This window comes from Camellia sinensis, chromosome 11, assembly GCF_055761805.1.
Source record: "Camellia sinensis isolate YWXY chromosome 11, ASM5576180v1, whole genome shotgun sequence".
NCBI classification, from domain to species: domain Eukaryota; kingdom Viridiplantae; phylum Streptophyta; class Magnoliopsida; order Ericales; family Theaceae; genus Camellia; species Camellia sinensis.
The window spans coordinates 163,171,587-163,243,675 of record NC_138971.1 but is presented as its reverse complement, the minus strand read 5'-3'; the positions used below and the strand labels follow the sequence as shown (position 1 = coordinate 163,243,675).

Below are 72,089 nucleotides of genomic sequence, written 5' to 3'. Positions count from 1 at the left end.
CTTAAAAAATATGAGATTCTCATTGAGAAATGGATTTTCTATTTAGTTTGGAAATATAATTCTTACTGTAATAGATAATAAGATAATCCATTCTATATTGTGGAATTATGAAATTTTCAAATCACAATCTCATTCTTAGTTAAAATTTGTGTCATTTAAATTTAACATAGTATATAAATAACCACCCAAAATAAATTAATCTCGGATAATGGTGTCAATTCACTCTTTTCATTTCTTTTTTTGGTTTCAACTCACTCTCAGTGCCATTTTAAGAACATAGTAAAAAGTCACGTTTTTGGTGGCTGCCAAAAACTCAACAAAATCTCTTTGGGAAGTGCCAAAAACGTAGCCTTAAAATTACAAATTAGGGCCTATGAAAAAATAAATAAATAAAAATAAATCTCTTATGTTGGGTAAGGATATTTCGATCATTTTAATTTGATTTGACACCATAAATAAATATTAAACTAAAAAATAAAAAGTCAGCTTTTTACCAACTTCCCAAATCACTTTCAAAAAAACCAAAAAGCTTGATAAAAAGCCAAAAGTCAACTTTTTACCAACTTCCCAAAACAACCCTCAACCATTAGATTATGCTTAAAGATTCACATGTTTTAATATTTATATGATTCAATAATTTAAAGTGCAGTCATATATATGAGAATAGAAAATTATTGCCCGTCTAAAAAAGTAATTAAATAAGAAGTCCTTATCCGCTAATCCAGCAGCGATTAGCTCCACAGCCATAATTAATGACAGACAATTTTTTAAACAAAATGTTTATGTGACTAATCATGATATAAGCAAAGCCATAAAGCTCAAATTTGGCAACAATTTGGCTACTCCAACCGACCAAAACTATAATATTAATGCCAATTTCATTTTTATAATAAGTTTATAATATATGCTCAATCTTATCATGCATTAAAATTTTTGTTTTATCTTTGAATGTCTATGATTAGAGCAATTTGAGTGTATAAGATTGCATAAATTAAAATATAATATTTCTTTGCGATCTTTTGCTTAGAATATCATGGTTTACCCTTGTCCAAGAAACCTTTTTGAAGAAAGCACATCTTCAACCAACTTCAAATTTGGAAATGTCATATTTTTAAAGCTTATGTGGCAAATTATAATCTTTAAATTTGACAAAATAGAGTATCCCACCTAATGTGTATTATTATTATTGTTATTATTATTTGTGGATCTCTTGTATCAAGTTCCTGGATAAAACCCACTTTAAGAATTGGCAAATCGGTTGAAAATATTTTTATCTTCAACTTTATATTTTAATGGATTTAAATTATGAGTTGATCCTATTGACTATACTTATTTATCTATAACTCCTGATTAATAAATTTAGCGCTGTGAATTTATTCATTAATATCCACTATTCTTTATTCATATTCACTCGTTCGCTCACAAAAATCCATCATTCTCTTCCACATACACAAATAATGAAACAGACTAATAAATTTATCACTAAAAATTAAATCTTAATCTTAATTTAGTTTTCAACATATCTAAGAAAAAGAGAGATCTAGAGAATCACCATTATTTAGAGTAATTTAGTATCAATTTCACCATCTGAAACAAAGGAGGCAATGCTGATGTGGTGGTTGTGTAGATCGGCGATGGTGGCAATATGTCGTATAGATCAACAATGGTAAAAATAGTTGGTAAACGGTGGCAACATCTAAAAATGACGGTAGTGATGGTGAGTGGATGACAATGGCATCGGCGGTAGAATATGGTAGTGTGAATCTTAAAAAAAATGGTGGAGAGAGGAATAGCAAGAGAGAAGAGAAGAAGATGAAAGAATTTGTAGGATCTATTGGTTCATTTAAAAAATCACCAAGACTAATTGTATTTAAATATATTTAATGGAACTAGTTGATAATTACCCTTTTCTAATAGCATTTGGTACTAGGTAGAATGGCCCAAGCTGCAACAGTAACATGGGCCGTCTAGTTAGTAGGTACCGTGGGTTGTAATTTGTTAGCCCAAAAAAACAAATGAACCCAAATTCCAATGAAAGCTTAGAAAAGGGCACAGGAGCTTAGCCCATTAAGGCATTAATTGACATGAATTCATAAATCACATTTATATTCCACTAATTGAAAAGCCTCCATTAAAGGAAAAATTATTTAGTGTAGTTAGGGCATACGTGACAATATTCATACCAATCATCAAATGACATATTCTCTTATTATTTTTTAATCACCTAAGACTAAATTGTGGACTCCACTCTTTTTACCAATAATAATACTCTTGAGGCATCACTTGACTGCCAAATTACTTCTCCCATTAAAAACTTCTTCAATACAATGTGAAATGCACTTAGGATTCCAACCTACACAAAACTTAGTTACGGTAGAACTTCCATTGAAAAATTTAGTGACAATGTGTTGGAAAACAATTTAGATAAATGTGTAATTACGCAGATATGTCAAGACTAAAATGCAATCTCAATGATAATTAGACTTGTACCAAACTCTTATGTATAGCTTAAGAGAATGAGCTACTTGGTTCTTTCTCGTCTTGATGGAGAGAATCACAAATTTCCTAATACTATGTTTGGTTCATTAATTATGGAAGGATTTTTAAAAAATAAAAGAAAAATGTTATATGAAATGTGAATGAAATATAATTATATTTCATTAACATTTTATACACTTTTTTTCTTTTTTCTTTACAAATTCATAAATCAAATACAGTATAAATATGAATGAGTACAAAAGTAGAAATTGAAATGAAAAGGACAAATTCGAAGTGATATGACAATATAAATGGAAATTATTTGCTATTAATGAAAATCGATAAGTACAATTCTCATCAATAAAAATAAACCAACTAAAAGCTAAGCACATGAATTTAGAAATAAAAGAATATGAATGTCATGAGCCACTCGTCCTATTTTTTCAAAACAACTTCAGCTCCAGTAACTCTTCTTCCCAAGAAAATAGGGATGCCAAGTGCAATACCCAACTCAGAAGGCCCCCCGACGTTGGGAGATAGAATTCTATAAAAAAAAATAATAATAAATAAATGATACAAAAACTTTAGGAGAGAGAATGAGTGTGATAAAGATTTCCAAATCACTATCCCATGAAAGAATCGTTGTTTGGCCGAGGAATCCATGCGTTTCCAAATCAAAAGACAACGACACGTGCATCCTTATCCATCTGCCAGCTAGACTCCACGACGATGTTTACATCTCCTTCTTGCTGCCTTATGCTTTGTCACACCCATTTAACTTTCTCCACGTGTACTCCGTCCAATAGCTTGTCTAACATGGTCCGAACACAATGAAACTTAAGAGAATTGCTTAGGAATTAACATTAAAAAAAAAAAAAAGAAAAAAAAAAAAAGTTCACCTAGCTATTCGAGTTGCGGAAGAGAGAAGATAGTGGCTTTAATGTGAAACGTGAATGGAACCACACAATAATTACAACGAGCACGAAGGAGACAACCAATGTTCCTCTGCAGCAAGTGTAGACAACGGATCACCAACAAATTCAATTCACCATTGTCTCATGTGTACAATTTCTTCATGCCATGAAACATTTAAAATCGTGCATGTTTTTAGGTCTGAGGATGGTTCCAAAACTGTCTTTATCCCATGTTCCAATCCAATCGTAACAATTTGATCCTTTGTAGAGATTTTTGTATTTTAAGACTATCACACAATTCAATAATTTTGACCGATTGAAGTGGAACAGGAGGGCATTTGGTTAAGTTTTCAGAACTTTTTTTATTTTTTTTATTTTTTTGAACAATTAGAAACTAGTTTGACAAAAATAAAAATCAAAAAATATTTTTAAATTTTCAAAAACTGTCTCTGCCCCAAGAAAAAGATATATATATATATATATATATATATTGAAATACTGAGTTTTTTTTTTTTTTTTTTTTTTCAATTTTTTCATCAAACTAGTTTTTTTCTCATAAAATAAATTCTGAAACTAAGCCAAACAATGCCAGTGTTTTCAGGGTAGAAAATTTTTGATCAGTTTATAAAGACCTGTGACATGCATAGAAAATTATACAGAAAAATAAATGAGCACTTTTCTTTACGCTTTTCCGCACAAGTATACGTTATTGTTGATTATATGTGCAGCTAATGGAATAATCCATGGACTTAAAAAAAAAAAAAAATTGCAATTTTTTTTTTGTGACTGAGAACTTGGATGAGGGAAGATCTTTTTGATTGATCCAGGCATGTAAACTTGAGGTTCAAAGGTCAAGCCTATGAACCGGACAAACAGAAGGGGAGTCAAACCTCAGGCCTCCTAGCTAAAAACATGGGCAACTTGCTGTCCGAGCTACCTTTCAGGTTTTAAAAAAAAAAAATGTGCATAGGACTTCATGAACATTTTACACGTGAACAACACAAGGGTCCTCGAACTTCAATTGATAGATGGAGATGAGATGAGTGAAGAATATGGTCATGCTCTACTCTACATTTTTTTTTTTTTTCCCTTTTTTTCTGCACAAAATGATGATAAAATGACAGTACACAATCTGAAGTAGAGAGCAATGGAGAGACATGATTGAGCATTAGAAGTGTTTTTTTTTTTTTTTTTTTTACATTATGAGTTCAGTGGGATAGGAATGAATATATGCAGAGTCCATTTGCCAAATCTTGAGGGAGGCTATGATGTTGGCCTCGGTAGCATTGTTGAACAAGAAAATTTTTGCATCTTCATAGATGGCCTTCGTTGGATATATCCGCGAAGTTATGCATGTCCTCCCGCGTTGAGCGAAGCTTTCTACTATCGAATGATCCACCTAAATTAAAAATGAACCCGCATTTTAATAATCCAAATTTTATTTTCGATAAATTTTAGGATTTTAGGCAGCAAATTATTATTACTAAGCAAAATGATTTTTTTAACATACCAATATTCTCATGCTGAACTTTTCTCCTTTGAGCACTGGAACTGTGCTTCCATAAATTGGTTTCATCACATCTGTTGCCTTTGAAGACCTACACAAAAAACAGGTGTATCGGCGAGTCAAGTTGTGGTTCATGCCAAAGACAGTCCTCTGATTAGGGATAGCAAAAAAAACCCGACCCAGCAGTTCCCAACCCTCCCCGATTCTAATAAAATGAGTTTGGGGAGGGTAACCCGACCCAATTATGCATACTATAAAACCTGACATATAAATTACATAATTATAAAATGATTTTAAAGATTTTTTTTCTCTTCTATTCTCTGTTTTATTGGATATTGCAGCTCTTTTCTTTCTTCCTTGACTCTGATCGCACACTTAAATCAATGTTTAATCATTGTCGTCTAGAATTATCAAAACCACATTATTAATAGTCAATACTAAAAATATAAGTCATGAAACCAAACGGGGCAAGTAGGGTTGGAGACTGGATTATATTATGTGGGGAGGGCTGAGGATGGGGGAGTGGAGAGGAGAGTCTGGCGGATAAGGTCCAATACTCTCTAAACAAGGGTGCAGGAGGGTAGGGGTCAAAGACTCATACCTGCCTCCATCCTAACCTCTAATAGTACTAAGCCAATGTTTTGCGTTGGAGAAAAAATCAGAATTATATGAAAATAATGGGGGTTCTCAGAGATGGATGGAAATTCTAACTTCAAGATGAATGTTAACAAGGGGCAGGTAATATAATTTTCAAAAAAAAAAAAATCATAAGGGTGGACTTATATAATTTGGTAATACTCATAACCAATAAAATTATAATAAGGACAAAAAAATATTAATTACTATTGAGTATGTTTCAAGTGCACAATGAAAAGAGTAACAAACCTTGATTCATCAGCACAGAAGAAAGTCTTCAACTTGCCCTCAGCTCCCTTGGCAACATAGAAGTAAACGGGAGTCTGCTCAGAAAGGCTCTCATCTGCAAGAACCAACAAACCAAACGGTCCAAGAGCACCCCGGTTTGCTGCTCCACCGGCAGTGCTGCAACTGAACATCTCATCAGTTTCATTCACCCTGTTCAAGGCCTCCTGATCGAGCTCAAACTCGGCCATGATGTCCAACTGTTACATTGCCAATGCACAATTGACAATATAAGCCAATTGTTACATTCCCACAAGAAAAATGAGCTCACAAAATCTAATCATAGAATTCAAACACAACTCTCTCATTCTGTGAATCGATTCTGTGCAAGTAGAAGATCTAATACTAACCTGAGAGGTTTTTTTGCCGACATCAAGGGGCAAGACTGAGCCTGGTTGGACAACCACATTGCTAAATTGCCAGCTTTTCGTTCTTAATTTCTCAACCTCCACTACTGGCCATTGAAGTACATTGCTTCCAGTTTTCCTGTCAAACACTACTGTCCTTGGAACTGCCTGTTTGAATCATTAGCATCTTTGTCAACAAGTATGACATATTTATGGGCAGGAGGGTAGTAAGGAAAGAAAAAACTACATACCGTCACAGAAATTTTTGGAATACAAAAATATTTTTCTAGAAAGTGAATTGTGTGATATATATTCAAATTTAATGGGGGTGTTGCATTGAAATTTATCATTTTACACGAAGTGCCAATACAAATAATATTTAATTATATAAATATCACTGTCTTTATGTAAAAATTGAGTATGAAATATATGAATGTACCTGAAGAGAAGCCCAACCCTTCTGAATGTCGGCCAATTCGCTATCTGTCTCCGGAATCCAACCCCACAACACCCTTCTCTTCTTCTCCACATCAAAAAATGTCTTCGATGCATAGAATTTTCCGTAATCATATCTCAACCCGAGACCCACATCCAATTTCGGATCATCCGGATGCCAAACAGCTGTTTCCTCATCATACGTCCCCAGAGAATAGTAATCATTCCTATCATCATCAAAGCTAGCTTTCACCACATGTTTCACTCCAGAACCCTTCATTGACGTGTCCAACCCGTTTTCCCCACTCGTGGATACCGGGTAGAAGTCCACGCACTCCCACATACCCGTACCCGGAACCGCATGGAGCACCCCTTCCAAGAGCTCGAAGTTTTTAAAGTCCATGGTCTCATAAACCAATGAAATGCCCGTTTTGTTGATTTTTGACCCGATTGTGATCCGCCACTTGCCCTCAGATGTGAGCCAGGCGGTTGTCGGGTCACGGAAGTCGTGGATATCAATTCCGGGTGGGGGTACTAGAACCGGGTTTTTGGGGTATTTGACCCAATCGATGAGGAGGGGATCAGATGGGTCGGCGGGGTATGCTAGATTTTGGACCTGCACGGTCTGATTGGTTGATCCGGTGTAGAGCATGACGAGATCACCGTTGGGGAGGAGGGTAGCGGACCCAGTCCAGACACCGTTGCTATCGTACCATTGATCGTAGGTCATCGCGATGGGAAGGTGGCGCCAGTGGATCAGGTCTGTTGATACCGAATGACCCCACACGATGTTACCCCATACTGCACCTTCTGGGTTGTATTGGTAGAAGAAGTGGTACCACCCTTTGTAGTATAGTGGACCTATCATGTTTAACATGGATCATAAAGTTCTCATTAATTAAGGCTTTTTTTTGTTTATTTTTAATTTTATAAGTTATATTTTAACTAAAAATATATATATACAATGAAGTTTAATATATATCTTTTATAGGGAGAATAAAAATAAACAAAAAATAAATTACTCTCTCAAAAGAAATAAAACTAAGCCTATAAAAAACAAATACAACATTCACAACAAAATTGATTTAAAGTTTTCCTCTACTTCAAGTTATGAATTACGCTTTCAGTTTTCTTCTTTTATCGTCTTTTTTGAGGCTTTCTTTGGGATAAATTTTTTTAGCATAAGTTTTTAATTATTTTAGTCTAATTAAAAAAGTTTTATTTGAGATAAATTTTTTATTTTTTATTTTTATATTTAGATGTGATGATTGTGAAAAAAAAAAATTAAATGATTATGATTTATATGTGATATTTTAATCTATTTTATCTTTTTATAAACTAAATTAGCCCAATTTGTATCCCGAACAATCCCGATTATCCTTTAATGCATTGATGACATGTAAATTGTATTTTAGGGGGGGGAGAGGGACGTTTATTTATAAGTACAGATCAACTCATACAAATTTAGAAAATGAACAAGTAAGTTATACAAATTGGATGACAAAAAATAATATGATGATTCGCATACAGTTCATAAATTGTTAATCCAATTATAAATTGACTTAACTCAGCTTCTACACATATGTATTTATCCCTTATTTTCATCAAAAAAAAATTTCTATAATTTGATTATTTAATATATTAATTTGCAAAAAAATGAGTTTAAATAACATCATGTATTATGTTTGGATTTTATGTTGAGATTTGAAATTAATAATCGTTTTTAAAAAAATTGTAAAAGAAATTATGGTTGTTTGTTCACTAATTAATGTCATTTAATAAGCACAGGTGTAACGATCATTAATGGTAAAAATGCCACGTCATTCTTAAAATTCACCTGCTTTGAGCCATTTGTAAATGCCATGTCATGGATAAGGACATTTAATGTAAAAAATTAAATTTCCTAGCATTATTACTCTTAAATAAGTAGGTAAATACATGTCCTGTCTTTTTGTCCAGTTCAAATCGCTTTCAATCTGACTTTGTTTATCGACATAATTGTTAGACACATCCACGTGGCTGCTGTCAATCCACAAATCCAACACAATTTTGGTACAACTAGTGCTCTTTTTTAAATGAATAATAATTATGATTATTAAAGTCCAAAAGACTCTCCTTGGAAAGTGATCGCGTGGACCAACCAATGTATTGCACTAATCCAAATTAAAAAATAATAACTATCCAAAATTCTCGCCATTGATAACTTTTTATGCTTCTAAAGTTGAAAGGGAAAGAATTGTGGATATAAGAAATTAAAATGTGATTTTACTGTAACTTTTTAATTGATTGTTTTCACCACTATTTATGACAATGATGGTTTCAACGGTGATCATATATTTTTGAAATGTTTGAATGTTGAACTTGCATAAGAATTAGTAAAATTAAAGGAAAAGAAAAAAATTAGTAAATAAAAAATGAAAGGTAAATTTTTTCTTTGAAATTTATTTTCTTTTTTCCCCCCTACCTACACATATCTAAAGACTTTTTGGAAACTTTAGTTTCTAATCAAAAAATCATTTTAAATTATCAAATTAATCTTTCTATTTTTCTGTATATATTTTTATTAAAAAATTTAAAAAATTACTAAATGTCACATTTTTTTCAAACAATTAATCTCACTAAATTACTAAATTAATCTCTCTATTTTCTCAGACAATTCCCAAATTAAACAAGTCTATATTTTAACATTTTTCTTACCAAATGTCACTCTAGATGCAAATTTGTCAGTTGCATAGTAATTTAAATCCTAAAAAGAGGGCCAAAAAAAAAAAAAAAAAAAAAAAAAGAGTCTCGTTGTATCTAATTAGACAAGTGTACACGTGGGTGCGGAGAGAGGGGCAGAGATGTAAAAGCATACCGTTGGGATCTGCACCAGAAGAAACGATTCGTCCACCATAGCAATGACAGCACAAGAAATCGGAAAAAAAATAAATAAATAAATAAATAAAAGTCAAACTAAAATATATTAGTAAATGAAAATAAGCATTCAACATTCGGTTAATTACTCATACCAAGAATAATTACTCTGTCATTAAGATTTTACGAAAAAAAAAAAACCCATAAATAATCAAACACAAAAACTACATAGATGGAAAAGATTTTACGACATTTCTTAATAAAACTCACTTTTCAAAAATTTTGTCAATTCAATAACTATTCATAATAATCTTACTACCTAAATCTTAACAATAAAAATATTTTGGAACTCTAATAAAGGAGTTTTAATAGCTCTAGTGGAGTGTGAATCTCACTGTGATAATAATGTATGTTTTTTTTTTTTTTTTTTTTTATTGTCATTAGAGCTCATTATAATTCATTAATTTAGAAGAATTTATCATTGTTGATCTTAACAATTCTTGCATCAATGTGTGCTCAAACTTCAAAAACTATAAATAAAAAATTGCTACTTATCATTGAATTTATTATAATTTATTAAATCACAACAAGCATAGCAAAACTGGGAATGGTCTCTAGGCTTTTTTTTTTTTTTTTTGGTCAATCCTAATTCTTTATTCTATAAACGCCTTTTATTGAATGAAACAGATAAAAGAAACGTGTCATAAGGGATAATCTCATTCTTACGGAGTCTCATTTAATGATTGAATAGAAACACACAAATAGAAAGCGTCTAACAAGATATCTTCCTAAGTAACGTGTCTTTATTTACATGGAGGAGGATTGAAGGGCCTGATTGGCGCTCAGACACGTCCTGTTTTAATAATTTAAATTATTTATTTTATTAATTATTTTATATATTTTATTCATAAATAAATTAGATCGATCCGATAGTTATAACTTGTTTAATTTTTTGTATTTTTATTAAAAAAATAAATGACGATTGTGTTTTTAAAAAATAAATCATATATTTTTTTATGACAAAAATAATAAATTGAACAAATTATAATTATTTGATCGATTTAATTTATTTTATTAATGAAATGCACGAAATGTCTGACAAAATGAACAATTTAAATTATTAAAACGAGACCCATAATAAATTCTACTAATCCAAACAATCTCCTTAAATTTTAAACGGGAGAAAATCCTCCTCCTCTATAGACTCCAATGTAAAATAAATAAACTTTTTATCAAATTATTTTTTTGTTAAATTATAAATACAAAATAATAAATCTCTCCCGTTCATAAAAACAAAAAAATAAATAAATCTCTCCTACGTGGCATCTACTAGACTTTTTGGGTGGATAGGCGTCTACTAGATTGATTAAAAAGAAATTAAAAGCAAGTAAATACCGTTTATCCAATTAATTTTAGGTCTTGCTATGTAACGGTTTTATTATTTTATTGAGGTTAGGCAGGTATATTTTTGTATAATTTAGAATTTTAAAAAATGACTGAAATTATTTTGTGTCTTTTAATTTATTTTGATAATCTAAAATTTTTCTATGTGTGGTTGTAGTCTAATTTTTTCATTTCCTAACTCTATGACCAAAAATTTTATATGAAATTTATTTAATACTATTTTTTTTACTAATTATTATTTTATTGTGCATAAATTTCTATAATATTACATATATATTGTCTATATGACTATTTTTATTATAAAATACAAAATAATAAATCTCTCCTATGTGGTATCTACTAGATTTTTTTGGGTGGATAAGCGAATATACCAGATTGATTAAAAAGAAATTAAAAGTAAGTAAATACCGTTCATCCAATTAATTTTAGGTTGAAAATGGAAGGATGTTCTCTGCCACGTCAGCATGCGATTGGTCCAAGGAAAAGATGCGACCCCCAGACGGAGGCCATGGGACTTGGTGGAGACGCCTTCCGCCACCCCACGCGGCAGCGTAAGCGGCGGAGGACGCTGGTGCTTGATGGCCTCCGGCAGCTCCGAGTCCCACCTCGAAACGAGACCAATGTAAGTGGCAGAAGCCACCAGGGTCACGATTGTCACCAACCCAGATAGCAGGAGGACACGGCGGCGATTCGCCGGAGCTCCGGCGTCGGAATCGGCCGCATCGGGAAGCGATGAGTAGGAATAGGAGGGTAAAATGGCGGATGAAGATGGGTTTGGAACCACCATGGTTTGAGACTTTTTGGAGTGTTTGGATTGTTTGTGTAGGAGGATCGAGATTTAGGGGGTGTATATATATATATATATAGGAGAGAGAGAGAGAGAGAGAGAGAGAGAGGTGGGGTGAGTCAGATTCTGATTTGCCAGAAATGGACCTACGGACCAACGGGACTACGGGGAGGCTGTTAATAGGGTTGGCTGGTTTTCGTGCTTATAATATGGTTGGAAGAGAAAGAGAGAGTTTTGGAGAGAGAGAGAGAGAGAGAGAGTTGTGTATTGAATGAACAACCTTCCATTTAAACGTGAGGCCGAACAATTCTTTAACATGTGTTGAAAGGAAAATTATGCACTTGTTTTGAGTTTTTTAACAAATAATTTTTGAAATTTTTATTTTTTGTATTTTGTTATTTATTTCATAAAGGAAAATTATTCACTTGTAACTTTAAAGCCAAACAAAGTGATTGGGTTTGTTTGGGAGGTGGGTTGATTTTTTTGACTTTTTAGTTTTTTAACTATTTTAGCTTGGGGCTAAAAAGTTTTGTTTGGGAAAGACTTTTTGAATTTTTTAATTTTTTGTGAGAGAAAGAATGTAATAATTATAGATTTGATGTAATATTTTTATCTTATTGGACTAAAAAGTCTATTTTATTTTTTTGTGACTAAAATAGTCCCAAACCTAACCCAATCCTTCTTCCCAATCGAAGCCATGTGGAACTGGCCGATAAGGGTTCATTTTGCCCAGGTATAACCCGAGTTTTTTATTTAAAAAATATTAAAGTTTGGATAATATATTTTTTAATTTTGTGTAGACTTGAACAAAAGTTTAAAAGTTTGAATTAAATTTAAATCAAGTTTGAACAAAAAATCCACCAATCTCAGCAATTAAAGCTTAAATTATATATATAAATATTAAGTATATCTATAAAATTATTAGTTGTTGAATAATAGTAAAATAATTTAGACTTTTAAAACATATTCATGGTGTATTCCATAAACATAAATATCACAGCCCAATAATTACTTTTAAAATTATTAGGTTCATTATTTTTTCTAGGGCAAATTACATATACACCCCTCGAGGTTTGGCTAAATTACAGATACCCCCTGAGGTTTGAGAAATTACGAATTCCCCCCTGAATGCTATATTTGCATAAGAAATTAGGGGGTAATTTGTTATGAAATATAAACCTCAGGGGGCAAATTGTTATGAAAATACAAACCTCAGGGGGCGGGATGTAATTTTCGAAACCTCAGGGGTATCTGTAATTTAGCCAAACCTCGAGGGGTGTATATGTAATTTGCCCTTTTTTGTAACTCCGAAATGGCAAAGACTACTGTAGTGACGCTACTATTCCTTAATTCTGATTTCTCTCCTCTACGTCTCTCTCGTCATATCATTTATTTGATTTGACGGTATTAATGATTTAATCTAAAAAAATATCAACAATATTGTATCATTAAATTTTTATTATTAACACCATTACTAATGATGTGACAAGTAAAAAAAAACAAAACAAAAACTAAGACACAAAACACATGTGACAGTGGGTGGGACCCACTGTCACATCCCTAATGCAATCACTAATTAGTGATTTGTATCATTTTTCAAAAAATATTAATAAGATCTAACTAACATTAAATTAAGAATAAATTACAATTGGGCTTCCTGAAGTTTAATTAGAATACGAATCGCTCTTGTAGTTTTGAAAATTATATTTCATTCTTGAAATTTCTAATTTCATAACAAATCGTCTTTTTAACATTAAATCAATTAACAGTTTTTAATGATGTTAAAAATAATTTCAATTAATAATTTAGGTAATTTTATTATTATTATTATTGTTATTTTGATCCGTAAATGTTAGTTGTTAGTTATTTTATTATTATATAGGAGAACAATTATTAATTTTATTTTTTTAATTAATTTTGTTAAATAAAAAATTTTAGCAATGGATATTTGTAATTTTTCAAATCTTATGAGACAGTCTGTATTTTAAGTAAATTTTAAAAGGTGTATTTATAATTTATTGTTAAATTAATTAGCCTATAGCGAAGTGGAAAAAAAAAAGTAGAATATTAAAAAGTTAAAATTTTTGGATAATTTAAGTCTTGCCCAGATATTATTTGATATTATCAAGTGAGTTAGTCCACGTTGGAGATTGAATTTGAACAATTTTCATCATAATTCAAGCTAAGGCGGCAACCATTCAATCCGATGGAACCTGTCCAACTTACACACCCAATTGCAAGTATTATTACAAAACATTATTGAGTTTTTATGGTTCAAAATCTCAATGTTATTTATAGGCAAATCACTATCTCAAAATAGAATCTTATAAATAATTTTTTAGTCTTTTATTTTTTTTATAAATTCAAAAGTCCTATTAAAATAGAAATTATATAAAATACTAATTACTTATATATTTGGGTTTAATTTTTTAGAAATAAAAGTGAATCTTTGAATGTAAAAATTACACATTTGGGTAATCCGCATTATAGAGGTTTTGGATTTTTATTCATTCTGGAATAAATCCTACATTACAAACAAAAACGTAACACTCCAATAATGTAACACTTCAGTAACGTAACAGTCCAATGTAATACACTAAAAAACTCATTGGTGTACTTTTCTCAAATGTAACACTCTAAAAAACTTTCCAGTGATACTTTACACAAACATAAAACTCCAATGTAACACAAAAAAAACTATTAGTATACTTTTTTCAAACGTAAAATTTCAATCAATGTAATCCCAAACGTAATACTCCAGTGTAATATACGCCAATATAACACACAAAAATAATAAAAAGCTCATTAGTATATTTTTTTCAAACGTAATACTCATAGTTTGAAATTATATATTTACCTAAAGCTTATTAAGAAATTTTTGTATTCTTTTTGAAATAGTTTGAAGGATCTCACATCCTTTTGGAATGATTTGAAAAATCTCACATTTTTTTTTAAAGCGTTACGTTTGAAAAAATTACACTAAGGAGTTTTATATTTGAGTGTTACACTAAGGGGTTTTTATGGGGTGCTATATTAAAGTATTACGTTTGAAAAAAGTATACTAAAGATTTTTTTTGGAGTGATATATTTTAGTGTTACATTGGAGTGTTACAGTTTGAAATTATATATTTGTCAAAAACTTACTAAGGAGTTTTTGAACTCCTCTTCAAATGTTTAAAAAATCTCACATCCTTTTAGAATGTTCAAAGAATCTCATATTTTAAATCATTTTTGTACTCCTTTAAAATGTTTTCTAAATAAAAAATATTCATATATAAAAATTTATCTCAAACTTGATTCTCATAAATTGTGTATTTTATCTTTCTATTACAAAAGAAAAAAGAGAAAGAAACATAATAAAAATAAGAGTATAATCATAAATCTAATTTCTAAATAATATATTAAATTTATTTTTTCAAAATGGATTACTATTCCTCAACATGTAATTTATTAGTAAATTATCCTTATTTTTATAAATTTTAAATATAAAAAGACTCATCATAAAACTAGTAATTGTTTAATTTATATTTTCTACATTATGCATAACTTTCTAAAATATTTTATATACAAACCAATTCAAATAATTTAAGTCATTGTAAAACATGCCACCATTAACTGCTCATTGGTCAAATTAAGGCAAAGTTATGAAGAATTGGACTATAGAGAGATGTGAGTTCAAAAAAGGGAGATGTGAGTTGAGTTTTTGACTTTTTAATTTTTTGATTATTTTTATTGAAAAAAAATAATTATAATTTAAATATAATATTTTATTTTATTAATTTTTTAACTATTTTAACCCATCACTTATCAAACGAATGCATGGAATCTAAAAAGTCATTGATAGAGAAGTATATCAATAAATTTAGCATCCTAGTCATTGATAGAATCCTAGTGGATTATGGATTAGCATCCTAGTCATTGACAAAAGATAAAAGGATCTATGCATACATGGGTATAGGTGTCAGGTAAATATTTGGTAAATTTTTTTTGTATTCTTAACCTTGTTCATATATATATATATATATATATATAATACATATGATAATTGATGGAATTCAAATATTATTTATTATTAATATGGAAATCGATCTCGCAGTTAAAAAATTTGATGATTCTACAGAATTAATTAATGAAATTTATTTTTAATTTTTTTTTGTTCATTTATATATATATTCAATGTTTGATTCCATAATTAGATTTTTTAGAAAATTACGAATATATTTATGAGATTTGTTTAAATTATAGATTGTTCCATATGATTGAAAAATTACAAATACTCTCTTGTCAAAAAAATTTTATTTAGCAGAATTAACTAAAAAAAATAAAATGCATAATTGTTTTCCTATACAATAATAAAATTACCTAAATTATTAATTAAAACATATTTCTAACATCATTAAACATTGTTAATTGACTTAATGATTTATTAACAAAATAACGATTTGTTATGAAATTAAAAATCTTAAGAGTGAAATGTAATTTCTAAAATCACAGAAGACGATTCGTATTTTAATCAAATTTCAAGAGATATATTTATAATTTATCATAATTTTTATGTGTGTAAAGTTGTTAGAATTCAATTCTATACTATTCCCAGGTGCCTATTTGAGGGCTGAGAAAGTCACATATTTTTCGATTTTTTTTAGTGTTTTTTTTTTTTTTTTTGAAATCGGTCTTGTGTAAATAAATTTAAAAAGTAAAAATAAAAATAAAAATTCAAAAAATGTACACTAAAGACAAAAGAAAAACAAAAAACAAAATAAAAAGTCAACTATTTTTAGCTTTTTTTTGGTTGTCTTTTCTAGATTTTTTTTTTCAAATTTTAAATTTTCTTTTATTTTTATTTTTTCAGTTATCTACTTGAGTAGAATTCAAAAGTATAAAGTTATTACTTTAAAAATCTACCCCAAACACCAACATATAGTCAATTGTTTTCCCTCCCAACTTTATTGTTGCTTTCATTTTCAGATCATCTCTATTTTGTAAAAGGGCCTGCTTCAGACCTCCAGTGGGGGTCGACTTCCAGTGACGTGGTGTCGCCCTATTCGTTGAAACAAAAAAATAAAAATAATTTTTTTTTTGAGCCAATCACCTTCCTACACACACGACTCTCAGTGACCCCCACTGGGGGTCTTAGGCATTTTTCTTTGTAAAAACACCTTTTTTTCAAAATCAAATATGAAAAAACCTCTTCAAAATCTATTTTTAATGGTCTGTCATTTCTCTTAATCAACTTATAGATTACTCAAATTTTGACATAATTAGAAAGAACATTTACAGACTACATTTGATTTTGAATGAAATCCATACCATATTAATTTTAAATCAGCACCATACACTTCACTTTTAAAATAGAAATTCTAACCAGATAGCATTTTTCATCTCTCTTGTGACAAAATGCATAAATTGGATTTTAATTTAAAATCTAGTAAGAAAATAAAATAAACATTACAATATTAGTGAAGGATGGAGTAGAATTGTCAAACCTCAACATTTCTATGTTAAAAAATAAATGACAAATATATTTTTAAAACTAAATTATTCATTTTCTTAAGATAACCACAATAAAATGAAAATATTATAATTATCGAATTAATTTTTTTTTCCATGAATAATATATATAAAGGGTCTCACAAAATGAATAGTTCAAATCATTAAAATGAAACTTGTGATAAGCTCCACAAATCCCTCATTCTATCAAATTTAAATTTAAATTTGAGAAAAACTCAACATAATAAAAAGGGTATATCAACCAACGGAGTTAGTTTGATCGACCAGAATTTCTGTACAAAGTCCGTGGTTTGAACCTGCGCATGAGTTTTACTCCTGTATGATTATTTATAGAATAATTTTGGGTACTCACCCTTAACTTACAAACTATAACTTAATTTTAAAATCATGCTGAGTACAAAACTAAAAATATTATTATATTAAATATAATATAATATAATAATATAAGATAAATCAAAATTAAATATTATTATATTAAATAACTTACAAACTATAACTTAATTTTAAAACCATACTGAGTACAAAACTAAAAATGAAAAGAAGTCTAATAAAAGGAATTTTATCTTTATAATAGAAAAAAATATTGTTTTGACTGAGGTACGGTACAGTTTGGGTATATACTAGATATATTTGGGTACGCCAAAAATTAAGAATTAAGTATGTGTTTTGTATACTCAGTGTACGTATGCAGAAATATTATATGTCAGTAAGTACCTAGTACTGGTATGATATGTTTGTTGAATTATCAATGCTTCATAGTCTCAAGATGATTCTAAATAAGAATTCTTAAATTTTTTATTATTTTTTTTGTAAAATATATATTATTTAAAATTTAATTTTTTCATTATTGAGATAAAAATTATTTATTAAATATTTAAATTTATTTTTTTTATATTTGGGGAAATAATTGATTTTTAAGGTATTGTTTGAGAGGTAAAACGGAAGGATACAGCTTGCCTCCAGTCCAAGATCAGATTGGACGGTGTTGTTCGGCCCTTGAGGGCCCACCACGAGTCCCATTTTGATAATCTGAACCGTCAATGTGTAAAACTCATTGAGTACTATACGCTTGTAAAAAATCATGTTGAGCGGATATCGATAACTATGTGATCAAATCAGTTTTGTATTAAAAAAAAAATGGACGGTAAACAAATTAACGGTTGACAAAAAACTGATCCAATTAGATAGCTATCGATATTCGATCAATGCAATTTTTACAAGTATATAGTACTCGACGAGTTCTATACATTGAGCGGTTCGGATTATCAAAACGGAACCCGTGGTGGGCTCCCATGGGCCGAATAGCATCGTCTAGTCTGATCTCGGACTAGAGGCAAGTTGCTCCCAAAACGGAATTCCAAATGAACTTTGGTGCCACATCATCCCATTTTGTCCAATTGTAGACGGAATATGACGGTATGGGTCAAATTGGTCAAAATTTTAAGAGTTTTGGTATAAAATCGATATTAATCGAAGTCAGGGGGTCGAATCGAAAAACGCGTGAAAATTCGAAAGGCAAAATGACATTTTCTCTATTAATTATATATTGTGTATTACTTAAGTGGTAAGAGTGTTTTTAATTGACTCTATGATCTTATGTTCAAATTCCATTATCTTCTTTATTTAATTAAATTTTTTTTTATTTTATTTTTGAATAAAAAAAATTAACACTCGACATAAGGAGAAAAAGAGATTTCATGGCACTAACAAACCTATTCACTTTATGTAGGGGTGTTTTGGAAAGATGATTAAAAGTTAACTTTTTGACTTTTTGATTTTTTTCACTATTTCATGTGAGAGGTGATGTGATTCAAAATAAATTAAAAGCTGACTTTTACTTTTTTTGGTGTGTTGCCAAAACAGCCCATAATACAAGTTTGAGTTTTAAACTCGTAAGAATCACTGAAATTTATCAAAGTCTTGGTCTTCGGCAGAGTGAAGCATGCGACGAAATCTCTAGCGACAGATCAAGCGGTGATCTTGCACAGTGCATATATATGTATTACAAGTTAAAAAAATAAAAAATAAAATAAAATATTTAATATATATTGTGAAAAATTTAAAAATTCCCTAGATATTAATTTGTGATTATGTATCAATTTTAAGCAGTAAATAATAATCCCAATCAAACAATCAAGACAAATCAACACAATAATTTTAACGTGGAAAAACTACAATTAGAGTACCTCCAATTGTGATAAAAAATCACAGGCAAAAGCCACAAAACAATCCACTAAGAAGAAAAAAGGAATTACACAAGTGCACTCTCAATTACCTAGAGAATCCACGCCCAAATTGAATTGATTCCTATATGCCTTTTCCACTACGGTCTTCACTTCGGAATCGTCTTGCCCAACGTTGAATCCATAACGCCGATGTCGAATCATGACAATGAGCCACTCCGGAATCCACCAAAGTTTCAGGCCCGAATTTCATGGAATTCACTGAAGAACAACACTCTCTTTTGTATTGAACGAAACAAACAATCCCTTAATGTATACTTCTCAAACCAGATTTAAACTCAAACAAACATCAAATAAACTAGTAAAGAAGCTCCAGATATATTCCTTAATATCCAAGAAGAAAATCTAGAAATCGTAACCCTAACCCTAAAATCTGACTGAAACACATATTTATAGAAAATCGGGCCACGGAAGTCACTCGAGCGAGAAGATTGAAACGCGTGTTTTTCCAAGTGTCTTCGCTCGAGCCACCAAAGTGTCGCTCGAGCGAGAAATGCAACTTCTCAGTATTTTTTTACAGTTAGTGAAAACTTCTGGGACCAAAGATTCTTCACTCAAGCGAACAAACAATTTCGATTGCATTTTTGATTTTTGCTTCGGGGGCGTTGCCCCTCTACCCCGCCTGGGACTTACCCTGGACCCACCAAGGGGGCGCTGCCCCTTGGAACCCTGCGAGCTGACCGGGCAGCTCGATCTCCGACATAGTCAACGAAGTGGAAAACATGAAAGAACTAACTTCTGAAACTTCTCTGCAAGGTACAATTCGAGTTGGATTCGCATCTAAAACTCATAGTCTTACTGAAATAAAAGATTGCATAAAATTATAACTAAAAGGAGTTTTGTCAAATGGGATTGCCAAGAATAAAAACCTAACATATTGGTTGTAATCTCAAGTAGTAAAAGTCTTCTTTATCAAATTTGTGATCTTAAGTTCAAGTCTTAGCCTAATCTTTTTTCTTTTCTTTTCTTTTCTCTTTTTTTTTAATTTTTTTTTATAGATAACTGGACACTTAACATGAAGAGACAAAACTTCGAGAAACCAATCAAAGCGTTCACATATATAATAACTAGCGGATGGCACGCGATGCGTGTGCAATTCAGATAACTAATAATAAAAACAAATAATAAATAATTTAATATCAAAATATTTATGTTGCTTAAGTGATAAGTATATTCTTAATAAACACTACAAGAAAACATGGCAAATAACATGGAGGTTTTTGCGACAGGGAAACTGCTGATGCCAAAAAAGTCTTTTGCGACGGCGTGTATCTGCCGTCGAGAAAAATGGCCTTTTGCACGGGGCTGACCTCCGTCGCTAATGATTGTAAAAGAAAAGTGCAGGACCATTTGCGACGCACGGTATACCGTCACAAAAAGTATTATTTAGCGACGGTAAGAAGTTACTGTTGCAAATGGTGGACCATCTTTGACAACAGAAGCCCATCGCAAAAAACTATGAATAAAACGACGTCGTTTTCATTTGTTAATTATGTATAATTTGCGACGGTTGAAATATGTCATCGCAAAAAAATAAATATTTGATATCCCGTTCATTTCTATCCCATTCGCGGTCATGTGTCCCTAAAATCCCCAAAATCCTCAAATCAAAATCTATCTGAAACCAAAATCCCTAAAATCACCAAACCAAAATCCCCAAAATCCCAACCTAATGTACTGTTGCCCAATCCATTGATCCAACGATTAGAACCAAAATCCCAAAATCCCCAAAATCCTCAAATCAAAATCATTCAGCATTGTCGGAGTGAAGGAGGGTAAACGACGGCCTTCGCAGAGTGACGAGGGTGAACGACGGCCTTCGCTGGAACGACGAGTAGCAGCGACTGTGAACGACGAGTGACGAGGCAAGACAGAGCATCAACGTTTCAGAATTATTATCCGGTTTGTCCTCTTCAACAACTCTGTCTACCACGCAATGCTCACTATAGTCTGTTGATCTCATACATTTCCATGTTTAGGACCAATCTGATCCTCAAATTACACATCTCTTGACTACCCATTTGAGAATTGGTTTCAATTCACATTGGGTTTTTGCCTACTAGCTCTGATATTGGCAAAAACCCTAGTGTTTTTAGGCGATTCATTGATGGGTTTTGCTGTGTTGATTCCATAACCTTGATTGCAGAGAGCTTTGGTTTAGTTCAAGGGGTGGTCTTATGGTCATGTTCTAAAAGTTTGGATGCTTCAATCTGACTCTAGAGACCATTTTTGAGGTTATTGATTCTCACCCTCTTTTTGATTTGTCTTGTTCTCAACTGGGTTCCTCCAGATTTTGATGTTTGACTAGTAAACTGTTATCAGAATTTTGATTTTTATCTGAAAGTTTGGATTATTCAATTTCACTCTGAAGACCATTTTTGAGGTTATTAATGCTTAGCCTCTTTCTCATTTATCTTGTTCACAACTGGGTTCCTGCAGATTTTGATGTTTGATTGGTAAACTGTTACCAAGTTTTTGATTGTTTTTGATTTTGAGAATAGTGGCTTCTCTTTTAGATTCAGAAGCTGTAAATGTTGTAACTATAACTGCCATGAAACCTTTTTGATGTTTTATGCGCTGTTGATTTATGGCTTCCAACAAGAAATCCCGAATCAAAGATGCGGCTTTTCGCCGTATGTTGTCTGTGGTTCTAATTACTTTGTTAGGGGTTGTTCTAAGTCTTTTTCTCTTTCAGACGAATATGGTTTCACATATAGTGACCCAATATTCGAATGAAATTGATTAGAATATTGAACCGACTAACACCCACTTCCAATTTAGAAGAAAACTGTCACGACCCAAACCCGCCTCTATAAGTTTAGCATCATAACCGGCCAGTAATCTTTGGATTACCGAAGGCCTCTGAACAGATAAGCATATAATAAGGGGGCTAGCGGAAGCAAGTACATAAATATAGTTGTCCAATGAGCTGTGCTGACTTATATGAAACAGAATATTTAAAACTTTATATACATAGTCAAAAGTCAATCATACATTATACCCACACACATTAAAGTACTAAAGCACAGCCAACAAAATTATATCAAGTCAAATAGATATACAGGACCAACAGAACTTGAACACAGGACACTTCGGGAACCTCCACGTGAGGCACAATGGCTGGCTGACAACCGAACACAGATCCAGACAAAAGGTCTCCAGACTTGAACTTCGGAATGCTCACCTATACATATATATATATATATATATACAAACAGTGAGCTAAAACCCAGTGAATAACATTAAGGTAAAGGGGTTAGTGAACGAAATCTGAACATATCACAAACAGAAAACGGATCATAGCATAATCATTCTCATATCAGAACATAATAATGGTACATCCCATAGAACACATCACAGAACGTCTTCCGACTAAAGTAACCGGTTCCGGATACCGATTAAACACATATCACCACAATGAAGTGGCTAACGAGATCTTGTAAACTTGTATGTCATGGACCCGCATTTTCATGCCGTCCCCCATGACTTGGGACTATCTATGGATGCCATAATAGATTTCAAACTGGGGATGTTCGTTCACGTAAAACAGATATCATAGCAAAAATCATAGCTTATCACATGTCATTTGGAACATAATTTCATATAAACGTATCTTTAAGATAATGTTACTCACAGTGGTTCTCGAAAACGGTTAATCAATCTTCAGACGTTGACCTACAATCACAAAAGTACATAACACAACATATCTCATTATTACACGTTCACATGGCCAACACAGCTTAACTTTCATTACGTTGGTTCTTGTTCATATTTAGCACATTGATTAAAACACACACACACTTGCAGTCTCGGAACTTGGTACATTCTTTTCTTAGTGTGTTTCTAATCCTTAACCTCATTATCAAAGCTTAATTAAGGCTTAGGAATGCCTAAGATGCAATAAGGATGCCAAAACATGAGTTGGAACGCTTAGGCAAAATTTCTGAAAATAAAGTCCCCGCTCAAGCGTAGACTTCCTCGCTCGAGCAGACATGAAAAATGAGAGGGGTCGCTCAAGCGCACATTCCTTCGCTCGAGCGATTTGTAAACTTGGAAAAAAGTACTGGTTGGTCTCAATCTACGCTCGAGCTACAACTTTCACGCTCGAGCGGACATGCAAAATGAGGATGGTCGCTCGAGCGCACATTCCTTCGGTCGAGCGATCTGTAAACGACATGAAACTTCTGGGAGCTTGCAATTCACGCTCGAGTGGACTTTTGGTCGCTTGAGCGGAGTGTACGCACTCAGAGTGGTCGCTCGAGCGTAAACTCCCACGCTCGAGCATGGATGCAAATTCTGAAATTTCCAGATTTGATCACCAAGCTCAAAACTCGAATTCAACCATTCAAAACACATCTCTTGGGCCCCAAAACTTGAGATAACATAGTAAACTTGTAAAACATGAAGAATTTAGGATCATTTCATAAAATCATGGCCCAAGGGTTTGTTAAAAACTCACAATTTCAACTTGAAATTCAAGAAACAAACATGCATGTAAAATCTTTTCTTCAAACTTCATGAAACTAGTAAATTGAGCTCAAAGGCTCCATGCATGAGGGAAATCCTTTCAAAACATGGATTTAAGCTTTAAAATATGATGAATTACACATACATGTGCCAAATAACTCATGATAACAACATAGATGCCCAAAATCAAATTTAACTTGTCAAAACTCCATGTATTCATGCATGCATGTATGAATGGTAACTCAAATCTTCATCCTAGGCTCAATATACACATTTAAACTCACAATCTACATGTTAATAACTTAGATTCATAAATTTAAGAGTTGAATTCATTCCTATAGTCTTGAATTAGTCTAGCTCTTGCACAAAGTTGATGAACTCTAGTAAAATCTTCAACTTCTTCTTTAATCTCTCCTTCCCTCTCTCTAGAATTGCATTCTCTCTCTCAAGATAAAATCTCAGATTTTTCCACTCAAGGGAAATGAAGGGAAATGAGCTCAAAAGAGCTAAATGTGATGCATATATAGTTATGATGATATAATGCATTAATTGGGACATTAGGCTAACCAAACACGACCTAATTAATCGTTCTAAATCAATTTTTAATAAAATTTGCCACAAGGTTCTAAAAATTCCAAATAACATATTGATGTGATCAATTTCGGTTTCGGATGCCGATAAGGCTTTCAATTTACATATTAAAGCAGAAAATCCAAACAGGTATTTCGACAGGCAACAGATAGAAAGCCAAATATAATGCAAAATACAGAATAAACACATAATTTATTTTAATCCTCTCATTAGCATCATTAATTACGGATTAGTGGCTAATTACGGATCGGGATTATTACAAAAACTCATCCCCAAACAGAATGAATTGTCAATTTTGTTGGAAAAGAAAAATCAGTGGCCCCCAAGAAACTTGAATGTATTTCCCAAGCTAGCCAAGGATCATATAACAATTGTTCTATATGTTCACAATTGCCCCCAATATCTTCGAGTAGTTGTTGATAGCCTTTCTCAAGTAGTTGGGATTGGTGAAACTCTATTGATAGTTAGTCATGCCGGGTATTTTGAAGAGATGAACAAGATTGTGAAAGGTATTTACAACTAAAAGATGAATAAAAGTAAAGGCATTTACAACTAAAAGATGACGGGTCTTTTATTTTGAAGAGATGAATAAAAGTAAACTCGCTGCCAAACCACAACCACAACAAAAGAAAGAACTTATTAAAGCCATATCTATATAACAGCACATAAGTGGTACCAGTTCACAAATTTACAACTAGCAGGTTTAGCTGCCAAACATAGGTATTTTCTCTTGTTCTCTTCCCAAATTCCTAATTAAACAAAAAAGATGTTTAATTACTGATAAAAACAGATTTGCATTAGTTGAATCTCCAACCTGTGATCACATTTGCTTACATTTGTTAAGTTATTTCTGACATATGATTTAGCTTGATAAAATCTTATTTACATACCATTTGTTGTTTCTAATGGATGTCTCAATTACTTCTTAGTTGAAAGATCAATGATAAAAAACAGTGGACTTATATTTAGAGATAATTTATGCTGAAAGTTGAGACAGGGAAAAAAAAACTCCAACATATCCGTTATTTTTGGAATAATCATCTTCTCATATTGTGGCAGGTGCGACCTGTGGTAGAAACTGGATATAAAAACCTATTGCTTGTAAGGTTGCTGTTAGAGATAAGAGTTCCTTCTATTCGCAAATCATCGGTGTGTAGCCACTCACTTGTAACTTGTATTTTGTTAGTTGAATTGATTAGCACAGATTAAAACAAAAAAAATGTAAATAAAAAATAAAGATCAATTTGGGATATTTATATTCACTTCTTTCAAATTGTTCTGAACCAGACTGTTGTGGTTTGATATGTAAGGCTGTAGAGGGACTCACAGTTGAGGGAATATTGGAGAACTGGTCAAAGATAAAACCTGTTATTCTGGAAGCATGGGTTGAAAATAGGGATGCTTTAATAGAACTTTCTGGAAGGGTAAGGGATGAATGGATGGACAACGATTTAGCTACTTGGATTGGTGCAAATAGGTAACTTTCCTTAATTATTTGCATTGACATTGAGATGCTATCAAAATTTACAATAGTTCTAACAAATCCGTTTGAAACTTTTTTTTCTTGAATGTTAATTTCCGAAACTCTTACAAACGAATGATTTTTGTAGATAAAATGAAAGGGATAATAGAACTAGAAAGTCTTGAAATATGTGTGTGTCACATGGTAGCGAAGAAAGAAATGATGTGCACATTGCTTGCTTGTTGCTATGAAGTAACAAATAGTTGAATTAGTATACTTCAAAAATCATCTTTAAGTCAAGCAAGAGGGTTGAATGGAGAAGTATATTATCATGTGCTATATATATAAGAGCATATTAGCTCAAAATAAGTGAGGACTTACTTCAAAGATTCTGACAGACTAATGCACCCTTAACTTATTACTGTGACCTGTCCAACATTGGTTAGTTTCAAATTGATGAACTTATTGTAAACCAACTACGAACTATCTGAGGGTAGCATTTGGCCCAATAGCACAGGCCCTGTGTTGTTTCCTCACTAATCGGGATTCGAAGCCCACCAATCCCTTCTTCCCTTAGGATAATTAATATGTGATATTATGTCTTGTAATTATATTTTTACCCTTACATCTCATTATGACTCTTACATTTGTTGTAATTATATTTTTTTCTAGGGCATATTTGTTTAGCATGTGAGATGTATATCTCCTAGTAAGTTTGCCTGAAGCAAATTAATAGTGGGAAATACATATGCATGTAGAAAATGACTGGCATTTAAATATATTTATATATATATATATATATTGTTGAGAAGATTACAAAAGAAATGAAGTGTGCATTTGATGGAAGTACAGATGATGGATAAGAGTTGGATTGATTTGCCAAATAGGATGTCAAGGGAATACATTAATGGGATTGATCAATTCCTTGTATTTGCCTACACCAATAGGGTTGAAGGTTCGATGATTGGTTGTCCGTATAGAAAATGTGAGAATCAATACCATCTTGTATGAGAGGGTGTACGGGAGCATCTGATTTTTAATGGTTTTTTAAAAAAGTACAAACATTGGATTAATCATGGGGAATCTTACGTATCTCTGCATGGTAATCGAGAGAATGAAACATTGGCTAATTTAGACATTGGGGACGATATGGTTAGAATGATACAAGGGGCTATGGGAAATCCACATGCTGGTACAAGTGTTGAGGGAAATGAACCATAGGGGCCTGATCCCTATGCATCTGAACCGCAACTCGATCCAAATGCAGAGACTGCAAAGTATTTCAAACTTCTTCAAGATGCACAAAGTGAATTGTATCCGGGTTATCAGAAGTTCACATCTTTGTCATACATTATTCAACTTCTACATTTGAAGGTGCTTAATCAGTGGACAGACAAGTTTGTTAACATGTTGCTTGAGTTATTGAATGAGGCGTTCCCGTTGGGTGTGAAACTCCCGAACTCATATTATAAAGCTCAAAAGATCACAACAGATTTGGGCTTCACGTATGAGACGTGGGATGCATGTCCCAATAGTTACATGTTGTTTCGAAATGAGGACACCAATCTTGATAAATGTGTCATATGCAACAGTTTAAGATGAAAATCAAATGGTGATGGTTGTTCAAATGGTCCTCACAATAGTGGCAAACGAATAGCTGCAAAACAAATGAGGTATTTTCCTTTAAAGCCAAGATTGCAGAGGTTGTTTATGTCATCCAAGACGGCTAAGTTAATGAGATGGCATGCAGAGGAACGAACTAATGACGGTGTCTTTAGGCATCCTGCAGACTCCCTTGCATGGAAAGATTTTGATCGTCGGAATATTGACTTTAGTAATGATTGCTGAAGTGTAAGGCTTGGCTTAGCATCTGATGGTTTTAACCCATTCAGGACGATGAACATAGTTCATAGCACTTGGCCTGTTGTACTTATTCCATACAACTTGCCGCCATGGATGTGCATGAAACAACCATTTCTAATTTTATTTGTGCTTATTGACGGCCCGAAAGGACCTGGTGACAAGATTGATGTATATATGCAACCGTTGATTGAGGAGTTGAAAGAACTATGGAATGATGGTGTCTCCACATTTGATGCATCAACAAATCAAATGTTTCAAATGCATGCAGCATTACTGTGGACAATTAGTGATTTTCCTGCATATGCAAACTTGTCAGGATGGAGCACTAAAGGAGAATATGCATGTCCTTGTTGCAATAGGGAAACTATATCGTGTTGGTTGAAGCATAGTAGGAAACAATCATGCTTGGGTCATCGCAGATTTTTACCTAATGGCCATAAATTCCGAAAGGATAAAGTATCATTTGTTGGTAGTCGGGAAGTCAGATTCAAACCAAAATTGTTGTCTAGAACTGAGATACTGCTACAATTAGAATCTGAGGGTATTTTAACCCAATACAAGATGGATGACCTTAAGGAGATGCATAGGAGACAAGTAGAGAAGGAGAAAGCTGGACATCGCACCCATAGCTGGAAGAAAAAGAATATCTTCTATGAACTGCCATATTGGGAGCACAATCTATTAAGACACAACCTAGATGTGATGCATATAACGAAGAATGTTTGTGACAATGTGTTGTGGACAATATTAGGGGTTGTAGGAAAATCGAAGGATGGTGTTAATGCTTGGCGTGATTTACAAGAAATGAATATTAGAAAACCCCTACATTTGCAGTTAAGAGGGTCGAATAAAGCTTATTTACCACCGGCACAATTCACGATGACCAAGGATGAGAAAGATTTGTTCTTGAAAATATTGAAGGAAGTTAGAGTTCCCGATGGGTATTCACCAATATATCGCGTCGCGTACGCTTACATGATAGAAGTATTGGGGGTCTTAAGAGCCACAATAGCCATATTCTAATGCAACAACTAATTTCATTGGCCATTCGAAGATCGTTACCGAAGAATGTAATTGAACCTTTGATTGAATTGAGCAATTTCTTTAGACAATTGTGTTCCAAAGTGAATCGTGCGACGGATTTGCAATATATTCAAGATCGTATCGCCGTAACACTTTGTCATCTAGAGAAAATATTTCCTCCTACTTTTTTTGATATAATGGAGCACTTGCCTATACATCTAGCTGACGAAGAATTATTGGGTGGAGCGATTCAGTTTCGATGGATGTATCCAATTGAGAGGTATCTTCTTACTTTGAAGCAATATGTGCGTAATAGAGCTCATCCAGAAGGTTCAATTGCTAAAGGATATCTTATGGAAGAATGCATGAATTTTTGTGCATAATATCTCAATGATGTGGAAACCAAATCTAATTGACCCGTGAGGAACTACAGTGGTGATGATAATCTAGGTTGTGCTGTTGGTGAAATCACAAGCTTTTATCTTGATAATACTTTTTGGATACAAACTCATCGGTATGTCTTATTCAATGCATCCGCGGTTTAACCATTCATAAAGTAAGTTATGTCACTCACTCAATATTTTATTATGTTTCATTGAATTTTGAACCAAATTTTGTTTTTTGATAAAATTTCAATCTACACAACAAACACCTTGAAGAACTTAAGGTCAAAATGCCTCGTGTTGACGATTATCAGCTTCGGCGTGAACATTTTGAAACTTTTCACATTTGGTTCAAGGAACATGTATGTATTTAAATCTACAGATTCTATTTACCTAAGTCGAACTACATTTTAAATTTTACAATTTTTATTTTTTAAAATAGGTTCAAACTTTGCGAAGGACTAGTGATATCACATTTTCTGAAGAGATTATTGTATTGGCAAATAGTCCTCATAACTTGGCAATGGGGTTCAACGGGAATATAATGAATGGGTTTCGGTATCGAGTAAAGGCCATAGATGACCATCAAGCCACACAAAATTGTGGTGTAGCTTTGAAGGCAGATACCATAAGTTATGCTAGTCGGAAAGACAAGAATCCTCGTGTGGGGTCTGTGTACTATTATGGACAATTGACAGATATTGTTGAGATTCGATATTCCAATGAGAAGAAGCATGTGTTGTTTAAGTGTGATTGGATTGACATCATTCATGGGAAGATACAAGATGTCTTTAGTTTCACGTTGGTCCACTTCAATCATTTGTTGTACCGAGATGATTGAATTACCAATGAACCTTTCATCTTGGCATCCCAAGCAGAGCAAGTTTCGTATGTTGCAGACCCGTTAGAACCAGACTGGCAAGTAGTGGTGAAGATGTCTCAAAGATGTTTATTTGATATGAATTCGACTTATCCAGAAATCGAGCCATATGAGCCAACAATTAGAAGAAAACATAATGCTCCGTGATGAAGAAGTTGGTTTGGTGAGGGAAGTCGCAGAAAGAGAAACACTTGATGTGGAAATAGACTGACATTTAATAAACATCAGTAATTGAATTCAGGCCAAGGTTGTAGTTAACGTTCAGTTTCTTAATTTACTTTGTCTTTGTAATTGTATTAGTTCAATTAATGTCATATTATAGTTGATTCAAAACCATTCTCTTCGTTTCTAATGTCAATTAATGTCACGGCACTTGCAGATTATTATGGCAAGGAAGAGGAAGCCTGATCATCCCCTACGCATGATGTCCGATGTGGTATGTAAGAGGACATCAGCGGCACCACCATCAGAGGAGGCATCACATCGACCACCATCAAAAGGGCCATTAGTGCCACCACTATCTGACCAGCCACCGCAACGACCACTATTAGTGGCACCACCATTAGAGGAGGCATCACAGCGAGCACCATTAGTGCCACTGCATCAACCACTATCAGTGGCACCATAGCAGCTATCATCTACTCAGCCTCCACACCTACCATTGGTGCGTCCACCATTAGTGGCACCACCATTAGAAGAGGCATCACAGCGAGCACCATTAGAGGGGCCATTAGTGTCACCGTATCGACCACCATCAGTGGCACCACAGCAACTATCATCTACTTAGCCTCTAGGCCTACCATCGGTGCGTCCACCATCAGTGGCACCGCAGTAGCTATCATCCCGACTAGAGTCATCAGCTTATGAGCTATCCGCAGGTATATAAATTTGTTTTGATTTGTATGAAAATTATTTAAATATATATTTATTTGTTCTCATTACATATAACTTGTTTATTTTCATTGTATTTTTCAGACCCTTCGACTTCTTCACAACCTATCTCAGGTATAAGAAATTGATTTGTATTGACATTATTTAAATTTGTATTTGTTTATTATCATTGCATATTGTTTATTCTTGTTGTATCTCGTAGGTCATGTTAGTTCTTCATCAACCTCGAGTAGGCGTGGTAGAGGATGTGCCAAGGGCATTGGGAAGTGGGGTACTGGTACAAAGTTGGACATACAATTTGATGAAAATTACTGTCCAATAGGGGATAACGTGTCTAAGTTAACTACTCAACTTGGCATTATTGTGCGAAATGGTAACATTGTTCCTCTTACTTTTCTTGACTAGAACACTGTGCCTGATGATATTCTTGATGCTATCTGGAAGGATGTGAAGGTAAAAGTATATTTTTGTCCAAAAATTTAAATTCCAATATTGTGTTATTATTATTTAAACTTTGAAATTGTGTTTTATAGGACAATTTGAATATATGTCCATAGGAGTACAACCCAATCTGCATGAAAAACTGTAACAGCATATGAAAGGATCACAAGAATAAGATTAAGTCTAAGTATTTCAAGCCTAGAAGTTCTGATCCTAATCTGAAGGATGATATTCCTTTGCACATTGTGCCATGCCAGTGGGAAGAACTTGTGGAGTATTGGCGTACTTCCGATGCTGAGGTATACAAATAAGTTATATGTATGATATGTAAACATAAAAATCATATTTATATACTTACATTTGTTGAACCTGTTATAGAAAATTACAACTAGGAACGCTAAAAATCGGCGAGCTCACGGCATAGCTCATATCACAAGGCGTACTACTTTCGCTCAGAAACAGCATGAGGTTTATATTTTATTGTTTTATTTTTGTATATAAATAAACATTGTATATTTGCAAATTATTTGGATTCTAATTTTCATATTTCTAAAAATATTTAGATGACCAATAAGGGGGAGTCTACTGATAAGAAGAATGTTTGGCTTATGACACGTGCAACAGATGACCCAGAGGTTATCCAGACCTTGGTAGTTTCCAAACACCTTTGATTGTATTTAAAGTTTATTTTTTATTTTTTATGTGTCAACCATCTTAACTTGGCATATTCTTGTATGTCTTATTCAACACAAGATGAGTTTAATGGCCAACTCTCTATGCTACCTGAGGATTGTCGAACTTTGGAGGCTAGGAATGCCATTTTCCATGAGTTCATAGGTCATGACGAACATAGATATTGTCGCACATACGGGAGAACTGTACCTCAAAGAGCAGTGTATAAAGATGGTGCTGGGCCATCACAGTTAACACCCCAACCATCGACTATTGTTCAGATCACCCAGCAGGTTCGTGCGAAGCTAAGGGATGAGTTGAGGGAGGAGCTGAGAGAGGAGATGCGCGCAGAGTTCTCTACACATTTACAGCAACTGAGAGCTGAGATGATGGCCTTTGTGTCACATGGGGCAAGTGTGGATCCCAACTGACAGGTTCGATATAAATTAAATTGTTTGATAGTTAAATTTTCACACAACATTATATATAAAATTCGAATATGATCAACACATTATGCATTGACTATCATAGGCTCCTGATGCATCGAGTGGCCACCGGGCATTTAGGGAATCTATAGAGGACGAGAATCCATATACACCACCACCAGAAGATCAGGTATAAAATGTATCTTTACATTCTAAGCTAAAATGTATCTTTGCATTCCAAGCTAAGAGACTTGTGGGAGAAGATGAGATTCAAATCGGGTTCCCGGATTAGGAGTTAGAGACGAATTTCACTCTAGGCAAACTAGTTCTTTAAGAAACTTGAATTCGATGTGTTGACGCCCCAAAATCACCAAAAGGGGTCGGTTTAGCACGAAACTTGGCACACACGACCGCTTAGGCACGAGAGACTTGTGGGAGAAGAAGGGACTCCAATCGGGTTCTCGGTTTGGAAGTTAGAGTCGAATATCACTCTAGGCAAACAAGTTTCTTAAGAAACTTGAATTCGAGGTGTTGACGCCCCAAAATCACCAAACGGGGTCGGATTGGCACGAAACTTGGCACACACAGCCGCCTAGGCACGAGAGACTTGTGGGAGAAGACGGGACTCCAAACGGGTTCCCGGTTTGGAAGTTAGAGCCGTATTTCGGTCTAGGCAAACTAGTTCTTTAAGAAACTTGAATTCGAGGTGTTGATGCCCCAAAATCATCAAATGAGGTCGGATTGGTACGAAACTTGGCAATCACGACTGCCTAGGCATGAGAGACTTGTGGGAGAAGACGGGACTCCAATCAGGTTTCCGGTTTGGGAGTTAGAGTCGGATATCACTTTAGGCAAACTAGTTCCTTCAGAAACTTGAATTTGAGGTGTTGACGCCTCAAAATCACCAAAAGGGGTCGGTTTAGCACGAAACTTGGCACACATGACCGCCTAGGCACGAGAGACTTGTGAGAGAAGACGAGACTCCAATCGGGTTCCCGGTTTGGGAGTTAGAGCCATATTTCGGTCTAGGCAAACAAGTTCCTTGAGAAACTTGAATTTGAGGTGTTGACGCCCCAAAATCACCAAACGGGGTCAGATTGGCACGAAACTTGGCACACACGACCGCCTAGGCACGAGAGACTTGTGGTAGAAAACCGGACTCCAATCGGGTTCCCGGTTTGGGAGTTAGAGTCGGATATCACTCTAGGCAAACTTGTTCCTTCAGAAACTTGAATTTGAGGTGTTGACGCCCCAAAATCACCAAACGAGGTCGGATTGGCACAAAACTTGGCACACACGACCGCCTAGGCACGAGAGACTTGTGGAGGAAGACGGGATTCCAATCGGGTTCCCGGTTTGGGAGTTAGAGCCGTATTTCGGTCTAGGCAAACTAGTTCCTTAAGAAACTTGAATTCGAGGTGTTGACGCTCCAAAATCACCAAACGGGGTCGGATTGACACAAAACTTGACACACACGACCGCCTAGGCACGAGAGACTTGTGGGAGAAGACGGGGCTCGAATCAGGTTCCCAGTTTGAAAGTTAGGGTCGGATTTCTGTCTAGCCAAAATTATTTACTTAACTATCTTTGTAATTATATAGTAGTTAATTTTTTTATGTTTTTTTGTAATTAACACATAATTATATTGTCATTAATTATTTTTATTTTTTATTTTCAGATATTTTCTGAGTAGCAGTTTGCTTCTTGTGGAATGCAGGCGTATAAAGATTGCGACAAACTTTTGTTTTTGTAACACATGGAAGAATCATAACGAAAACTTTTATTTTTGATTTACGTTATTTAGATTTGTGAACAACATTACGTATGTATTATGCAACATTATGTGGTGGGATAATTTTGCTGATATGTTATGAATGGAAGAATACTTTAATTATGGATGAATTTTTATTTCTATACAGGAATTTTTATATTATTATGTAATTATCGGGTTTTGTTTTAGTTATTTTCATTCAATACAGATAATTTTCATATTTTTAATAATTTTATTGCAGTTTTTTTTTTTTTTTAAGACGACACCACACAGTCTCAAAAAAAATTAGAACCAGGTTTTTTGCGACGGTAGTATAGCCGTCGCAAAAGATATTGGCATTATTAATTAGTTGAAACAAAAGGACTTTAGCGACGGTATTCTTCACCGTCGCAAATGATATTTTTAGAGACGGCATGTTTGCGGTCTCAAATAACCATTTAGCGATGGTATTTTTGCCGTCGCAAATAACCAATTTAGCGACGGCATGTTTGCGGTCTCAAATAAACATTTTAGCGACGGTATTTTTGCCGTCGCAAATAACCATTTTAGCGACGGCATCACAGTGCTGTCTCAAAAACTTCAGATTTCTACGCATTAATGCCGACAGTATTTTTTCGTCACAAAAAGGCATTTTTGCCGTCGCCTATATTTTGTGACGGCGTTACACCTCACTAAAGGCCTTTAGCAACCCCTTTTATTACGACCCCCCTCTTGCCGTCGCTAAAAACCAGTTGCCATCGCAAAAATGCTTTTGAGACGGCATTTTAGGTATTTGCGACGGCATTTTACCGTTGCAAAAAAGTAAATTTTTTGCATTGAAAACTCAAGGTCTTGGGTTTAAAACTTACTTATGTTGTATACAATAATTTTTTTATTTTAATATATATAAAAGTTACCACGTAGCATGAGAAGAAGAAGGTTTTATTAAACTAATTTAGACCTTTACTTAACAGTATAAATAGATATAGATAGGCAATTTAAATATTATTTTATGATTAATATAGAAATCAATCACGCAGTTAAAAAAATTGATGTTGAGTATTTTACCAAATTAATTAATGATATTTATTTTTAAATTTTTATTCATTTATATATATTCAATGTTTGATTCCATAATTAATTTTGTTGGTAAATTATAAATACATCTTTAATATTTGCTTAAAGTACAGATTACTCTTGTGATTTGAAAAATTACAAATATCTCATTGTCAAAATTTTTTTGTTTAATAGAATTAACTAAAAAAAATAAAATTCATAATTGCTCTCCTATACAATAATAAAATTATCAAAATTATTAATTGAAATATATTTCTAACATCATTAAAAATTATTAATTAACTTAATGATTTATTAATAAAAATGACAATTTATTATAAAATTAGAAACTTCAGAAGTAAAATGTAATTTTTAAAATCACAAAGGGCGATTTGTATTTTGATATAATTGATCTTAATTTTTATGTGCATAAACATATTAAAATTCAATTCTATATTATTCCCAAGCGCTTATTGTTCTCATGCTTGAGGACTGAGAAGGTTACATATTTTTTCGATTTTCATTTATATATTTTAGTGTTTTTTTAAAAAAAAATTATGTCAATTTTATTTTTTCAAATTGGTCCTGTGTAAATAAGTTTAAAAATTAAAAATTAAAAATTAAAATAAAAATAAAAATACAAATACAAATACAAATTCAAAAAATGTACACTAAAGACAAAACAAAACAAAAAGTCAATTATTGCTAGCATTTTTTTTAGTCTTTTCTAGACTTTTTCTTTTCAAGTTTTAAATTTTCTTTGATTTTTTTAATTTATCTAATTGAGTAGAACCCAAAAGTATGTTTTTTTTTGTTTGTTTTTTGGATTCATACAAGTATATAAAGTTATTACTTTAAAGAGTCAACCACAAACACTAACATAATTCAATTGTTGTCCCTCCCAACTTTATTGTTGCTTTCATTTTCAGACCATCTCTATTTTGTAAAAACACCTCTTTTTACCAAAATCAAAATATGACAAAACCTCTTCAAAATCTGTTTTAATGGTCTGTCATTTCTCTAAATCAATTTATAGAATTATCAAATTTTGACATAATTAGAAAGAACATTTACAGACCACATTTGATTTTAATTTTAAATTAACACCCTACATTTCACTTTTAAAGTAATTTTTAAGATAAAAATTCTAACCAGATAGCATTTTTTTATCTCTCGTGATAAAATCCATAAATTGCATTTTAATTAAAATCTAGTAAGGAAATAAAATAAACATTACAATTTCAGTGAAAGATGGAGTAGAATTGTCAAACCTCAACATTTTTATGTTAAAAAATAAATGATAAATATGTTTTTAAAAATAAATTATTCATTTTTTTTAAGATAAACATAATAAAATGAAAATATTATATTTATCGAATTAATTTAATTTTTTTTTATAAATAATATATATAAAAAATCTCACAAAATAAATAGTTCAGATTATCAAAATGAGACTGGTAATATGCACCCACAAGCCTGCATTCTATCGTATTTAAATTTAAACTTTTAAAAGGGTGAGTTAGTTTGGTTTAGGGGTGGGCGCGGGTCGGTTGCGGCCACGAAACCTCCAATTCGCCATCCGTCCGCCAGATTGGCGGATTGAAGAAAATCAATCCGCATCCGTCCGCCAATTCGGCGGATGTGGATTGAGCAGATTGGCGGTTTGGCGGATGGATGCGAATCGGTTTGGCGGTTTAAAATTTTATAAATTTTCAACATAATTCAACTTGTGCACTTCCTTAAAAAAAAAAAAGAAAAAAAAAGTATTACAGTCAATGACTTAAAAAAGTATTACAATCACTGTATGCCTTATCCAAAGAAAGAAAGTTTGAAACTTTAGAATATCACGATCACTGTATGCTTCATCCACATATTACAATTACAGCATGATTCATCCCTATAAAGTATTACAATCTGTGATTCTTAAAATATAATAACAATTCAAACCACCAAAACCATAAACAGAGCAGTAGTAGAGATTGAATGTCTCTATATTGTTACATCTACATATGTTTTTTAAAACAAAAACCAACCAGCATATATCATATTTTTTATTTTTTATTTTTAGAGTTAGATTTAAAAACTAAAAAATATAGATGAATAATATGTTTATTTTTTTCAATTCAAAAATATATTCAAGTTGAAAACTTTTTTTCAACAAAATATTTAAACTCTTTTTCAATTGAAAACACAAACATAATATTTAAACAAATTGAAAATACAAAGTCTTATAAATTACTACAGGTGCTCGCGATTTGGCGGTTTGGTTGCGGCCAAAAAATCTCAAATCCGCCATCCGTCCGCCAAATTGGCGGATTGGAGAAAATCAATCCGCAACCGTCCGCTCATCATCACGCATCCGTCCAAAATGCGACGGATCGGTTCGGTTCAATCGGTTTTGGCGGATCGATATATCCGCTACTCACCCCTAATTTGATTAGCTAAAACTTTTGTAGCAATTCAGTAACTTTAAACTTTTAAAAGGGTAAGTTAGTTTGGTTAGCTCGAACTTCTGTACCAAGTTAGTGGTCCTTTGAATTTGTTCCCGAGTTTTAGATTAAGTTTGGCAAGTTAAAAAAAAAATTAAAAAATTATTTAAAAAATTAAAAAATTATTACTATTTATTAAAAGTTAAAAATTACGATTGCATAATTTTCAATCTTAATTTTTTCCTATACACTAATTTATACAATTTTTTAATACACATTTTTTCATAAAAAGTTAAAAAATTAACCCAAACATCCATATTTTTTTTCTCAATTTTTTAGTCTAAAAAGTACACTTATTTAGGACACCCCAAACAACTCCTTTATTCCTGTATGATTGTTTATAAAATAATTTTAGGAATTGTTTAGGGTGTCCTAAATAAGTATATTTTTTTGTATTTTTGAACTAAAATATTGAGGAAAAGAAGATGAATGTTTGAGTTAATTTTTTGTCTTTTTATAAAAAAAATGTATAATAAAAAATTGTATAAAAATAATGTGTAGGGAAAGAAATGTGATTTATTGTACGGCAGCCTGCGGCTGCCCAGCATGTCTAACAGAAAAATAATCAACTCCTTCGGGACAAATAACTTTGAATAGTGATGGTTGGTTCGTGGGGGCCATCATGAGTTCCATTTTAATAATCTGAACCGTTCAATATGTACAATTCGTCGAGTATTATATGTCTGTAAAAATTCACATTGATCGGATATCGATAGCTATATGATCAGATTAGTTTTTTTTTAACAGTTAACTATCACACCATCCGTTTTGTTTATACAAAACTGATTTGATTATATAGTTAACGATATTCGATCAACGTGATTTTTTATAGGAACATATTAATCGACGAGTTCTACATATTGAACGATTCGGATTATCAAAAGGGAGTCCTTAGCGGGCCCCCATGGGCCCAACATTTTTATGACTTTACATATAGAATTTTTTTTTATCCCAAAAAAGAGGAGCACTAATAGCTCTAAAGTGATGTGGGTCTCACATGATGGGATGTTTTGCTCTTTTTTTTTTTTTTTTTTTAATTTCCACCTCATTAGTGGTCCATTAATGCTCTCAAATTAGTGGGATGAATCATTGTTGATCAACGTAATGCCTATCTCCGCACAACAAGACGGCTGAGAACAGTTGCTATCCATTTGTACTTTTGTAATATATAAAATATTTTTTTTTATATTTTTTATTTGTGAATAGTAATATATTTTTTACTTTTTGTGTAACTTTTTGACTTTTTGAATTATTTTTGAGATGCCGAACTTGGCTAAGTATCCATCCTTAACTTTTTGAAATTTATCTGGTTGTGATTGAATTTGTGTAATGTGAGACTTATATAGAATAAATTTCAATCACAATATGATAATACTAAATAATTTTTGAATAATTAAATATGAATTTATAGTATTGTTGTTGTTTATATATTTAATAAAATTTTAGGTAACGTTTGGTAGAGTTTTCTAAATATAATTTGAGAAAAAAGTTGTATTTTGAGTTTGTGAGTTTTGGAATTATAGTTTGAGTGTAAAAAATTTGTTTGGTTATGAGTGTTTTCAAAACTTAATTCAAAAAGTTATAACTCATAACCAAACACATAACTCAAAACTCTATTGAAATTTTTGATTAACACTTATAACTAAATTCTTTTTAAAAGTCAATTCAAAAAATTAATTATTAACAAAAAATAATACTCAGAAGGAAACTCTTTTGAAAATTCAATTCAAAAAATTAATTATTAACAAAAAATAACACTCATAACCAAACTCTTTTTAAAATTTAATTCAAAAAATTAATTATTAACAAAAAATAACATAATATTTTTTTTAATTGAAAATAACTCAAAAAGTTATAACTCATGACTAAATACACAACTCAAAACTCTATTGAAAATTTTATTCAAAACTCATAACCAAATTTTTTTTAACATTCAAATTAAAAAAAAAAAAATGTCATTTTGGTTTTAAAAAATAATTTTTATATTTAAAAAATATTAAAAACAAATATAATTTTTTTTTTCAAATAACAAGTGGTGATTGACGATTAACGATTGGCAATTGGCAATTTAAAAAATATATATATATATATATATATATATTATACTGTTCCGTTTAACCGGCTGGACGTCCGGAAAGATGACTGAATAGACTCAAAATTTAAAATTTTTGTGCTTTTAAGAATGGAAAACACAAAAGAGAGATAGTAGTCAAACGTGAAGAAAAATTATATTTTGAAATGTATGGTGAAATCAAATTTTAAAAATTCTATCTAAACATAAAATTCAAATAGAGGGATGAAATTACATTTCCGGAACACAACCAAACACAGTCATGTTTTTTTCTGACAAAGACAGAACCAACCAAATCAGATCCCATTAATTTGCTTGTCCATTAGTCATTTAATGATACATAAAACACAAACCCAGCAAACATGATCGATGGTGCATGTGGAAACATGCACATGGACCATGGCTTGGAGCCAGATAAACACATCATTAGGTAGGTGGACCATGGTTTTGCCAGATCCATAACATGCCCCCACTAATTTACATCACAAATTGGAATTGCACATGCGCTTCATGACATATGCCACCCATTTTACCTCACAAACTTCCAATTTCATTTAATAAATTCTATCATTTTTAAATATCAGTTCCAGAAAATTTAAAAAGTTTTGGTGAAGGCCAACAATGTAGGGCCCTCCATGCATTATAAAAAAAATTAAATTTATTTGGTAATTGAATTTTTTTTATTTTACTAAATTTGTTTATAAAAAAAAATAATAAATATGCATTTAAAAATAACAAAAAATTATCGATAAATCTAACTTAAGGAATGCATTAGGTATTACGTCCAGGAATCAATCTTATTTGGTGAGAAAGACGTTAAAAAGTCGTCAACGCCAAAAAATTGACCAAAAATGTCACCAAAAAGTCGTCAACGGACAGTGGCCGGTGAAGGCAATTGGTGACAGTAAATTGAACAAATAGGTAAATAGATAAGTGACACATAAACAGATGGACATTTAAACAAATAGTTGCATAGATAAGTGACACATTCATACATTTAAACAAATAATTGAATATGTAGATGACACGCGTACAGATTAGAGCATTAAAACAAATATGGAATATTTGAATAGATAGACAAATAATTAAACTTTTAAACAGATAGCATATCTTTTTAAACAAATAATATCCTTTTGGAGTAAAAGGATTTAAGTTTGGACCTATTATCCCAATAGTTTAAAAAATGAACGTTTGGAGTAAGTGCTCTAAGAATAACTCATTTATTTTTTTAAAACAAATACGATAAAATAAAAAAGGTTATCATTATCAAATCTACTTTATTTTTTGTACGAATAGCGGACACGATGAGTGTTATAAAAAAACGATTCAAATTATCAAAATAGAGACACAAAGAGCACTCTAAAATAAACGTTTCGAATTATCAAAATGGAGACATATGAACAGATTCCACAGACCCTTCACGTTTTCATCAAATTATTTCAAATTCAAATTTAGACTGAAAATAAAAAACCAAAGACTTTAATAAACAACAGAGTAATGCAACTAAATGAACTTTGCAGTAACTAAAAAATTATTGGATAAATTACAAACACACCCTTTAATGTTTACTTAAATTACAAATTACTTTCTGTAATTCTTGAAATTACATTATACCCCTTAAGGTTTCTAATTTCATAACAAATAAGTCCTTTTATTAATAAATTATCAAGTTAATTAACAGTTTTTAATAATGTTCAAATTTTATTTCAATTAATAATTCAGATAATTTTATTATTGTATAGTTGAACAGTTAAAAATTTCACATTTTCAATTAATTCTGTTAAATAAAAAATTTTGACAAAAAGGTATTTATAATTTTCCAAATCACATGAGACAATTTGCATTTTAAGCAAATTTCAGAGAGTTTGTTTGTAATTTACCCAGAATTATTCAATGTGGAATCATTGTGAAAACAATATTTAAAACAACACACTTATATATAGATTCCGTTTACTAGTGAAGAACATAGATTTCATAGAGAGAATGAAGCCGACATTGAATAATTGCTCAATAATCATAGCATCAGTCATAGATGCTTTGCTCAATAATCATAGTACTAGTCATAGATGCTTTGCTCAATAATTGCTCAATAATCATAGAGTCAAAATCATATGTATTGTAGGGTGTTGTTAACAAATACCCCTAGCATACAAATAAAAGATAAGAAATTTGAAGAACACAAAACACTTTCCATTAAATTCAATACATTTCAACTGAAATCAATACACTTTTTAGTAATTTTACATACTTTCAATACACTTAATACATATTTCCCAACATTAAACAATATACACATTTCTTAACATTAAATAAGGCATAACAGACGCTTGTTAGCATTTACCTGGCTACATTATATATGTTTCTCTTAATCTTTATTACAACCTTTTTTATTGCCTAATTATATAAGAGAAAAATCTTAAAAGACTTAACAATAAAACTTAGGATTGATTAATTACACCACGAACCCGTCAATTATTAATAAATATCACTTTACTCTATTCATTTATGAATTCATACATATTGACACATTCAATTATAAAAATTATTCAAATAACTCACTTTTGAAAGTATTTTTGAAGGGTAAAAGTAATACAGGAATTGAACTAATCTTTGCCAATAACTATCCAGTCATTGCAAGTTATGTGGTTTCAATTTTTGATAAGTGAGCAACCGAGAGGAATAGCACTTCAAATACAGAGTGAAGAGAGGTGCAACTGAGACTATAGTCTCGAACAGAGGTTTGATTCCAAAAGCAGAGGTCTCAAGCAATGCCGCCAGGTATAGGCAACTGGAGAAGAGGAACAATGGACAAATCATAAAATAGAGGTGTGATGCTAGGGTTTCGATCAATGCTAGGGGTCCAAAACCAAAGGTGCAACGAAGAAGGGGTGCGATGCGACTGGCAACGAGGACTTCCAATAACTTTGATACCATGTAAGTTTAAAGACAAAATAATAGTATATATTTCTCTTAATCATATTACAACCCTTTAATCACCCTAATTATATAAGAGAAACCCTAAAGACTTCACGATACAACTTATTCAAGAACAAAATTCCTTTCACATTAGACCTGTCAATCAATCATTGCCACCCTAGTCTTCTTGTAAAGAGTGGAGAAAGCCCAAGTGCAAAGGAATCTTTTACAAAACGAAACACATGAGACAAAAGATGGGCCCCACATGTGAACTCCACTTATGTACGCCTGACACGCCATTGTCTTTACGTCTGTGTCCCATTTTATGCAAGTATAGCTATAAACAGTGGTCTGGTTTCCAGAACTGTCTTCAGCAGTAAAACAAAGACAAGGTAAAAACATTTTATCATTAAACTGCAAACTTTATATGGTTAAATCGAAAACATGTTGGTGGAGATAACAACAGAACTGTGCTCTGTAGAAGGAGGAAACGAAGAAGAAGCAGGGAGACCAACTGCATTTGAAGAAGGAAGCAAAGAAAGGAACAAAAAGAAAAGCAGTTTGAACCAGATTTGTCCCTTATTTCATGAAGGCAACATCCACTTGGGTGATCTATGAGACTTCTTCAAACATTTGGGGGTGGCCAGATCTTCCCAAACAACTCCTCGACCCGCCTAGCTTGATTAACATAGCCGTCCAATCCAGCAGTCAGAAGTTCTTCAGCAGCAGGGCCCATAGCTGATGCAAAGCTATATTGGTCCCACTTTACAAGCTGAAATAAGCAAAGATCAACTACTAAACCTTCACAGCCACCAAGGAAATAAAAGGGAAACTAAAAATACTACAAACTATGGCTTGGTTATATAAGTTCTAACTATGAAATTTTTTGATAATTTATTTTCCTCGTTTTCTTTTCTTCTTTTTATTTATTTATTATTTTTTATCAATTGAAGGTTCTTCATTCCTACTTGAAGTTTATTTATTATCTTCTTGGTGGCATCAAGAACGATGAAAAGTGGCTAACCCTAGACCCTGCTGTAGGCAAGAGCCTTATCCACTGGGTTTGACCTTTTTTATGAGTGAAAAATAAAAATCATCGTTCATTACTTTAGAGAGGTTATCAAAGTGAGTGATGGGATGGGAAAGACATCGGATACAGGAAAAATCAAAGAATTTGTAATTTTATTTATCTAAGAGTTTTATTTATTTAGGAAGTTGAATTTGTTTGGGATTAATTTGGTTTACCTCTATATATATGACTTTTTATGTGATGGGAATACTTAGAATTTGAAGAATATTGATAATTAACTATTGAGATTGATATTGGAAATTGTTTTGAGATGGCGATCCCCGATTTCTTGTTGTTCTTGGCACTACATCAGTGGGTTTTGTAGCTTCTGTTGGAGTATTCCAGAACAATAAAGAAAAGGGTCTTCAGCCAACACAGTTTGCAGCTCAGACTGATGCACCATCAGTTTCCATCAGCTTCCAAAAATCTCTACAAATTTCTAAAATTTAAATGAAGCTTGTTTCACAACAAAAAAATTTATGTTGTAATGATTACTTCCCCATTGCTCAAATCAACCACAAGGTAAACATCACCACATACAAAGGGTCATACCAAATAAATGACATTCCAAGCAGATATGTATAAAATAAAAGAGTAAGAGGAAATAAGAATGCAGACCTCTTCATCACTGAAGTTGTAGGCAGTAGCTGATTGTGGGGATAACCTTCCCGCAAAAGAGTATTTATCATCAGGAGGAGTGATAGAATCCTTGAGAGACTGCAATATCTTCAATGGTGTGATGATATAATCAACCCTGCACAAGAGGACAGCAAAGCTTGAGCAACTAGTGATCCTTTCTGCCGTTCAAACTATCAAATTCCCAAATAATGATTGAAGATCAGTCATAACAAAGTTACCCAAGAAGATTGAAAATATCCTGCTTGTTCCGCACTGCTGCCGCCATCAACTTCGATTTATGCCCATATTTGTGAATGTAATTATAAGCTTTTGTCACCTGCAGTGATGTACTATAGGCTGAGCGCATGAGCAATTCAAGGGTGACAACTGTAATCACTTGAGTGACTCAACATGCAAGGGAGAAACTAAAAGGCAAAAAATATCAAACAAAATCAATCTATGCCTCGTGTCCCGCTAGAAGAAGTAACAGGATTGAATTTAAAGAAAAGATGAAGTAAGCGTTGAACAGCAGTTGAATAAAATTTTCAGACAAGGCCAATGCCCTACCTTACAGAGTTTTGTGGTGGTGGCAGTGCAAAGGTGTCAGCAACTCTGACATTTGAAGGTTTTAAAGAAAACCCTATGTCCAAATTTACTATAAGCTTTGGACCCTATCTTTACCAGCTAATATCACAAATAAAATTCATCCACTCCTGCTCCCACCTCAAAGAAAAATTCAAAACATGTCAAACTGGAAAAGAATAAGCTCTTTTAATTCACTTGTATGCAAGGATACTATTAAAAAATTATAAAGTTCATCATTTGAAACTTTGGTGACAAGATTTGCTACAGCTGTTAACCATCCATCAGCAATTGAACCATTTTCTAATCAGTGGGGCCTATGGCCAACTTTCATCAGAGCTCAGAAAAGGCTTTCACCTTAGAAGAGGCACCTTCGTGTTTCAAATCTTTTAAACAGGCAGAAAAGACATGTAGGCATCACCTCTAACAGTAATACTAATAATAGTAATAGTACTACTGATAAACAACAATATTAAAAAACCATTAGCCTACATTTGTCCTGCCAATGCAGTATACTAGGAAGGGTGGAAGAAATATGGTAAACTTTAACATTATTGGAACAAAGTGACAGCAACAGACAAGAACTCTGATCCCAAGCTTCACAGCCCACGCTTTTACCATGTTTTCATTGATAATGATGGATGATATTACAATTATCTGTGTGTTGTTAGTTAACAAGCCCATAGAAATAGTCTTTAACAAAGAACTAAAAATAGGGTTCAGATGAAAACTTGCCACTACTTTCAAGTTTCCAACAAATCTCTTTTTATTTTATTTTATTTTTTGAAGGAAGGGAGATAGAAGATGAAAGGTAAAAATATAATCCAAAGAAGATGTGAAAGAATTGAAGAGATGTGGCAGAATCTTTTATTAACACAATCAAAAGAAAGAAGATGTGGAAGAAAAAGAAGAGACAGCAGAACCAAAATACAATGCAAGTCGACAATAACTATAAAAATCAATCTAAACTGCTTAAGCTTAGAAGCCAGGCAACTTTCTCAAAACATAAAAAATCACAAGAAAATTTCTTTTATTTATTTTGTGTTTGTGTGTGTGTGTGGATGGTTTTATGGGGGAATTCCACCGTAATCTGCCAACATTTTCAAGCAAAGTTTACACTTAAAACTCAATAAAAGGAGGTGATTCAGTACTATAATGAAGTCACTTCGGGGTTAACATTGCTGCACCCAACACTGAGAGATGCAGCAACATCAGCAGTAAATATACAGCCAGCCACCCTACAGGGGACCAATAATCCTTACTAGCCATCTATGTTACATGGACTCGGGTACGAGTATCGGGTGCGGGTGCGTATCTAGGGGTCGGACACTTTAAAATTAAAAATTAAGGATACGTGGATATGTATCCAAATTTGGATATGGGTACGGGGATACGTTAAATAATTTAAAAAATATATATATATATTTATTATATGAAGATGAGTTATATTATATAAATAACAAATAAAAATCTATGAAGATGAGTTATATTATATATATATTTTTATAATATTTTTATTTTAATATATATTAATTATTTAATTTATTTATTATATTTTTAAACAATGTGTTCTAATTAAATTTTTTTATTTTATTTTACATACATGCATTTATTTATTTTTTATTAATATATATAAGTATATATTATCTTATAAATATATTATATGTTATATAATAATTATTATATAATATATAATAATAATAGTTATTATTATAATTATTAACTATTAATAGTTATTAACTATTATTATTATTATTATATATTATTATAGTTATTATAATGATAGATAGATATACGAATAGATAGACAGATATGATAGATCGAGAGGAGATCGAGAGCAGTACGGGAGAGAAGAGGAGATCGAGAGATCGAGAGCAGTATGGGAGAGAAGAGGAGATCGAGAGAAGATGAGATCGAGAGACGACAGAACAGGAGAGATCGAGAGGAGGAGATCGAGAGACGAAAGAACAGGAGATGAGATCAAGAGTGAAGGATCGGTTGGGGTGAGATCGAAGCCTGCGACTAGAGAGAAGTCGGCGACCAGGTTCTTGCTCTCTCCTCTTTCCTCTCTTCTGTATTTAGGGCTATTTCGTTGCTTCTCTATGTAGGGCAAAACATAGCCGTATCCATTTGTGATGAGCCGTATCCCGGCCGTATCCCGCACCCGTACCCGTGTCGTGTCGTGTCGTGTCGACACGGGTACCTCCGAAATTTCAAAGAGTCCATGTAACATAGCTAGCCATAAGGGAATAATGAAGTCAACATAGCAGTGAGGTGTATAACTAACCAAAGCCAACCCAGGATCTTCTCCTCTTCTGAGAGCAGCTTCTATCTCAGGGTCACCAGAATGGTTGCGTGCCCAATCCTGAAAAAGATGAACACACCCTAGCTGTCACCAGATCGAATATTTTACAAACAATGTAATTTACTCATTAGAAAAGAGGCATTACCCTAATGCGACCAACAAAAATCTGAATAACAGAAGCACCGGCTTGAGCTGCAGCCGCAGCTTGGCCAAAGCTGAAGCATGACAAATGGCAATGATTTAGCAATAGGTTTGATTTATGAATGCACTAAACCTTAAGACCATGTTCGAGTGTTTCAACAAATATAGTTGGGGATTAAAAACTGGCACTAGATATACAGGGCCAATCAATACAACAGTGAAATGTTGGGAAAAAAAAAGGGGGGGGGATATCAAACACCAACTGCAGCTTTTGAACCATGATAAGAGCCTAATGATGCATTAACATTCCAGCCTCATTCTTTAGTTAATGAAAACTCAAACACCACTTAAGAGATAGATATTTCGTAAATATCAAAATGTATAGAATGACCACACCTTCCATATAAATCACTTTAATAGCTAGATCAGAGACCTTTAATATGAAACATTTTAACACCCGTGTATATTACATTTGCCATATATAATGGCACAAACATGAGCTTAATTTTCATCACAACAATCAGTTAATGATCACTTGATAAATGGAGTTTCACATCTGAATTAATATAAAAATTCATTCAAAGTTTTCATAACCAACAAATGAAATATTTGAAGGACAAGCTTCCACTACAAATGCACCTGTAAACAAAAGTCAAGTGTGTCTGTATGCCTTCAGATTCCAATACTCTTGATGCCTCTATTCCCTGAGTAGAAACCAATACATTACAAGCCACAAAGAAAGACAAAGAATTACTAGCATTCATGTGTCATGCAGTTTTTAACATATAAAATATACACACATTTCTCAGATACTCACTTGCCAAGTTGAAGGAATTTTAAATAACAATCGTTCTGGAGGGACGTCAATTCCATGATACAGTTTCAGCAGGTCATGCACCTGTGCAGACAATGATAAACTCAAAAGTGTCAATACTGCATATATACATAATCAGTAGAGGGCACGTTATAACAATGGTTTCAGCATCCCTTGTTACAATTGTCCATTTCAAATATGCTCAAAGTGTTGTGCCAACTGCCCTCAACACTCAATGCTATAGCCATTCAACAAACAACATATAAACGCACAATTTAAAAAACATTGCAAATATAAAAACTGATATTGACTTACAACTTAATATGGATGATCAAAATGAATGCAAATCCAATTTTCAGGCAAATACCATATAGCATGAGAGGTTTGGATAATCCAAATGGTCACTTACTCCACATTCATATAGTGAATCACATCTCTCACAAACTACAGACCTTATGAGAAAGAACTAAAGGTATCAACATCAAAAACTTAACATCCTGTTTAAAAATTAGAAAACAACAAAGGAAAAATAACAAAAAAAAATCAATGACATCAGGGAGAAAACCCCTTATTGAGAAAATATAAAATACATAAAAAAAAATTGAGTCGCAACCTTTGTTGAACTGTTCATGTTCAATGGAGGTTGAATATACTGAGCAACAACTCAAAGTAGTTGAGATAAGGCAAAAGCATGCTGATCAGAATGTTAAATCAAATATAGAAAGGACTACCAAAAAAGTAATTGAAAGCACGATATTTGCTGTCATTAACTTATGGCAGTATCTTCATTACAGACATGAGTGAATGAACCACATGTAATTATGTAGGTCCCACTACCTTATGTTATAGGTAATAAAATTTGTTAGAAAAAAACTGGATTGTATAACTTCACAGAAATTTAAGTGGTGTTTGGTAAGATTTGGTTTTGGATTTTTTTGGATTTTTTTTTACTAAAAGACAAAGTTTTTGCAAAACTAAAAAAAATTAATCCAAACAAAATATTACATCCAACTCCATAATCATTTCACTTTTTCTCTCACAAACATCACATCCAACCATAAAAAAATCCAACTATCTTCTCAAACAATAAAAAAATTTTATCCAATAATATTCTACAATTAAAAAAATCTACATAAAAACTCACTTCCCAAACACCCACTTAATCAACCTTTAAGTTCCAACATCCTACATTCAACTTAAAAACTGATACTATCAAACAAAAAGCTCAGAATAATAAAGGTACAACATATCCCAAGACGAAAAATTGAAAAAAAAAAAAACTTGGAAGAAATCAATACCTTCCTAACAATGCCGTGTGTGTCATATGCAAGACGAGCATCCACTTCCGTTGAAACTCGACCAGGGACGAGCTTTGCAAGTTCACCACCAACATTTACTAAAGCCTACAGATTCCATGCTCAGTTGTCAGACCACCAAACTAACCACATATATGTGTATGCACACACATCCATCTATATTTATATATTTGATGGGTGACTGACGACATGTTCAATCACACTAAGGAAAGGTATTACCTTGTTAACGAAACAGGACATTCGAACATCTGGGCCGGCCAGCCCGTAACACTCAGAATCTGCCAACGCGGTATCCACAGCACTCTACACCCCGGAAACAAATGTATACAAAAACCAATCATATTCATAAGCTCATGGGCCCATCACACCATGTAAATACATTGGCAACCATGTAGAACTACAATGCTTAAAAATCCCATTTTTGTGATTGAATTCTCAGTTTCGTAACCAAGATTTCAAATTTAAATAGCATTCAGTCCCATATATGTAATATGATTAAATTGATACATGTGTGTATATATATAAATATTACCCTAAACATTGTATCGGGGAGACTGCAGATACCGAGCAGGAGAGAGGAGCTGACAGTGGCAGCAGTTGGAGGAAACCTGTAAATTGCCAAACAAAAACCCAATAATCTGCTGAAAAAGGAAAAGGGGAAATGGGAAATTTGGGGAGAAAATGTTTTACCTCTCGAAATCATCGAAAATGACAGTATCGGGAACGATCTCGCTGTATCTTGACACAGAGTCTAATTCAGTGATTGAACCTAAATCCATCAAATCCATCAAATAGCACATTGAGTAAATTCAACAGTTCTAGATTATATATAAGATGAGAGAGAGAGAGAGAGAGAGAGAGACCAGTGTCGAGAGAAGAAGAGAAGCCAGTGGAAGCTCGAATTTGAGGAAAGGATCTGTGAGACTTGAAGTTGAAATTAGGTCTTGCGGACCGAACGATGAAGCTCAACCTTGTTTCCTATTCGATCAAAATCTCTAAATTTATATATATATATATATATATATATATATAGAGAGAGAGAGAGAGAGAGAGAGAGGATTCTTACTTGAAGAGAGGAGGAGGAGGAGAGAGCTGAGGAAGGCGGAGAATGCAACGAAGCTGACATTTCGAGAGAGTCTGCTGGTTGAGAGATAGAGAGAGAGAGTAGATCAGGATATTTATACAGAAATATATTATATGATTGGTTAAAGTGTCAGCACATAGCATAAACTAAAATTATTTCCAAAAATTTTGATATTGGATAACGATGGGGTCTGAATCGGTGGAATTAGTTCCATTAGTTTATTTTATTTTATTTTTTTATTAAAAAGTTAATAATTTAAATTTATTCATATTAAAAAGTTAATTGAAATTTTCTTGATAAAATTATATTTGATTTATTCTATGGGTTTAACGATGGGGCCAAAATAGTATTTCATTTGCCTTGTTTATTTTTAAAAGTAGAAAGGAGGGAATTAATATTAAGGAGATTGTTAGTAAGGAAATTAAGTAAAATTATATTTGTTTTAATGAAAATTGTTAGTGTTGGAATTGTTAAATTATTTTTATATAAAATAATAAAACAAATAAAAAAATTTTAAAAATTAAACATTAATGTTTAAAAAAAATTCTCAATATGTAAAAAATAAGAAAAAATTCTAATTCCCTTACCAATTTTTTTAGGGGGATGCACCAATAAATCCCAAATTAATAACTTATGCACTGTTTAGTCCTAAAAGTTTTCTTATAGACTGAAAGGTCCCATTACAATGTTAATAACATCAGATACAATGTTAATAACATCAGAGTCATGTTACAAACATTGGATTTCAAACATCTAATGTTCATCAAATTTCAATAATGTTTGAAAATATAGGATGAAAAACATCTAATGTTCATCAGGTTTCAATAAATTTTGAAATTATAGAATGAAACATCAGATCATTTACATCATTCACATCATGTTGATGTAAAAATGAGACTAAATGGAGCATAAGAAACCTTTTAGGACTAAATGGTTCAACGTTTCAAAAACTAGGACTTATGGGTAAATTTTTCATTTTTTTAACAACAATGATTCATCTTACTAAAAATATCACCACTAATAGCACTAATGCATTAAAAAAGTAAAAAAAAAAAATACAACTCCAAGACCAAAACATCACATCATTAATGACGGGACCCACTGCCACCTAATTAGTGGGAGCACTAATTAGTACTCCCAAGCATTTTTCTTTTTTTAATACCACCTTCACCTCCTCTATTCCAATCTCCTTTTCAACCTTCATCTTAACCCTCTCCTCCATTCTAATTACTTTCCTAATTTTACAAATAAAAATAATATTAAATAACTCACCTCCATCTTAATCTCCTCAAATCTATTACACTCCGAAACAAACGTGGTGATTGCTAAAACTTCAAAGAAATTACAGATATTTGATGCACGTGTCATTGTAAGCATTATCCAAAAGACTTCACATCCCCGTGTAAAAGCAAACCTAGTGGTCTTTTTTGGTTTGGGCCTTTTGTGCTCCTGGTCCTAAGCCCAGTGGTGTGGCACTTTGGTAAAATTTTAGGCTATAATTTGAGGTCGCAGATTTTATTTTATTTATTTATTTATTTAGATTAGTTATTCAGGCGACAGGATATGTGATTGGTATGATGAACTTTTTAAATTTAGATGACTTGTACCTATTGTCAGGAGTGTAGATTTGAATTACCCCCTATGTACGAGTCTATAACCTACTGCTATATGATTGAGTGACCCTACGTAGCAACCATCTAAAGGTAACCGTTGAGGTCTCAACTTCATATAAAGTTTAACCCCAAATATTATTCCTTTGTGTTTTCTCATTTATATATATTTTGAGATGTGATTGAGATCCCCTCCAATCACCACCCCCCAGCCCCACACACACATGGCGAATGGTGATTGGAGGAGAAGAAAAAAAAGAAAAAGAAAAAGAAAAAGAAAAAGAAAAAGAAAAAAGAAAAACTGGTCAATCAAAAAGAGAGGGGGTCAAAAGGGGTAGGAGAAAAATGGGGTAGGAGAAAAATGGGGTTCGAATCATTTTTCATATATATATATATATATATATATATATTTTTTTATAATTACAAAACAATGAGATACTAAAACCATGATCTTCTAGTAAGATATACAAGTTCTAACTATTGATTTATCTTTGGTATGATTCATACCTATCCAACATATAAAAAGAGAGAGATATGAATGAGTAATGTTAGAGATTTTAAAAATTTTATCAAATATCTTATATGGGTATATCTATGTGAAATATTTAGTAAAACTTTTAGTAAATTTTTTAGAATCTCTAGTATTTTTATATATGAATAGCATTATTCATTAATTATTCTAAAATGTTGAAGATTTAAATAGATTAGTAGTTGATAATTATTTACCTCTTTCAATTAAAAAGTGTCTTATTTTACACAAAACCCAATTATTAACAGTGTTTAGTTTAAAAAATTAAATATATATATATATATATATTTCAAATCTCTCAAATATAACATAAAAAAATAAAAATAAATAAATAAGGGATTATTTGGGATGACCTAAGTGTATTTTTTGTCTTTTTAAAAAAAGATATGTAAAAAAATAAAAAAATAATGTGATAAAAAAAATATAAAAAAATAAAAAAATAAATTATTTTTAAATTGTTGAACTTGAGCTAAATGTCATTGTCATCTTTATATAATCATTGTCATCTTTAGATAGGCTTACTTGTGCTACTACCACAATTTCCCTCTCTCTCTCTCTCTCTCTCTCTCTCTCTCTCTCTCGTGTGATTTTTGTCTTTTAATCAATAATAGTACAAATTGTTGACAATAACAAGGTCAAATTGTTGACAATAACAAGGTGGATTTGTTTTTGAATAATCGGCTAGTTTTGGTGGGCATGTATGGCTACTTCTACCCTCGCTTACTCGGCCGGGCCTCTAAAATAATGGCAAAACAGTGTTCTGCGTTTGCTTCGGGACAAAATTGGGATGGGGCAACTCATTCTCAAAAACAGTGGGCCTGATCCATTTCTAATTTTTTTTTTTCTTTGAGTGTTTCGAATTTGCTAATTTGATAATTTTTTTTTTGAATTATTTTTTGCCTTTAATTAATTAATTATTTTTTGTAAATTTAAGTTTTTAAATTCAACTCGACAACACAAACTGAAATGTTTTTTTAAAAAATTCATAAAAAGGCCAAAGAGACAAAAATAAACGAATTTTTTAAACTTATTTGGTTATTAAATAAATTTTTCAAAAAAACAAAATTACTTTTTAAATTTGTTTACATACGGACCACAAAAGTAAATATTTTAATATTTTAACCTAATTTAAAAAAAAAAAATCACTAAAAATTAAAAAACAAACAAATCAAAAAAATAGATGATTTTAAACAACTCTATTTTAGTCTAAAAGTCCAAAAAAAAAAAAAAAAAAGACTAACATATTATACAAAAAACTAAAAAAATTATTCTCTCTTTACTTTTTGTCCCTTTTTTCCGTGAAAAATCAAAAAATATTCCACATATTACTTTTTTTTTACCTCATATTTTAACCAAAAAATTACTAATAAAATAATCTATTCCCAAATGATGAGCTATTTAGTGAATTAAACAAGTAGCTTATTTACTTATTTGCTACAATTTATAACATCACTTATTTATTTTTTTACATATCTTTTCGTAAAAAATCAAAAAATATAAACCCCAAACAATTGATGTAAAAACAAAGAAAAAAAAATACTTTGAAAAGGAAAAAGTAAAAAAAAATCTAAATAAAATATACTTATATTTTACTTAATTTCACATTTTTTTTTTCTTTTTTCTTTTCAAATCACTTCCTAAATCCCTCAAATTCACGAACCAAACACAGCATAAAGCCATTACAAAACAAACCACAAATAACTCTCATTGAAGACGGTATTTTAACCTTGGGGGAGAAAAAGGAAAAGGCTTTACAAAAGTGCAGCCCAAAAAAATCTTCGAGCAATGAACAATTCAAGTAATCAATTGAAGAAAAAGAAAATCAAATTGGAATTTAGCTAGCAGCTCCCACCTGCCTCAATTTATTATAAACAGAATTAAGACCTAACAAATAATTCATCTATACTATACGTATTCAATCGATCAGTACTCTTCTTTATCGTTTTTTGTATTGCATTTCAACAGCCCACTCCTCTCCTTCCATCTCACGAGAGACTTGAGGAATTGTTTCACCTGCATTTAAATTTAATTTTTTTAATAAAAAAACCAAGTAAATAAAAATTCACAAAGGAGACTATATGCAGAACTCAGAAGTGCACCTCTGAAGTGTCTCTTAGAGAGAAAAAAGCCTTGGTTTCTTTTGGGACAGAAGATACAAGAATCCCATAACCTCGGTTACCCTCTCGCAATACCTGATATCAAGATGGTGATAAATTAAACTAATTAGATTACTGAACATAGAATTTAATTAACACATGAACATACAACTTCACAAGCTCATGAGACCCCAAAAACTTAATATAAGTTGTTTATTACCTTGAATGCATCTTCATCCGACGTGTCATCTCCGATGTAGATTGGGAGCACATCGTCACCATTACATAGCCCTGCACCAATTGGTAGATTATAAGATCAAAGAACTAAGAGAATGTAATATATTAACACCTACGACTTGTTCACTTACCAAGTGACTCAAGCAGAAACTCAACTGCTTTCCCTTTATTCCAATCAATCACTGGACGGACCTCTAAAACCTGTATATGTGAAACCGGAATGAACGCCCAATTAATATTTGAACATGATAAAGCAAAAAAAAATAGAGAGAGGAAAAAAAAAAGATAAATGAAAAAAGAATATGCTACAAATCCAAAAACAAAACCTGAAAAATATGTTGAGGAAATTACCTTCCGACCATGAGTTAGTCGCAAGTGTGGGAAATCTTTTAAAACGTCATGAACAATTTGTGCAATAGTAGACCAATTCTGGAATCAGTCAAAAAGTAGAACATGTTTAACTTGTGAACCAAACTATTAACAAGCTAATGTGAGCTATTATTTCATCACATGATCAAATCTATAAAGAACCTGTCAATTCCTTACCTTCTCATCTACGTTACGATAATGTACAGAGGCACAAAATTTGTGATTCTCAACTTTTGCACCTTTGATATCGTTAGTCATATCGACGAGGGTTCTAAAAACCTGCACAAATCAATATGAAAGAACCAAGTCCGTGTCACATTATTAGATAAATGCTGTTTACTTGCACAATATAGTGGTATATGCAATAGAATTACACACCTCATCAATCATGGGTAAAAATTTGCTAGCGGGCTGGAAAAGGTTTACCTCCTTGCCCTACACATGAAGAATAAATCAGATGCAAACACAAGAACAGGAGTTTGCAAGAAAAGCGATTCAAACAAGCCATTATCACAATCTACAAGTACAGTGGAAGTGGAAATAAAGAGTTTTAGAAAGACTTGTAATATCTTACCTGCTGATCAGTAAATTTAATACAATTCGAAGCGTTAGCAGACACACTGTCTTTGACTGGACACATGATGTCCATACCATGACTACCAGCATAGTAAAGCTCTGTTAGTCCCACCAAATCATAAACCTGAAAAGAGGTTGGGAATCAGACACTAATTGCAATAAGAAATAATATGTGCAAACAAAAAGATAAAATAATGGGGCAGAGGGATGTAAGACTCTTAAAAGATTCTGTATGGTATTATAATCTTGATTTTCAATGTTTTCGCTTTTCGTTTTCATTTTCGTATTTTGTGCTTTTGAAAACAAACAATAATGGAAAAAATTGACAAACACCCATGATTGCTAATGGGTGTCATTCAAGATAGAAAATTTGCCACCTACCTTGTCACGGCTTCTTCCACTAATGATTGCTGTTGGAATATACTTTGCAACATCCATAACAGCAGAACGCATCTGATAAGAGATGTGGTTTAACTTCAGTATGAACACTCTACTATACAAAAGGAACAAATATTCACACATATAAAGGTTAAGAATAAGATACTGACCTCGTTAGACATGAAGGCACGATCAGGGTCATCTACAATTGGCGAAAGAGTCCCATCATAATCTAAAAACATCACCATCTTCTTATTCCTCGCATGATTTATGATTTTCTCAAAGGAGTTGAGGGCCGATGGATAACTCAGCTGCCCAATAAAGAAACAACAATATGGACAAAAGATTAATTTTAATTTTGATCAATCCTTAACATATTTGCAATTTAGACAGATATAGAGACTTTAAGGCTACCATCCAGGAGCAGTAAGCAACATCACTATCATCTAAAGCCACCTCAACATTGCAGTTTTTAAGTATCTTCTTGCTAGGAGGTGAAGAAGATTTCATGGCATCAAGCCAACCATTGGACCGAACATCATCGAGCTTTCCTGGCTTCTTTCTCGGAATTGTTAGCATGTCAGAGGAGAATGATGCTCCAGATTGCGCATATGGCAACAGACTGGAATGTATTCCAAGTCTGGACTTGTTTATCACAGCAGGGTCAGTAAGAACAGGAGAAACATTTGTCGATTTTAAATCCATCTAGTCCAGATTACTTGCTCAAAGTTCTGACTACAAAGAAAAGTGTATGATATATAATCACTGCTTGGTAAGAAAGTGGGGCTTGGTATACGCCTAATGTTGGATATTCTTCACCCAACCCTTTTGTCTATGAAAAACCACCTCTTCAAAGTTTTCTTGTCGCTGCTGCTGGGTGGGCAGTCCATTAAGCACAAGCTTCGCGAAATCTGACAATAAAAACAACATATTAAACAAAAAACATACCTCTAGTTTCCTTTTGTTTATTTATAATTTGTTTGACATTCAAAATAAATAATCAAACTGCATCGTACCTCATCTCTAAAGGTACACTGCATCTATAGACGAAGGCTACACATTAGTTGTACAAGTTTTTCTGAGAACAGAGTGATGTATAGCCCACAACGCCAGCCAAAATCAATGTAGTTTCTACCTGTAGCATGAAAAACAGAGTCCAGTTAATTTAATTTCTGCAACATCATAAATTGTCATACATAAAATGCTAAAAAAACATTTTCTACGTACACAGTACTACTAGGAAGCACAAGCATAGACCAAAAACACTCCAAGAAGGAATAATAACTGGAACAGTCTGAATGCAAATTTGGTGAAATTTGTTCAGGACAGATGTTCTCTATTTTGTCAAGTAGAGACTTAAAATAAAATGCTGACAAAATAGTAGTCCTGAACTACCATCATTTTCAATTTGTTCCGAAAGATGTGATTTTCCATTCCATTTAAGAAATAGCTACTCCAATCTGATAAAAGAATCTGAAGACACTTGATAAAATTCCCAAGGAAAATCACCTTTAAGGGATTAGAAAAAACTGATAGTTAAATTATAAACATTGCCTTTCCATGTGTATCTAAATTAAGCATCATGCATTGGGCACTCTGCAACAAATAGTGTGCACATAATACAAAACATGTCTACATATATGTAGATTTATGCATACATGTGCATGTGCATATCACACCTAATTATTTAAGTCTAAGTTTGGTTCAGAAGGGGTGCAGATTTTAAATGGATCATTGTGAGTGGGAGATGCCAAACTTCTGGCCTACCTAAAAGTAAAAAGTTATATATACCAAAAAATGCCCATAAATAAAGCACATAGTGTAGATTCAAATAGTGTGATGTGGGACACACCCATAGTAAATTAGGTTCATACATTCCTTTTTGGGGATACTTTTTTCTGTTAACAAGTGGTGCTGATACCTAAAATTGACTGTTTGGGAAAATAACCAAAAGTTTTGTAAAGTCTCTCTGCTAGCATAAGGAGTGCTTCTCATGCCCAGACCGAACAAATAATGAACTGTATGTTGAAGAAAACATTGCTACACCTAATCAAAGCGGAGACCATAAATCACATTTCATAATTACTTTGCAAGGCAATGCAAAACATATACAAAAGCAGCAGACCTGATGTAAAAATTCAAAATTGCAAAATAGTGAACACAGTAAAAATAGACAACATAAAATACCTTGATTCAAGTATATCAAATTAGCTTTCACTTGTCTCATGACTAGTGCTCTCTAAATCTACAAAATACCTTGATAAAAATTTGCCACAAATTCAGAGAGTTTCCTTTCCCATTACTGATCAGTATCATTTTGACATGGATCTGTCCTCGGTTTTACCTTGGTAATTCAATGCTTCCCGTTTACAAATAAAATGTTGTAGTTCTAAGGTGTAAGGTTTAAAACAATATGTAATATTTTGATGTCTTTTTACTTTAATTTTAAACTCGAATAATTTTATATGTATAATAACATATCTTACTGTAGTCAAAACACACATACAGCTAGACCCAAAGACAACAATGATATAGGATGCTAAACTAGCACTGATAGACACATACACGCAAGGTAGAACATCCAAATTTTGACATTACAATCAATAGGTAGATATATTTAAAGAAAGATGATGGTTATGTCAAAAAAATGGCATAAACATTAGAGTACCTTGCCATGTTTTTTTTACCATGTGTTTTTTTATTTTATTTTTTTCCAAGAAATTTCTTCTTCCGATTTAAAATCACAAAATTTGATCAGGTTATAATTGCAAAAAACAGAAAGAAAAAAATCAACATCTTGTCTTGTCTAGTTTGCAACAAACGACCAAATCAAATCTTTATAAGAAGAAATTTAAAAATTAGCTGTCAAATCACGATTAAATATATATATTTATGTGTATGGTCATATATTACTTATACAAATACACAAACACGCAGGGTAGAATATCTTGATATATAATTCATCAAACACGATCAAAACAGGTGGTCAGAAACTAGTTGGAATTAAATAATGATTAAAAAACTAATCACAAAATAATAATAATAAAGAACACACTAGCATGAATCTTGCACAAGAAAACAGAAACTCTCAAATCGTGAAGATATGCAAAATGATTCATCTTCTTCTCTCAATTCCAACAGCATTGCATAAAATAGCCTAGAAATTTTTCCATCATCAAAGAAAATAAGAGAGAAAATGGAAGCAGCAGCAATACCTGATTCGTTCAATCAGGTGGAGATGACAGCCTCGGAACCTACAAACGGACGACATAGATTGAAAGGGAAAAGAAAAGGATTAATGAGAAAATTGAACTTTGACGAGAAACAAACAGAAAATGTATAAGAAAAGGGGGGAAAGGAAGGAAGGAAAATTGTATCTATCTACCTCCACAAAAACGGCTGGTGGAGAGAGAAAACCCTAGAAAGAAAAAGAAAACGCAGGAAAGTAGAGAGACAAAGGAAGAAGGATTCTGAGGGCTAAAAGTTTGGGTATTTATAGAGTTTGATCGGAAAAAAGACGTGCCAAATAAGGCATGTAAACGAGTCGGTTGTTGAATTGGGAAACAAACACCTCCGCAGGAAAATTTACCAAATCAATATTTCGTTAAATATTACTACTATACTATAAACCGAAAAACGGTGCAACAACTTGTATTTTTAAAATGGGCTGGGTTCTCTTTAGCTGGGTTTTTTTAATTAGGAGGTATTATTGGATTTTTGTGGGCTTGTTATGGAGGTCGTATTGATAATTTAAACTGTTTAATGTATAATATTTATTGAGTATTGTATTTTTGTAAAAAATTACATTGATCAGATATCGATAACTAATTGATCAGATCACATTTCTGTCAACAATTTATTTTTAAAATTATATTTACCGTTGATAGAACTATAATCTAATCAAGTAACTATCGATATATGATTATTGTAATTTTTTACAGAAATAAAATATTTAATAAGTTCTACAAATTAAAATATTCAGATTATTAATGCAGACTACTTGGTGAGCCCACGAAGGTCAACAACTCTCTCCAATCTGATTTGAACGGGTGAAAGTCACTCCGTTTTAAAAGCTAATTAACTCACTGTAAACAAAATTTTAAAAATTTCTACAGTAATGTACGTTTTTTATTTTAAAGTTTTATTATAATATGACATGACATGTTAAAGTAATAAAATAAAATTATATGTTTTGTTTGCATAAAAAATGCTAAGAGCATCCGCATAAGACTCTTCAAATTTTTAGGTTAATTTAATTCAAAATTCACTTTTTCTATTTTAATTAGTCACATTTTTAATATTCATTGCATCAAACTCTCTATTCTAACTCAATCTTATTAAAATATTAATTTCTTATTGTATTTGTTATTCTTTTTTTTTATTATTAAATTGATGAGGTGCTATCCAAATAATTCTTAAAAAAAATATATATATATGTTGTTGACCGGTTGACTGGTTAGGCTAATTTTTGACATATTTCTTTCTTTTGCTACAGTACTCACGGGATATCCGGGTGAATGATCGATTTACAATTTTTGACCTAGTTTTCCTGTAGAAAATATAATAAAAAAATTATATAACGAATGAATAGTGCCTCAACAAAGTTGTTAAGGTACTGTAGCAAATTTAAGAAAATGTTAATTTAGAAAAAAATTTCTGAGGCTGATGGAGGGAAAATTTGATAATTTATTAGTTATATTTTAGTTTTTTGTTATTTTGGTGATCCTGATGCGGATGCTCTAATTGTTGCCCAATTAGCAATAATTAATAGTAATATATCTGTAAGTTTTTTTTTTTTGAAAAATTTTAATTCAGTATAAATTTTAAAAAATAATAATAAAAATTTACAAATATTAATAATTGAAATTATAATGTTTTCTATGAATCTGTTATAATTTTCTATGAGTATCATTGACAAGTAATTTTTTTATTTTTATATTTTATAACTTATATAAAGAGGTTTGCGATATGTGAAATATGTATAAAAATAAATGAAAATGTGTATGTTTAAAATACTTAAACATCATTCTTAAATATATTTTCAAATAACATAGACAATTGCAGGTTAATTGATAATTTATTCACGAAGCAATAAAAATAAGGAAAATGTTTGGTAGCTCAAATTTTTGTGACTCAAATGGCTCAAATCTGTCAAAACGACGTCGTTTTACACTCAAAATCTGTCAAAACGACGTCGTTTTGACAGATTTGAGCCATTTGAGTCACAAAAATTTGAGCTACCTAGCATTGTCGTAAAAATAAACCAAATTCTACGTTAATGTGACTAAATATAAAAATAATATTTTAAGAATCATCAATATTATTCTAGATGAAATGTGTATTCAAATTCTACTCTCCTAAAAAAATATTATAGAGCCCTAACCCAATGATGTGACCATGAATTTAATGATTAAATTGACAATTTCAAACATACATTTATATATATATATATATAGTGCTAAATGCATGTTGGGAATTTTATATTGGGTGGTACAGCGAGGTAGAGGAAGCGAACACGTGTTGGTGGGCGTGTCAATTTAGTACGCAAAATATGACGACACTTGTGACATGTATCCTTGTCACGTGGCCACGTGTCTCTGTAATGTGATCCCCGCCGCACTGGATCGACGGCTTTCAGTTCCAGTGTGCACCTCCCCCGGGAATGGATCGTGGGTCACCTTTTCCCGTCCTCCTTTCCTGTCGCCCCCAAAACAACGTCGTTTTGGCGGTGAATTTTCAAAAAAGAAAAACGCAGAAGAGGGAGAAAGGAGAGGAAGAGGGAGGGAGGAGGAGGGCTGGACTGGAGGGGGCCATAAATACAGGGGAGGAGGACGAGGAGGTGGAGACTGGTCGGAGGCGGAGGCGGAGGCGGAGGCGACGGCGGTCGCAGGTGCTGCGACGAGGTGGAGCTGCTGCGACCTGCGACGGCGGCGAGGGACGAGGACGGCGAGCTCGCAGCTTCCTCCTCCTCCTCCTCCCTCCTCCCTCCTTCCTCCCTCTCCCTCTTCCTCTCCTTCCTCCCTCTTCTCTGCGTTTTTTTTTTTGAAAATTTGCCCCTAAAACAAAGTCGTTTTGGGGGCGACAGGGGAAGGCGACGCGTGATCCGAATTCCTCTCCCCTCGCTTGTTTCGGGGACACCTCGACAAGGTTTCATTACAAATCAAAAAAAAGTTAATAAGAAGTGGTTTGGTTCTTAATTTTTTATTTATATTTATAAAAAAATTTAAAATTTAAATAAAAATTTTATTTGGTAAAATTTTTTATTTATAAATTAATGGTCTGAGTTTATAAATTTGGTCAAAAAATGAAAATATAAAAAATGTGTTTTCGTTTTGAGTTTTGAGTTTTTATTTTTTTTTACCACCCAATACTAGCCACCACCCGCCACCATTTTCTACCACTGTTTTCCGCCACCACCACCCACCCCCTACCACCACCACTCACCACCTACCTGCCATCACCGCCCACCAACCACCCACCAGCCACCCACTCGCCACCACCACCCACCCCTCACCGCCGCTACCACCACCACCCACCTGCCATCCGCCCGCCACAACTATCTACCGCCCGCCACCACCACCCGCTACCTACTTGCCACCACCACTCACCACCCACCTACCACTACCACCTACTCGCTACCACCTACCACCCGCCACCGTCACCCACCCACCCACCCACCACCACCACCACCACCCGCCACCTATCCGCCACCACCCACCATCATTGCCATCCGCTACCTACCTGCCACCACCACCCGCCACCACCACTGCCACCACCACCCACTCGCTACCACCCACAACCCGGCATCGTCACCCACCGACCATCATCACCCACTTGCCACCACCCACCACCATCCGCTATGTGCCATTTGCCACCCACCTATCACCCACCACCCGCCACCACCACCCACTACTTGCCACCACCACCACCCACTCGCTACCACTCACCACCCGCCACCGTCACCTACCCGCCACCACCACCCGTCACCACCCACCGTCATCCGCCATCCGCCATCCGCCAGCTGCCACCACCACCACCCACTCGCTACCACCCGCCACCGTCACCCACCCACCCGCCACCACCACCGCCACCACCGCCACCGCCACCGCCACCACCCCCCACCACCACCAGCTACCCACCACCCACCGTCACCACTTTCCACCACCGTCTTCCGCCGCCACTTGCCATTTCTCACTCTTTTTATATTTTTAAATTTTTTCAAACATTTTGTCAATTATCAAACGCGTTTGTAGTTTACGTTTTTCTAAAAATAAACAAAAACCAGTTTACAAATTTTTTGTAAATATAAACTGAAAACGTAAACGTTACCAAACACACCCTAGTTGTTTCTGTTTTTCCAAAAACACTTTTTAGAAAATTCTACTTTCTTGTTTTTCGTATTTTTTTATTTTTATTGATTTTTTTTAATATTTTAAGTAAAAAATTTTTACTTTTTAGATATACTTAACATAAATATACATAAAAAGTAAAAAATTTGTAAAAAAAATCTTTTAAAATTTCACTAAATACCAAAAATATAAAAAAAAAAAATACGAGAATTCAGTACATTTTTTTTATATTTTTATGTATTTATTAAAATTTTAAAATATTTTTTCACAATTTTTTTGCTTTTTAGATACATCTAAGTAAAGTGCATCTAAAAAGGTAAAAAAAATGTTTAAAATTTTAAAAATATTCACTAAAAACAAAAAAAATACGAAAACCAAAAAATAGAGTTTTCAAAAAATTTAATCCAAAAAATTCAAACCAAACACACTGATTATTATTATTCTCCATAAAGAATCTTTTAACATCTTGTTGTTTTGTTTCAATTTCATAATCAATTTTTTAAAAAAGGCAATTTTGAATATTTAAAATTTAAAATTTATTTTCTTTGTGACCAAATTATATAGTATTTTGTTTGGTAGAATGTATGATTTTATTTGCTTTGATTTTTAAAATTTGTTTTCTGAAAGTTTTTAAACAAATTTTAAAAATAATTTAATAAAAAAATATTAAATAAAAAACACTTGTATATCTAAACACACGACAAATACCAAACAAAATAAATATAAGTTATCAAAAATAAATAAATAAATAAATTCAAACCCTAATATTTTATTAATACAATAATTTTGGGCTATGAAACTAACCCGTTGACATAAACGTTAACAAACTATGTCTTTCAATCATTGATTTTGTTAGTACCTTTTAGTAGTCTTGATTAGGGCTGGGTGTAGGGTTGTCCAAACCGCCCTACCCGATCCGAACTGCACACGTGTAGGCGGTTTCGCAAACACATTAGGGTAGGGTGCGGTTTGGATTTTATACAAATTTTGGGTTGCGGGTTTGACCCACACCCGCCCAACCCGCCCGCATTAAATTATTTTTTTTTTCCTCTTTCAAATCTAACCGTCCATCTCTTACCATCTCACTCACCTCATCTATAACAAACAAAAGAAAAAACCCTAATCGCTGTCTATACTTCACTCTCTCAGTCTCATCTCATCTCATCACTGTCTCTCTTACTCTCTCGTTTCGTTGTTCATCTTCATCTTCTGCACCGATCGGCAATCACTCTCATCTCATCACTGTCTCTCTCACTCTCTCGTTGTTCATCTCATCGCACCGATCGTCTCACTCTCTCATCGCACCGATCTACTCACGGGTAAGCCTCTATCTCTCTCAATCTCTGTCTCTGTGTTCTGTGTGTTTGTTGGACCAACAGATCTGAATCTGTGTTCTGTGTGTTTGTTTTAGTCTGAATCTGTGATCTGAATCTGTGTTCTGTGTGTTCTGTGTGATCTGAATCTGTTTGATCTTAGATCAAAGGTAAGAGTATATGTCTGTTATCTAAAAATCAAGGTCTGAGTTATGATTCTAGATTCTTTAGAGTGATTTTTTAAATGATTAGGATTTAATTTTATAAAAATTGAAAATTAAATTTGAATGTTTGTGTGGTTTGTGTGTTTTGGAATTAAATTAAATTTAAATTGAAAATCAAGGTCTAAGTGTTTTGGAATTGAATGGTTTGTGCTTAAGGAATGGTTTGAATCTGTAACTTGAAATTTGAATGGTTTAAATCTGTAACTACTACTCTTAGCTGTTTTATATTTTCAAGAATTCTGAATCAATCTGTTATTAAATCTGAAAGAGTATATGTCTGAATCAATCTGTTATTAAAATTAAATTAAATCTAAAAGAGTATATGTCTATTATTTAATATGTCTGTTATTAAATTTTAGAAAATATGAGGAAAGAAAAAGGTTCAAAATAAAGATTGACAAAATGGGAGAAAATAAAAAAAGGTTTAAAAATAAATTTTTGAAAAAAAAGTTCAATCCGCAAACCGCTCGCAACCGCCCGCACATCTGCGAACCCTATCCGCACAAACCTCATTGCCGGCGGTTGCGGGTTGACTTTTTCCCAAACCGCATACATGCGCGCGGGTTCAAACCGAACCGCAAACGGTCCCAAACTGAACCGCGGACACCCCTAGTCTTGATAAAGAGTTATAAAATACGAAAATATAATTTTTTGCAAAATACAAGCTGTTGATGCTGTTCTAGTCTTATCTTAATACAATTTGTGGAGACGTATTTTTAGGGTTGTGTCACGTGGCTGAGGTGTCGTCAAGGTGTTGGCTAAGGTGCTATGTGGACGAGTCAGATTGTCAATATGATTGTGGTATTGGCGAGATCTAGTGTGGTAATACCGGAATCCGAGACATTTGAATAGGGAACAAGAGTCCTAAATAAGTGATGCACTTAGTTATAAGGATAAAACTTTTGAGGAGTTCATCCATATTTAACTAAGGGTCCTAAAATAAGCGTTGTGTTTGAATCATATGAAGTGAGACTTCTAGAGGATGATGACACTATAGGCTATAAAAATAAGGTACCCGTGGGTCTAAGGTAGCCTTTTACTTGTGCACTGAATACTTGATTTGATATCTTTGAGAGATAAGTGATTGATTTGATAGTCAGAGTGCCTTTGGGTGGACGAGTCACCGTAGCATTCTTGTCTTCTTGTTGGTAGATTTGGTTTAATCTATTCTACTGCGTGGTCTCTAGCAAAGTTTTTTGGTTGTGAGGTCAAAAATCACCACTCACAATTTATTGTAAGTTAAAAATTAATAATTTAAAAATAAAAGTTAAAAGTATTTCTTAATTAGTTTTAAAATAATCAGTGTTTTTAAACTTATTTAGGTTTCGTTTGAGAAGAAGGGTTGAGGCTATTTTAGTCACAAAAAGACAAAATAGGCTTTTTAACTCAATAAGACAAAACATTACATCCAACCCATAATCATTATATTATTTCTCTTACAAAAAGTCAAAGAAGGCAAAAAATCCTTCTTAAACGAGGCATTTTAACCACAAGCTAAAATAATCAAAAAACTAAAAAGCCAACACACTTCCCAAACGAACCCTTAAGTTATTTATACCTAATAACTAAAAAGGTATAAATAAAAACTACACCAAATAATTGGGTACAAATTTCTAAATTAAAATAAATTATAAACAAGTCATTTAAGTTATAACAAACACCCATGCTAATTTGACATAGTTTATAGGGAAAATTATAATTCAAAGTTTAGGATTAAAAAATAACAAAATAACAAAACATGGTGCAGCTAATTTTTTTTTTTTTTGTGTATTTCCTTTTTCATTGTCAATGATTCCCCTTAATTCTGATCTCTCCCTTCCCCCCCCCCCCCCAAAAAATGATTCCCCTTAATTTGTATATAAAATAATTAATAACTAACTAGAAAGATATTATTTGACATCAATTAAATAAGTATATTTATTTAAATAAGTAAATTTACTTAAATCACATCATTTTTTTATTTTTTTATAAAAAATTTAAAAATATATTTATTTAGATCATTTTAAATATTTTATAAACATGATTCGGGGACACAAAAAGAAAAAAAATGAGAAATTTGGATTCACGTAGAGCAATGCGACTTTTTAAATATATTTTTTTTTGTTTTGTTTTGCTTTTTGCTTTTTAAGAACTTTAAAAACACTTTTTTGGTCATGTTGAGGGTTTAGGACCCGCGATTCACGTGTGAGGAGTCATGTAGTATACTGTCCCAGCTGGCGACACGGGTTGCGTATTTTACTTGGTCCAATCAAAACAAACCCATACATTAAATTGAAGGATAAATTATAAATACAACTTTTAACATTTATTTAAAGTATAGATTATTTTTATTGTTTGAAAATTTATAAATATTCTTTTATTCAATTTTTTTATTTAATAGAATTAATTAAAAAAATAAAATTAATAATTTCTCTCATATATAATAATATAATTATCTAAATTATTAATTAAAACATATTTTTAATATCATTAAAATTATTAATTGACTTGATAATTTGTTAATAAAATAGGCTATGAAATTAGAAATCACAAGAGTGAAATATAATTTTCATAACCACAGAGAACGATTCGCATTTTAATCAAATTTTAAAAAATATATATTTATAATTTACCCTAACTTCAATTAATTAAATAAATAAATCGAGCGAAGTGGAGGTGACTTGGACCACACACACCCAGCAACAAAAAAAAAAAAAAAAAAAAAAAATTAAAGAAATTTATTTAAAGGTGAAATGGTCATTACACCAAATATTCTTTTTTCATAAACACGTTTGGCTTTAGTAACAAAATAAATTTTTAATTTTATCAATTTAAATTATAAATTTTTAATTTATTTTCAATAAAAGTTATTACTCTATTTTCGTTAAATAAAATTGATAAAAAAAAGATATTTTAATTCTTAAACTCAATATAAGTATATATAAAATATCATTTTTCATTGATTTTAATAATTAAATTACACTTTTTCCCAACAATTTTAATTAACGGAAATTACAAATGGTTTAAATTAAAAACAAATCAAAAGTTTAGGTTTTAAATTGACAAAATAAAAAATTTATGATTTATGTTATTACAATGGTTAGATTATGAATTTTTTTTGTTATAATTTTTCCAAAAATAAGATATTGAACAAGGCACACTTCAATAATACAATAGATGCCTCATCATTAAAACTTTGTTTGGTTGCAACAAAAAATCAGAGAGATTATTTTTAAAATCATAATTATCATCACTTTAAATTATTTTTTAAAAGAAAAATTGATGAAATAATGTAATTACGATTAACTATTTAATTTGATATTTTTGTGTGAATAACCTAGTATCTACAATATGAAGGAATCAAATCATTAGAGTGGAGATGAACATTTTTACTTTCATTTTTTTTTATAGTGGGGATGAACATTACAATGTGGGAAAAGATTTCAGCTCTAAACGTGGGATGAATAATTGTATTTTACATAGTAACAAGCCACTTTTTGTATGAGAATTGCTAACTATAGTTTAATGGGCAGTAGTTAATGTTACTGTGAATAAAGTGTATGAAAAAATATAAAATATGTATTAAATTTATAAATTTTTTTTTTATATTATTTGATACTTAACAAACGTCAATAAGCAATTGTTAGCTAAACCTGTTTTATATTCAAACCTAGTTTAGCCATCTGCTAGTTCAAACTGCTTGATGACTAGTAGGAATTTATCCTATATGCTTGAGCAATGTGCATGTGAAAGTCCAAGCCCCATGTGTAATTTGGGTTTTATTAGTTTACTTTTGTGTATTTAATGCCTAAGCAACCGACTAAACATTGACCAGCATGTTCAGTGGATTGAAAATTACATGAGTATATTGTTTTCAATATACTACAAGTGTTCTTTGTTTTGTTCTTCTCCTCCTTCCTCTTTCTTCCTTTTTGCCTTTTTTCTTTTTAAATACTTTTGTGCAATGTGCATGTGAAACTTACAATAAATAGCTTTTTATTTTTGGCTTTTACTTTTGTTAGCTTCTTTTAATAATGTTATGATAACACTATAAGAAAAAACATTTTTGGCGATCACCTATTTTTTTTATCGCAAATAGTCCACTTTCTGCGACTAAAATTTAACTTTTGGCGACCACAATTTTTTGGTCGCGGAAAATCACCTTTTGGCGACCAAAAAAAAAAATTGGTCACGGAAAGTATACTATTGGCGACCAAAGGCTTTTTTGGTCGCGGAAGATCACCTTTTGGCGACCAAAAAAAAAGTTGGTCATGGAAAGTATACCCTTTGGCGACCAAAAAAAAAAGTTGGTCGCGGAAAGTATACTATTGGCGACCAAAGACTTTTTTGGTCGCGGAAGATTACCCTTTGACGACCAAAAAAAAAAGTTGGTCACGGAAAGTATGCTATTGGCGACCAAAGGCTTTTTTGGTCGCCGAAGATCACCTTTTGGCGACCAAAAAAAAAAAATTGGTCGCGGAAAGTATACTATTGGCGACCAGAGGCTTTTTTTGTCGCGGAAGATTACCCTTTGGCGACAAAAAAAAAAAGTTGGTCGCGGAAAGTTATGACGGAATAAATTTTTTAAAAAATGATACTACAGTAATTACATGCTATTTTTCTATTTAGACATTAAAAGTTTTATAAAATAATATATAACCCAATTTTTATGGGTTATATATTTGTTTTGCCAAATATGAACAAGAAGTATGTTATTGGCAGAGTGGATTGGGTGCATGGTGACTCCTTGATTAGGAGTTCAAGTCTCAGGGAGCACAAAAGAATTATTTTTTTGGGTCAAGGCGCTGACTTTTGGCAACCAACTTATTTTGGTCGCTAAAAGTTTACTTTTGGCTAATATGAATTGGACTTTCCGCGACCAAAAAAGTTAGTCGCGAATGGTCACTTTTAGAGACCAAAGGCTTTTTTGGTCGCAGAAAACTATCTGTGACGAGACTTTAGCGACCAACTCGCGACCAACATATTTTAGTCGCGAAAAGGTTTTAGCGACCAAATATGGTACTTTTCGCGACCAAAATGTTGGTCACGAAATGTTTTTTCTTGTAGTGTAATAACATTGATTTATTATGTTTTGTTTAAATCTCATGAATCATTGTTGCATCGGTAAGAAGTATGAGTGACGAAAATTGTTAAACCAATACATATAACACATAATGATAAACAAAGCATAATAAACAAATGTTATCATTCGAGAGTTATTATAATTAGGAACACTACCACAGCCTTTGCGAACATACGCTTTCTTGGAACCAATTCATAGGGGTTAGTGTTATAACTAGTTCAGTATGGGGTGTGATCATACCAGCATTAATACAATGGATCCCATCAGAATTTCATTAAAACTCCGCAGTTAAGCTTGCTTGGATGAGAATAGTATTAGGATGTGTGACCCCTTGGGATACAACGGATCCCATCAGAATTTCATTAAAACTCCGCAGTTAAGCATGCTTGGGTGAGAATAGTATTAGGATGTGTGAGTCCCTGGAAAGCACTCGTGTTACACCTCTTTTGCCCCTTTTATTTTTTTTAAGCCCAAGAGGTTTGGCTTATTGGATAGAGAAAATAACCAAAGGACTTACCACTCAAGAGGTTTGAATATGAAAATAAAGAAAACTATTTGCATGGAAAGTATTCAATAATCACAGAAAGTAAAATATTTGAAAGAAATAATGGAAAATATATTTAAAAACTTCTTGAATTCCATACAACTTGTTCAAACAATTACATAATTAAAACTAAAAAGAAAACCATATTTACTTGGTTAGGGTTTCATCAAAACCCTAAAAATAGAAGAACTAGTTACTCATGGAGGAGTGGAAAGAGGTAGAGTAAGAGAGCACCACCATGTAAGATTTTCTTGAAGCTTGGAATCTTTCCCTTCAAACCTGTAACTTCCCAAAATAATTACAATAATTTAACCCAACACAATATACATAAGACAACGTAATCAAAATAATAAACTTCCATTAACCTGAATCGTTATACAAAAGTGACACATGCGATATATATTTATAAATAGTTCATCCTGAATTTACTGCATGTGTTACAAGTAGTAAAGAAGAATGAAAGTTAAACAGATAATTATATGCCCTAAAGGTTTATATCTTTCCAAGTCATTGTTTGGTTACAACAAAAGAGAGTCTAACTCTGTATAATTTAAGCCCTTGGCTATACAAATGAGTACCAAAAGTGAAGCTTGTGCTCCAAACTCCTTCCGAGCTACTGCCTTGGAGTAGGCATATCATCAATACCTAAAAATGATTTTTTCCAGATAGGGTGAGCCAGAACCCAATAGAAACAATCTAACACAATATATGAGTTTTAATGAAGGTATAAGTAAAATGTGCATTTATAAGGCCAGGGATAAAACATTCATTTTCTTTATAACCATAAAGTGCCAAAATTCACATCTCAATCCCTCTTTTTTCTTCTCGTCAATTCAAGTTAATTCATTTCATTTCAATTTATGAGTCAGTTTCATTATCTTTCAAACAACCCATCTGAGTCTACAACTCAGTGGTTCCCAAATTAAAATAATTATCACACAAACACTTCAATATGTCATTTTATGAAAATTTCGTCCACAGGATCGACACCCATGTATACGCGCGGTTTCGGGACTTTCACCCAAGACATATAGGCCAACTTAATTCAGTAGAGTCCATCCCCTATCTCCTTCCAAACATGGCGTACATC

General features: G+C 32.5%; 3 protein-coding genes and 1 long non-coding RNA gene across 5 annotated transcripts; all 4 read right to left on the bottom strand.

The window, feature by feature from the left end:
• Positions 1–2,778: 2,778 nt before the first annotated feature.
• On the bottom strand, positions 2,779–11,957 carry LOC114324104 (acid beta-fructofuranosidase). 2 transcript variants are annotated; one of them, XM_082895987.1, is made up of 9 exons: positions 11,271–11,928; positions 9,460–9,468; positions 6,607–7,463; positions 6,171–6,335; positions 5,785–6,020; positions 4,903–4,990; positions 4,592–4,791; positions 3,378–3,483; positions 2,779–3,289 (listed from the first exon to the last, which is right to left on the bottom strand). In XM_082895987.1, exons 1-8 carry the CDS (start codon positions 11,647–11,649, stop codon positions 3,378–3,380), a joined length of 2,040 nt encoding a protein of 679 aa, XP_082752113.1. In that variant the 5' UTR covers positions 11,650–11,928; the 3' UTR covers positions 2,779–3,289. The 2 variants fall into 2 exon arrangements, with proteins under 2 accessions (XP_082752113.1, XP_082752114.1); XM_082895988.1 differs by lacking the exon at positions 9,460–9,468 and having other exon boundaries at positions 11,271–11,957.
• A 31,216-nt stretch (positions 11,958–43,173) lies between these two features.
• LOC114289396 (Aldolase superfamily protein) lies at positions 43,174–51,731 on the bottom strand. Its single transcript, XM_028233123.2, has 13 exons — positions 50,695–51,731; positions 50,492–50,606; positions 50,319–50,397; positions 50,161–50,236; positions 49,848–49,931; positions 49,611–49,715; positions 48,316–48,396; positions 48,138–48,202; positions 47,503–47,572; positions 47,340–47,417; positions 44,710–44,807; positions 44,471–44,606; positions 43,174–43,555 (listed from the first exon to the last, which is right to left on the bottom strand). Exons 1-13 carry the CDS (start codon positions 50,752–50,754, stop codon positions 43,409–43,411), a joined length of 1,194 nt encoding a protein of 397 aa, XP_028088924.2. The 5' UTR covers positions 50,755–51,731; the 3' UTR covers positions 43,174–43,408.
• A 2,799-nt stretch (positions 51,732–54,530) lies between these two features.
• LOC114289395 (putative trehalose-phosphate phosphatase F) lies at positions 54,531–57,418 on the bottom strand. The gene is made up of 11 exons (XM_028233122.2): positions 56,922–57,418; positions 56,678–56,818; positions 56,511–56,582; positions 56,128–56,253; positions 55,932–55,988; positions 55,731–55,832; positions 55,536–55,613; positions 55,316–55,385; positions 55,168–55,238; positions 54,951–55,043; positions 54,531–54,864 (listed from the first exon to the last, which is right to left on the bottom strand). Exons 1-11 carry the CDS (start codon positions 57,210–57,212, stop codon positions 54,775–54,777), a joined length of 1,191 nt encoding a protein of 396 aa, XP_028088923.2. The 5' UTR covers positions 57,213–57,418; the 3' UTR covers positions 54,531–54,774.
• Positions 57,419–57,543: 125 nt separating this feature from the next.
• Positions 57,544–60,084, bottom strand: LOC145802977 (uncharacterized). The gene is made up of 3 exons (XR_014344886.1): positions 59,893–60,084; positions 59,723–59,761; positions 57,544–57,642 (listed from the first exon to the last, which is right to left on the bottom strand). It is a non-coding gene; the product is annotated as an uncharacterized LOC145802977 (long non-coding RNA).
• Between the last annotated feature and the right edge of the window lie 12,005 nt (positions 60,085–72,089).

Bases quoted from the DNA above. Each gene is read 5' to 3' on its own strand.
- LOC114324104 (XM_082895987.1), bottom strand. From the start codon at position 11,649: ATGGTGGTTCCAAACCCATCTTCATCCGCCATTTTACCCTCCTATTCC. The intron at 6,021-6,170 runs GTTAGTATTAGA...GCAATGTAACAG, and splicing joins TCGGCAAAAAAACCTCTCAG to TTGGACATCATGGCCGAGTT. The intron at 4,991-5,784 runs GTTTGTTACTCT...TTTTTTGTGTAG, and splicing joins TTCTGTGCTGATGAATCAAG to GTCTTCAAAGGCAACAGATG.
- LOC114289396 (XM_028233123.2), bottom strand. From the start codon at position 50,754: ATGTCAGCTTCGTTGCATTCTCCGCCTTCCTCAGCTCTCTCCTCCTCC. The intron at 48,397-49,610 runs GTATTGATTTCT...TTGTCTGCACAG, and splicing joins CACACGGCATTGTTAGGAAG to GTGCATGACCTGCTGAAACT. The intron at 47,418-47,502 runs GTAATGCCTCTT...CATCTTTTTCAG, and splicing joins TTTTTGTTGGTCGCATTAGG to GATTGGGCACGCAACCATTC.
- LOC114289395 (XM_028233122.2), bottom strand. From the start codon at position 57,212: ATGGATTTAAAATCGACAAATGTTTCTCCTGTTCTTACTGACCCTGCT. The intron at 55,833-55,931 runs GTGTGTAATTCT...TGATTTGTGCAG, and splicing joins TTTTACCCATGATTGATGAG to GTTTTTAGAACCCTCGTCGA. The intron at 55,239-55,315 runs GTAAGTGAACAA...CAATTGGTGCAG, and splicing joins GTTTCTGCTTGAGTCACTTG to GGCTATGTAATGGTGACGAT.